The sequence below is a fragment of the Malaya genurostris genome, chromosome 2 (assembly GCF_030247185.1).
Source record: "Malaya genurostris strain Urasoe2022 chromosome 2, Malgen_1.1, whole genome shotgun sequence".
Lineage (NCBI taxonomy): Eukaryota > Metazoa > Arthropoda > Insecta > Diptera > Culicidae > Malaya > Malaya genurostris.
Window position 1 is genome coordinate 283,250,782 of NC_080571.1, and position 59,298 is coordinate 283,310,079.

General features: G+C 38.2%; 2 protein-coding genes across 3 annotated transcripts; one reads left to right on the top strand and one right to left on the bottom strand.

Annotated features, from left to right (window-relative positions):
• Positions 1 to 19,022: 19,022 nt before the first annotated feature.
• On the bottom strand, positions 19,023 to 20,447 carry LOC131429245 (uncharacterized). The gene has a single exon (XM_058593292.1). The coding sequence runs from the start codon at positions 20,445 to 20,447 to the stop codon at positions 19,023 to 19,025; it is 1,425 nt and encodes a 474-aa protein (XP_058449275.1).
• A 9,619-nt stretch (positions 20,448 to 30,066) lies between these two features.
• Positions 30,067 to 49,786, top strand: LOC131430335 (zinc finger protein 512B-like). Of its 2 annotated transcripts, XM_058595230.1 has the most exons (3): positions 30,067 to 30,107; positions 47,319 to 48,290; positions 48,390 to 49,786. In XM_058595230.1, the coding sequence occupies exons 1-3, from the start codon at positions 30,096 to 30,098 to the stop codon at positions 49,221 to 49,223; spliced, it is 1,818 nt and encodes a 605-aa protein (XP_058451213.1). In that variant the 5' UTR covers positions 30,067 to 30,095; the 3' UTR covers positions 49,224 to 49,786. The 2 variants fall into 2 exon arrangements, with proteins under 2 accessions (XP_058451213.1, XP_058451212.1); XM_058595229.1 differs by having other exon boundaries at positions 47,319 to 49,786.
• The last annotated feature ends 9,512 nt before the right edge of the window (positions 49,787 to 59,298 follow it).

Genomic DNA, 59,298 nt, shown 5'->3' on the forward strand with positions numbered 1-59,298 from the left:
AAGCTCGAAACTCAAAAAAAAAAACTCATCAATCGTGCGGAAAATGCATTAGGCAAACGACGCGGTTTTTCCAAACTATGATGGTCATGCGAAACTCTAATTATCGATAGCAGGGATTCATTTGCACTAACTTGCAACTTGTGATTGCTAGTTTGTCTATGGGTGATATATTTCGATCGCTTCCATCGTTAACGATCAATGTTTGAGTAAAACCAATAAATATTTTTCTCTACCCAGAACAAAGCATGTTCAAATCAATTAATCTAGTTAAATAAACTTTATTACATACATTTGAGATCGGGTCCACTGGAACAATGATAGTTACTATTATTTTTCTCCTGACAGAGACAGTGTAAAATCCAGCGGCAAAAAAAAACCTGCTTTCATCTCGTAAATGGGTCACATTAGCAGGAGTTTGGTCAAATTCATCTTTCTTTTTTCATGTTAATAATTTGTCATCTTTCAAATCCATAATTCAAATGATAAAAATAATCTCACACGAAAGCTCGTTTCTTGTACCATGTCAATGATAAAATTGAATTTGCCAGACTGGTTTTGTGCTGTGTTAAATAAATAACAATACTTGATATATTTGATCATCTCATTACTAATAACCGATAGTAGATTTTCAGATAGGTTTTGTGTCACACTCAAAATTAAGGTACTCAAATCAGGGTAAATCAACACCTTGTTCCCGGTAGCCGATTGCCCAAAACAAAACCAATAGAACGAAAAAATCAAATTTTGAATTAAGCTGAAGAAAAAGCAAAAAAAAATGTTCTCATGTAGTTTTCTTTTCGAAATATTCTTATCGAAAAGGTTACCATATAATAAAGGTATATCGTAACTTTTTCGCATGCAATTTTATGAATTCTACTATTGACAATCTATCCACTAGTGTTTGGAAAACAGCTGATCGTATCAGACGAGTTCTGGTTTTCATCAAGCTTTTGAAAAAGACGCACCAGCGCATTCATGTTTAAAAGCAACGATGAAATTGAATGCAATTTGCGATACGGATTGGTCCATCATTCCAGGTCCCGGATTAGCTATTCAATGCATAGGACGCTGGTCTTACAAGCCAGTTGTCGTATGTTCGAGCCCCGATCTGGAAGGATTCTTAGCGTCAGTAGGATCCATAGTACTAGCCATGCAATGATTCTGTACGCTATATGAATCGGCTGCGAAATCTGTTGAAACAGAAAGGCCAAATTCCACAAAAGGAATGTAATGCCAAGACTTTTTTGCCTTTATTGGTCCATCATCCCCCGTATTCTCCAGACCTGGCCCCCAGCAACTATTATCTATTTCCAAACCTGAAAAATATTTTCGTCGAATGCTGAAGTCATTGCAGATACGAAAGCCTATTTTGAAAGCCTTGATTTTTTTTTTTTTTGATGGGCATCAAAATGTTGGAGGACCGATGAGTCAAGTGTATCGCTCTAGATGGAGATTTGACTGAAGAATAAAAAAGTTTCCACAGTAAAAAATCGACTTTTTCTTTGTTAGGCCCGGGACTTCTATTTCCATGTAGTATGGGCAAAGTACCTATTAATTTTCACAAAAAAAAACTTCGCTCAAAAGGGTTGAAGGTCACTCTTTCCTTACGTTCAGTTGCAAAAATTTTTCATTGTTTGAATACTGTTAGCGGTACTTTCCTAAACTATCTTCAGCAAACAATGTTCGCCTTTCTCTATAAGTAATAGAATTGCTAGAAAAACCGACTTTAGAACGGAGCCTTGGAAAACAATAGTGTTATATACCATTCGTCTCAGCTCGACGGGATAGGAAAAGGTCTGTGTGTGTATGTGTGTATGTATGTGTGTGCATCTTTCGAACATTTATTCTATACGTGCAATTTTTCCGGAGATGGCTTAGTCGATCTCAACAAGCTTAGCTCGTTTGAAAGCTACTATTAAGCTGTGAATCAAGTTGGAAGATCTAATGGCTGTGACTTCTATATCAGAATATATGATGGTATAAGTAACGTAACCGACAAAACGCGCTGTTTTTTTTTACCGCTCAATTTGTCAGAATTGGCTGAAGCTATTTTAATAAATCTAGGCTCGTCTGAAAGTTGCTATTGATCAAATTCGAATGCTCAAATTTTCGAAGATATAATCGTATATGTGACGTAACCGACAAAACTCGTTGTTTTTTACCGCTCAGATTATTCAGAGATGTCGATTTCAACAAAGTTAGGCTCATTTGAAAGTAACTATTGAGCCATTGATCAAGTTCGAAGTCCAAATGGCTGTCATTCACTGTTCTTGAGATATAATAGTATAAGTGACGTAACCGACAAAACTCATTTTATTACTTGCCGCTCAATTTTCTCTGAAATTGCTGAACCGATTTCAACAAACAGGCCCGTTTGAAAACTTTTTATTGCATTTTTGATCAAGTTCGATGACCAAACTGCGGTCACTTCCGGTTCCGTTATGGTATGAGTGGCGTAAACGACAAAACGCTCCATACCACCCTTTTTCCAAGCTTCAAGCAACAAGTGACATAAGCAACAAAACCCACTTTTTTCTCCCCTTAATATTCTCGTAGAAGCCTGAATCGATTTTAACAAGGTTACGCTCGTTTGAAAACTGCTATTGGTTCATTAAGCAGGTTTGAAGTTCAAATGGTACAAGTTCAAATGTTCTTTGCCGATACACTTGGTCTGAGAAATATTTCCGAATATGTAACGTAAGCAATAAAGCATAAAACATATTGATTTGTCATCTTTCAAGACTATAATTTCAACGTCAAAACCATTTTTCGCGAAAGGTCGTTAATTTTATCATATTAATTTTTAAAGATGAATAATATAATATTATTTTAAAACAATGTGTTCATGTATTTTTGTTTAATTTTTTATTGAAACACTGAGACTTTGTTTTACATAAATACATCGTTACATCGCATGCAATTTTATGGTCTATAAAAACGTATAAAACGTTTTACCTTTCTCTACAGAACGGTAATACCACTGCTGGAAAACCGGCTTTCGAACGAAGCTTCGAAGACCCATTGTGTTATATATCATCCGATTCAGCTCGACGAGATCGGAAAATGTCTGTGTGTGTATGTGTGTATGTGCGTGTACATGTGTGTACGAATGTGCGTGTGTATATGTGTATGCGTGTGTATGTGTGCATGTACTACTGTGGGCAAAAAATATTAAGACTTCTTTATTTATTCTTCCAAATCTACTTCATCTCCCTTAAAGTAATCCTCCCTGGCCCCAATACAATTGTGCCAACGTTTTTCCCAATCCTCGAAACAATTGTCAAAGTAAATTTCTGGAATAGCTTTCAATGCGCGTAGCGATTCAATTTTGATGTCAAAACAGTTTCCCCGGAGCGGTCGTTTTAGTTTGTTGAATGCCAGAAATCACACGGAGCAAAATCAGGCGAATACGGTGGTTGCAGAGCGATATTGTTTGAATTTCTGGCGAAAAAATCACGAAAGATCAACGCAGTATGGGGCGGTGCATTATCGTGGTGCCCAAATGATCTTTCAAAATGGTTTTTACTGATCCTTCCGATATTCTAGAAATCTCAGTAAGGTCTCTGACTGTTAATCATCGATTCTCGAGCACCAATTTCTGGATTTTATTGACGTGTTCATCATCAGTTGATGTTGATGGCCTTCCTGAACGTGATTCGTCATCAACGCTTTCTCGATCCTTTTTGAACAACTTCTTCCAATCAAAAACATTTGCTCGGGGCATACAATTATCACCGAAGGCCTTTTACAACATTTTGAACGTTTCGGCATTCGATTCCGCATACAAAATTTAATGGAACTTCTTTGTTAAATAATTTCATTCATTGCAAAAATCGCCGATTGCACTTATGATACTTCAAAAAGACAGACGTATATTGAACTCTAATGAATATTTTGACGTGACACTTGGCACAGATGTCACTTACAGTCCGCGTGAAATATAATTCAAAAGTCTTACTACTTTTTGCCCACAATAGTATGAGCGTGCACCTTTCACCTGTTGGGCCATTGATCAAGTTCGAAGCTGTGAATTCTGGTTCCGGAGATATGATGGTATAAGTTCGAAGGCCGACACTTCAAAAGTGGCGAAACCAACTAAACGTGCTTTTTCTCTCCGCTCAATTTTCTCGTGATGACTGAACCAATTTCATCCAAGTTAGGCTCGTTTGAAAAATATTATTGGTTCATTAAACAGGTTCAAAGTTCAATTAGCTGTCACTAACGGTTGTATTATGGCATTTAAGTGACATAACCGACAAAACGCGTTGTTTTTTACCTCTAAAATTTCTCAGAGATGGCTAAACAAAATTAGGCTCGTTTTAATACTACTTAATTGATTTGAAGTTCAGTTAACTATCACTTACGTTCAAAATCGTTACCGCTCATCTTTCTTGTATATGGTTTAATCGATATCATTAATTCAAGGCTTGCTCGAGACTTTAATTGGGCGATCGATTTCGAAGATATAATGACTGATACTTCAAGTTTCAGAGATATAATCGTCCAAGTGTCATAATCGACAAATCAAAGACATTATCAAACCTATCATACACACCTAAAAAATTGTGTAAATTTACGTCTTCTTAGCCCGAGCGTCGAACAAAACTCATTTTTACAGTTGATCTAGCACATGCAGGGTCCGCCATCTTACCTTTTTTTTAATTAGCGGTTATTTCGACATTGGTAACCTTAAAGTCACTTCCGATTTGACAGAAACTTAGTTTTATCCTTCCGCTGAACGAAAATGGTTGTGTATACGCTTGAGGAATGCGAAAAAATAGTGCAGTTTTACTTTGAAAATCAGCTTGAAGAAGACGCCGATTTTTGCCAAAATTCATCTTCTCGGATGAGGCACATTTTCATCTCGGCGGGTATGTTAACAAGCAAAATTGTCACATCTGGGGGACGGAAAACCCGCTCGTTATCATGGAGAAGCCGATGCATCCTCAGATAGTGACGGTTTGGTGCGGATTTTGGTCTGGCGGCATCATTGGGTCATTTTTTTTCGAAAATGAGGGAGGAGCCGCCGCCACGGTCAATGGCGAGCGCTACCGCGCCATGATTAGCGATTGGTTCTTCCCGTTACTTGAAAAGGAAGACTTGGACACCATTTGGTTCCAACAAGACATAACCGACACGATTGATCTTCTGGGCACAGTCTTCGAAGATCGAATTATCAGTCGAAATTCGGATGTCGTTTGGACGCCTCGGAGCTGTGATTTGACGCCGTTAGACTATTATCCTTGGGGGGGCTGTCAAAGATAAGTATTATGTGGACAAGCCAGAGACAATTCAAGCCTTGAAGGACAACATTCGTGCAACCATAGCTGAAATAAAGCTGCATACAATCGAAGATGTACTAAAAAACTGGACCGACCGTATGGCGTACTCAGAAACACACAAACACACCATCACACACTGGTACTATAAATTAAAACTTTGCCAAATGAGCAATCCAAAACAGTTGCACTTGCTTCAGCTAAACAAAATGAATAGTGTTGTCTACATTCAATTAGGAGTGCAAAGCAATTGAAAGTATATTCTTGTTCATAACCTCTGCTCAACCGCTAATTCATCGTTTTCATTCGTTATTTTCGAAAACCCATGTCGCAGAACGAAGACATTCCTTCAATTGAAAAGAAGTGTGAAAGAATTTTATCCCAACATCCTCTATGGCGTGCGTTTGTTACACATGCGCTCTACACCTTCATAAGGCTCTTTCGCATGGAAAATACTTTTCACATACGACTATCAACAATCGCCCTTTTGTCAATGTCGTCAAAAACCTGTTTTTTTACGGTAGGCCTAGCGAGAAACTGGACAAGATGTCGTTTACAATGGCGCTACTTATACGCCGGATCCAAGCTACCCCAATACGTCTGAGAACGAACTTAACTATATGATATGATTAATTTTACATATTGATATTTCTGAAGGAAAAGGATCATCGGCAGAATTACTGAATTCCAGTGGAAAATTTTTCGAATAAGCACATCTGATAACTCTTGAACTGAACTCTTGAATGAACTAACCGAACCGATTTTTTTTTAATTTTCGCGATTTATCGGTGCTTTTCTTTTCTTAAACGGGTGTTGCATTTTTAAAAAGATTGCAATACTTGAAAAGATTGTTTATTTCTGGTCGACAACGGTACGTTATGAAACAGAGTTGCTGATAACTCGCAGTAGAAAATTCGTTCGATATGAAAGTTATAAAAAGTTCATATTTCATATTGAACTTATTCAATTAAATGAATTTCACAACTGCAAGGTGTTTGCATCGATTAGTTTTGATAATATCTTAGTGTTATAAATTCAAAATACATAGCTCATGGTTATATATTTTTTAAAACAGCTTTGGGCACACTGTCGAAAAAAAACTGGGCTGGTATTACTAATCAGTGCGGTAAAATTTCATTTTCAATCAAAAAATATAAGATGAAAAAGAAATTTATGGCCGCTGACCGTCAGCATATTTCTACTAATTCATTTGACTTTTGCTGCCATTTTCAAGTGAAGCTCCCAGAATTCATCGTCAGTTGAATAATCGTACCTAGTCATTTGAAGTTTTGCTGGCTCAGTTTCAAGTGCCAAGTAGTATAGCTGCTTCAGTGTCTTCGTTCTTGGTAGTAAGCAGATTCGAACGAATAGAATTATAAATGGAGTAAAGTATTAAAAATGAAAATTGATGGAGGAAACAATTAATTTATGTGTATTCTGTAATTAATATTTCAGCTATCTGATTAGTCTTTCATCTGTTATCTTGAACCAATTCGAATGTTTACATGAACCTCATTTGAAGGCCGCTCTCACGCTATTGAAAGAGATATTTTATTACTTCAAGAGATCAACTGACGGTAATCAAACTGAGCCTCGATTGAAGAGAAACGAGTGATGAACTGAATGCTGCTCGTTCGGGCCGTCAGCAAACATTATGTGTGTCGAGAGTGAAGTTTACTGCAGTGGAGAGATCGTCAATGTGTTCCACATTCAGTTTCAATTGAATTGAATGAAGTTTTACTGCACTGTTACTAATACTAAAACACAACATTATTGCTCTTAGTTACCGTCGCGTTTGTTTACATACTGAAATAATAAGAAAAATAAAACCACAAATGTGAATTTTCGTGCCTCTTTTATGGAAAATTGGTGTAGTGAATGAGAAATACCATTATGAAGAGCAATCGATTGAAGTTTTGTGTAGTAGTCGCCATTTTATGGATCGCTTGAGGGATGTCCTTAAAAGTCTGCAACAAATATCTGCAGCTATAAATCTGCAAATTTTAACCATTGAAAGAAAAGAGCTCCTCAAACACTCTGCTGTCAAAAAACTGCGCCTGAATCGTACAATAGGAAAGCTTTAAGGAATCATTGCATAAAAATATTCAATTATTAGAACTTTAATAGAAGCTGAGTGTATGAAGAGAGTAAAGACATCACATCGATTAACTTTGATTTGTTTTAGTAGTATCGAAGCGGTATTAGTTATTAGTTGGAAAATATAAGAAATAAAGTACAAATATGAGTTTCCCGATATGATAAAAAAAAATCTACCATAGACAACGATCGATTTAAAGGAAAGTAATTTGGTGTAGAAATTTATTCTGTTTTTGACAGATCACTCGTGAATCGTGCCTTGTGTCATTGTCAAACTTGTTCAGTTTGGTCAATAATTTAGTCATAAATCGTCGTTTGGTCTATAATTTGATCATGAATGGGCGCTGGAAAAGTTGAAAGAAGATCCACTTTGTTATCGAATCTGTAAATTGTGCTCTACGACGAAGCTCATTTCTGGTTGAAACAACTGGTCAACAAGCAAAATTGTCGCATCTGGAGTGAAAATCGGCCCGTACCATTGCAAGAGCTACCAATGCATCCCAAAAAAAAGTTACTGTTTGGTGTGGATTATAGGCCGGTGGCCTTATTCATGAAATACCGGCCGATATGTTGGAGAGGGTGTGTCAAAATTGAACCTTGTGCATGGGCCATCCAAAGCGGAGCCGCGGCCAACATTTGCATCAAATCATCTTCAAACATCAAATCGTTCTATCAATTCTTATACAGATTTTATCAATTTGTTTATATTTTTCGGTTTTTTTTTAATCAGACCCTATACCTTTTAAAAATCACCCTTTGAAAACATGATGAAGTGAATTTAAATTCAAATTCAAATCGGACAGCAGGTTCACCCAAATTTTACTGATCGGTTGATATTTTACCGAAAACCCTGCGGCATAAGACAAATTAGTTTTCCACCAAACTACGTTTTCAGTCAAACAAATGTTTTGACGTGAATACGTTTTCTTCTACTATAGGCACCATGTGAAAGAATGGGTAGAATTTAACAGTGAATATCTCGAGTTGTACTAAACACAACAGCATATTTTTTTCTCCATGTCATCCGAGATATGATCAGCCATTTATGATTGAATTTTCAACAGTGTGAGATTGCACTTGGACAATGGTTATGAGGTAGAGATGAGCAATCCGTTCGCGAACGGTCAAAGAGAACTGATCATTCTCGAAAAATGAGTAAACTGGAGTTCTGTATTATAGCAATAGAATAGTAGCTCTCTATTCGTTTCAATAGAAGTGGATGTAATCGAGTTATTTGAAGATGTATACAAATTAACTGCGTATGTCGGAACGGTTACAGATTTGAGGAATCTGGTAGAAGTTGCGTATGACCTTTGAACCTTTATACGAAAGGGAATGATAGAAATACATCCAAAAAGTACTCATTATTATTGAAGTAGGTTTACTACGAAACATAATTTGTGGTTCTTAGATTATTTTCGAGGAAACATATAGAGTTTCAGAAGAAGGAAAGAACAGTTCAACAGGCCTAGTTCTTTTGGTAGAACTATTAAGTTGAAAGCGGTTCTTTGAAATGAACGATTTTGTCCATCTCTATTATGATCAGCCCCGATCATTTCTTCTAGTGGGTTAGACGGAACTAAGCTTCGTGGTTAGGACTCTCTACCAACAGCAACAACAACAAATCTACTGCTTGGTATCAAACCTCAAACGCTCAGGTCGTGCTCTTGTTAGCCAACAAATTACGTTCGAATCGATGAAAATCTAAAATGATGATATTTCTATTCATAAACACAAAAACTGTAAAAAATTAATGTGGTGTTAACATGGATTGGATTCTCGCCATAAACTCTAAAAGTGGATTTTTGAAATGAATTCAGAACCTTCATCCTGGTCCATCGGAATTCTGAACTTAATGTCAGGCTCAGAATTCAGTTCCAGATCAGAAGTTCTGAATTGAAAAATAAGACTCTGGAACTGAATCCTGATCTGGATTCTTCAACTATATTTTGAACCATTCAAATATTCCCAAAATAACATTTCAATCAGGATATAATTTTTCTTAGAGCATATGTGCGCGTATCTTTGAATAGACGCTAAACAAAGCGATACCACTCAACCGTACAAAATACAGTAAACTTCTTCCCAGTACAATAGCATCAGTCCTAACGGCTAATTAAATGCACTTTCAGTTTCCTGTACCTCAACGGGCGCAGCACTTAGTCGTCCATCGGTGAAAAAAAAAACGAATGCTCTTAATTTAAGACACTGTTAAGCTTGCCATCAGCACCCAAAGCAGCAACTAAACGTACCTACTTTTTTATGACAGTACATTTTCCTTTCTTCGAACGATCTTTCATAGCCGTGAAAGCCCTCCCCCCACCCCCTTCTGACGTTATGTGTCTGGGAAGTACAGCACCGATGCGCGCCACGTCGTGTTTCCATAGATGTTATCTTGTATCAACATATATTTTGAATTGTGTATAACTTAAGCATACATGGCTTACGTCTTCCCACGATAATCACATCGTATCAGTAGTTACGTCATGCCAGTCCACACGCATAAGTAATTGATAGGAAGTTTGCAAGCGAAGAGATGATGAGAAAAGTGATTATCAAGCTGGATTTTTATTTCAGTTTATCATCATAATCAAGACAGATGGATACGCGTTCTACAACGATTCGATAACGTGGTAGAAGAGTTCATTGATTTTAATGTGAAGCATTATGCTAGTGAACCACTATCAGACGTGTAATTCACCTCTGATTCAATGGAATACTCATCACAAACTTTATTGTTAAAATTCTAACTGATTTAAACTGAATATTCATTTATTTGAAATATTATACCATTAATAAATAAGTCAGTAAATTAGCCACACAAGCAAACGGTTACTTTTCACCCATCATTTGTCCCACCACGTTTTCATCAGCCATATGTATTAAAATCCATACTTCCGATCGTGATCGCCGTTGGACTCAACTAGCCGCAGGAAAAGCTTACTACGATCTACGCAAATTCTCGTGTGTGCGTGTTGCACCTCAGCAAATACCACTGCAGCTCCGCCGCTGCTGTGACAAAGGCATGGAAAAACTTCAGCAACAACGAATCAAACAACAGAAAAACATGCATGTCATAATTCAATGAACAAGGAACTATCCAAAACGACGTGGCGGCGGGTCTCAAAACCGTAGTTTTTTTGTTGTTGCTGCAGCTAGCATTCCAACACCCAGGCACACCAGCACTGGGTTATAACGCAATCGTGTTGCTTCAAACATGGCGGAAATTTGCACCGATTGCTTGTTCATATCGACGATGACGGCACCCGCCCCCCTCCGCCTGCTACCCCAACTGATATAGACACAATTCAAGGAAATCGAGGACAATAAGTATGTAGGCAGGTTCGTATTGACGCTGGTAACGCACATAGTACATAGTTGAACGAACCAGGCTCATGTTGACTGATTTTCGAACCAAGTACCCAAACGAATCGAATGTCTTCGCGATCGCTGTGATAGGAATATCACGCGGTCAAGCGGGTTTTCATATTGCAACATTGTAGCTGCCAAAACTGCGACGGACGGTTTACACTGGGGAGTTCCATCAAGCATCAACTGGGCAGTCCAGTGTTACAATGTATGCCAGATGTCCATCAGAGAGCCCAGCAAAAAAAAAGTGATGAATTATGAACTGATGACCTAATTCCAGTCATGACGCAATTCTGGAAAACGTAATAGAAGTGAAATGAATGCAAATTACACGAGTAATCGCTATGTCAAATTAGTGAAAGCACTTCAACACTTGAAAAGACATTAACATGCATGAATAATTCTCAGAACAATCGCAAAAAATACGGCGTAACTATTTGCGCCCTTTATGAGTATGTAAAATTTAATGGAAAAAATAGCGTTTGAAAATCGTTTCATTTTTCAGGGAGAAAGCAATTAATCCAATAAAATGAATCATTCTATCATCGTTTTTATCGTAGATTTAGATTCTACGATGTTTAATTGTATTTTGATATTTTTCCAGATTTTACAAACGCCTAGAACATGACAAAAAATCAATTATTGTAAAAATTGTTTATAAACAATATAAAATAATTATGAAAAACCTGTTTTAATCAACCTAGTGATACATGTTTTCATAAATATTACAGAAAAGACATTGCTTTACAGAGCAAAACAAAAAAAAAAAGTGTTCTGCAAATAGCAGAAACCTTACGTCGGTTTATGTTGAACTGCTAGGTGACATAACAGTTCTACAAAACGTAAACAAAACAGTTATGTGCCCTAGCACAAAATTAGACTAACCCCTGGATTCATGAATTCTTAGAAAAAAAACTTTTCTTTATACATTAAATAAGATCAAAATAATATTTTTTGCATAAACTATCATCATTTTTTAAAAATATAAACGGTTTTGAGTCAAGTTTAGAAGAATTCTTCGGTTGTTGTCTTTCTCATGTAGAAAGGCTATGCAAACAGTGTGAAAACCGACTTTTAAATCGAGGCCCGAAGGGCCGAAAGTCATGTACCTTTCGTCAGTTCGCTTTCTCATCTCATCCAAGTCAGTCTATAAAACAAATCCGCTTGCGTTCGGGACAGAAGAAACCAAGTACAGTATTGTGTAGTGAATAATAGAACGACCTCGAAATGAGTGAACCAAACGAACAAAAGCTACCGCCGACACGAAAGAATACAATTGTTATTGACTTCAGGCAGTGCAAAATTCGACTTTCGATACGAGAACTTGAAGGTTTGCTTAAGGAGAAAATGCATCTTGATATTAAACGTGTGCATTTACTTCAATGCAATAAGACCAATAATGTTGTTTATATCCAGTTCTATAAAGCGTTGGATGCAATTCAATTCGCAAAAGACAATAACAATGTGCACTATGTGGAGCACGAGGACAATAAGTACAACATTCCAGTATATATGAAAGATATTGCTATAGAAGTGCGTGTGCATGATCTTCCCTCAAGCGTCATCGATCCTTATACTCGCAAAACTATGTTCCAATACGGAAAGATTCTCTCTATCGAAAAAGAAAAGTGGGAAAAATTTGTCCCCGGTATTCTAAATGGCGTACGTTTATGACGCATGCGCTTGAGGAGGCCTATACCTTCTTATGTGACATTCGGTCAGGGTACAAGAATGCCGTGCAAATCACTTGTTACCTATGACAATCAGATGGCCACATGTCAATATTGCCAAAAAGCTGATCACTACGGTAAGCCATGTGATAAACTGGACAAGGAGACAGCTACACCAAAGGACAACGGTGCTTCCTTCACACAAACCCCAAGCAACCCCAGTACACCTGTGACAGTCACCAACAACAGTGAAGTATCCCCTTCAACGAAACCATCTAACGTATCCCCTATAGAACAAAGTACACCAGCTGCAGTTAACAACTTACCATCCAACCAACCAACCAACCAACAATGTACAACAAGACGCATCTACACCAACTAGCAACGAAATCTACAACAATACCACCGATGCGGCGATGAATGACGAGACGAAGCGCGAACAAACTGCCCCTCAATCCTCGCAGGAAGAAAATGGAAGCTCCTCTCCCCCTAGAAAAAGGGTGACAACGAGATCCAATACAAAAAAAAAACTTATGTAAAAACTCAGCTAAATCGGCCACGTAAAGCTTGTACGCAAATAGGCCTGAATAAAATATCTTTTAAATAAAAATATACCATTCGACTCAGCTCGACGAACTTAGCAAAAATCTCTCTCTGTGTGTGTGTGTGTATGTGTGTGTGTGTATGTAACAAAAATATGCACTCACTTTTCTCGGAGATGGCTGAACCGATTTTCACAAACAAAGATTCAAATTAAAGGTCTCATAGTTCCATAGCCTGCTATTGAATTTCATTCCGATCCGACTTCCGGTTGCGGAGATATAGGATGATATGCACCAAAAAATGGAAAAAATATTCACTCACTTTTTCCAGAGATGGCTGAACCGATTTTCACAAACTAAGATGCAAATAAAAGGTCTTATAGTCCCATAGCCTGTTATTGAATTTCATTTGGATCTGACTTCCGGTTCCAGAGTTATAGCGTAATATGTGATAATTAGAGAAAAAAGTGTGCACTCAATTTTCTCTGAAACCGATTTTCACAAACTAAGATTCAAATAAAAGGTCTTATAGTTTCCTAAAAATGTCTAGAACATTTTATACAAATCCGACTTCCGGTTCCGGAACTAGAGCGTGATAAGTAGAAAATTACCAATTTCATTGGTATTTTTTCACGAACGATGGTCAAAAACAGGTACAAATCCCACAAAACTGTCTGGCAAATTCTTCTAGTTTGCAGAGCTAGTTAGTTTGTAGGCACAAAAGAATAATTCGGCACTACTGGTGCCTCCTTTTCCTGTTCCGGAAGCACCGAAAGTGGTGCAGAAAAACTAAAAAAATAGAGCTTACTCCGATTTCTCTGCGATGGTTGAACCGATTTTCACATATCTTGATATTTAAAGCTACTGTGAATTTTCATCCGGATCCGACTTCCGGTTCCGCAGTTACAGGGTGATGAGTGTCAAAGTTTTCAAATCGCCATATAAAACAAAAATACGTACCACATCGAAAGAAGAAGAAACCACAAAACAAATTATGCGTGCTTTGTTCTATTTCGTACACGCTATGAAGAAATCGAAACGGCTATGGATGTCTGCTACTAGTGTGTAATATTGGTAAAAGACTGTGCTGCGATTGATGAAAATTATAGCTATTTTATGAAATTTTCATATTCATTTTTTTTAAATACCATGCCGAAGGTGTAATGATGTCAATAATAATAATAATAATAATAATAAAAGTAATAATCCTACTCCATGCTGCTGATTCATGCTGTATAGCTTGACTTACATATGCAGAAGTAACAGAAACGCAAGTTCGCTTCGTTTGTTAGATTTTGTCTAATTGGTTTAATCGAAATAAAGCATGAGATAGTAAGTCCAGGTTTAACTATGTTCAAAACTGTTCCAATTTTTAGATCATATTTGTTTGTGGCAAACAAACCAACTTCGGCTATACCGGATATCTGAATACGGTTTCGAAAGAATTGGAAATGATGACTAAAAACTACAAAAAGGGTCTCACTCACTTTCCTTCGAGATGGCCAAATCGATTTTCACAAACTTATAGGTTCAAAGGAAAAGTCTTACGGTTCCATACGGAAATCCTAAATTTGTTGTGGAAACTATTTCCGGTTCCGGAGCTACAGGGTAAACAGGATTTGTAGAGACCAGCCTAACTGAAGAACTATACAGCTAAAGGAAAGTAGTTTGCTCGATTTTATCAGGGTCATGTATAGGAATAATTAAAATTGATTTTTTTATACCTAGATATCAGTTCCGGAACCAGAAGTCGTATCCGGATTAAATTCGATAATATTCTATAAGATTGTAAGACCATTCATTTGAACCTAAGTTTAGGAAAATAGTTCGGACGGTCTCTGGGAAAGTCGAGTGCACTTTTTTTTCACTCCGAAACCGGAGGACGAATCCGGATGAAACTCAATACCAGGCTATGGGACTATACTGGCTTTCATTCGAACCTAAGTTTTGCGATAGCATCGTTTTCAGTCAAATAATCTGGCATCCCTGTTTAGTTGTACACCCAAACTTCCTCTTACCACACCCTATCAGCTTGGAACGAAATCAATCTTCAGTTCAGCATCGCCATCGCACGGCATCACATTCAACATACCATGTCAATTATATGGGTGCGCAGTGCTGCTATTTTGGCGCGTGCGAATTTGACATTTCTCTCCCTTACTTCAATGTACAAGCTTTGATGTGAACTCGCATGAGGGCGCCATGCTCGCGAAAAAGGATGTTGCCGATGATTTGTTCAGGAAATGTTAGAGCTGGATATCTTGTTAATATGATGTCTTTGCTTTTACGTGATAATCGTAAATCGAATCATGACTGACGTGAAAATGTGTAATGAAATGGATATGTTTGAAAGGAAAATTATTAGTATACTAGCTGACCCGTCGAACTTCGTCTCGAAATTATTTTTTAAATTTATTTTTCCTGATAGCAGAATTGTCAAACGGTAATGCTTCTTTCCATTATTTCACTGATTATTTAGCCTATGTTAAAATAAACGAATTACGACGAATTCGTATCCAACACATTAACTTCGGCCCGAAAAAGAAATATCATACAAAATTATTGTGAACTTGTTAAAAGATTTTGTTACGGAGAAATTAAGTGAATGCACCGATCGCCATCTTATATTTTGAGTCAGTGCATTGAACAGAGATTGTAGTCTCTCTTATGGGGAAATTTACCATTTCAGGAAAACAGCCATTGTTGCAAAACGCCAAAGTAGTTTTCTTAGCTGTCGTCGAGCAGAAATATCAACTTGTTTGGCACATTTTTTCTGAATAAACTGATGTTTTCTTCGATTCATCAAGCAATAGTGGATAAAACTGCCATTGCGTTTTTCAACAATGGCTGTTTCCCTGAGTTTGTTTGTAGAACCTTAAACTAATTGATTCGACATATGAGATGAACGGTGAAGCAGAGATGACTTGAATACTTGATACTTGAAATTGATTCCGCAAATTTCCAAAAGCGACTTGTTGTTTGTCATTGTAAGGCTTAATTGTAGCCCTGTTTTGAGCAGTTGTCCATAAGCTGCTACACCGCTAGTCTGATGATATTCCTCAATCTTGTTTGATGAATGTTCGTAGCATGACAATCACAGGATCAATTTCCGATTAACAATTTAGCGATGAAATAAGAAATTATTGAACATTCGAAAGCTCAAATTATCATTTTATTAAATATTGCACCCATTAACTTCGTATATTAATTGTATCAATAGTCGTCTCATTAGTTGAGTCACCTCATCATTTTACTTAGTACTCGATCTACAATTAACGAATGGCGTTGAGTTCGCTCTTGAGAGTCAATATCAGAAAAAATTATATGAAAAAATGTGCAATTTTTCTGTTCTAGCGGAGTGAATATGAAGAGTGATTATAGCAGCATTCTTCTTATCGTTCAAGCCAATGCATAAAACAGTAGTAGTAATGGTTTTTGAATGCCACGATTTCTCCTCCAGATATAGTATTCACGATTTGCATTTGGTAATTGTAATACAAAGTTCGAAAAATTAAATGATTTGGCTTAAGCAGATTACAAATGTCATGATGTCATAAGCAGCCTAAGCATCCTGTATGGATTACCTGTAAAAATTTACTCGAAGCGGCTGAAGGAACTTCAGCATGCAAAATGCTAGAAAAATCTCTTTATTTGATCTCATTATTTCAGCAACAGAATCCTGTCATTAATTCGTTAAAAAATCGTTCTGTATTATGATATGTTCAACTCACAATAGTCAACATTATTTATCCAACTGATCACATTGTACACAATGCATCCACTGGTAAACGATGTCAGGACTTTTGCTCCTGCTTAACAGCTGAAAAGTTCGTATCGTTTCTATGAGAGGGCGCCACTAGAATTAAATCCATACCATTTTCAGTTAGTATAAACCTTCAAAAGATACGTGTATAAATTTGACAGCTGTCTGATTATTAGTTTGTGAGATATTGCATTTTGAGTGAAGCTACTTTTGTTATTGTGAAAAAAATGAAAAAAAAGGAATTTCGTGTGTTGATGAAACACTACTTTTGATGAAAAAAAGTGCCGCCGATACCAAAAAATGGCTTGATGAGTGTTATCCAGACTCTGCACCGGGCGAAGCAACAATTCGTAAGTGGTTTGCAAAATTTCGTACTGGTCATATGAGCACCGAAGACGATGAACGCAGTGGACGTCCAAAAGAGGCTGTTACCGATGAAAACGTGAAAAGAATCCACAAAATGATTTTCAATGACCGTAAAGTGAAGTTGATCGAGATAGCTGACACCCTAAAGATATCAAAGGAACGTATTGGACATATTATTCACGAATATTTAGATATGAGAAAGCTTTGTGCAAAATGGGTGCCGCGTGAGCTCATAATCGATCAAAAACAACAACGAATTGATGATTCTGAGCAGTGTTTGGAGCTGTTATATCGAAATAAAACCGATTTTTTTCGTCGATATATAACAATGGACGAAACATGGCTCCATCACTTCACTCCGGAGTCCAATCGACAGTCAGCTGAGTGGACTGCACGCGATGAACCGAACCCAAAGCGTGGAAAGACTCAACAATCGGCCGGTAAGGTTATGGCGTCTGTATTTTGGGATTCGCATGGTGTAATTTTCATCGACTACCTTAAAAAGGGAAAAACCATCAACAGTGACTATTATATAGCGTTATTAGAGCGTTTGAAGGGCGAAATTTCAAAAAAACGGCCTCATTTGAAGAAGAAAAAAGTTTTGTTTCATCAAGACAATGCACCGTGTCACAAGTCGATGAAAACCATGCTGAAATTGAACGAATTGGGCTTCGAATTGCTTCCTTATCCACCGTATTCTCCAGATTTGGCCCCCAGTGACTTTTTCCTGTTCTCGGACCTCAAGAGAATGCTCGCTGGTAAAAAATTTAGAAGCAATGAAGAGGTAATCGCTGAAACTGAGGCCTATTTTGAGGCAAAGGACAAAACGTACTAAAAAAATGGTATCGAAAAGTTGGAAGATCGCTATAATCGCTGTATCGCCTCTGATGGCAATTATGTTGAATAATAAAAACGAATTTTGGCAAAAAAATGTGTGTTTCTATTAAACGATACGAACTTTTCAGCCGAACTGTTACGATATAGCAAGAACAGTCAAATGCGTTCCACCAGTCATTTTGGCAAGCAATGATTGTGATGCCCTATTCAGTACGTGTTTCAAAATAACGAATCACGTGCATGTAAAATCTCCACACTTCCACACTTTGGGTTCGGTTCATCGCGTGCAGTCCACTCAGCTGACTGTCGATTGGACTCCGGAGTGAAGTGATGGAGCCATGTTTTGTCCATTGTTATATATCGATGAAAAAAATCGGTTTTATTTCGATATAACAGCTCCAAACACTGCTCAGAATCATCAATTCGTTGTTGTTTTTGATCGATTGTGAGCTCACGCGGCACCCATTTTGCACAAAGCTTTCTCATATCCAAATATTCGTGAATAATATGTCCACCACGTTCCTTTGATATCTTTAGGGTGTCAGCTATCTCGATCAACTTCACTTTACGGTCATTGAAAATCATTTTGTGGATTTTTTTCACGTTTTCATCGGTAACAGCCTCTTTTGGACGTCCACTGCGTTCATCGTCTGTTACTGCGTATCAGGAGTCATCATTCACACCAATCTAGTAGCAGACGAAATCTTATTGTTCATCAGCTCAAGCTGTAAAGCGTAATTATTTATTTCAGTTGGAACAAACGTTTTATAAAGAAGCTTACATATTGGTGTGGTTCTTAAGTGTTAGGTTAAGTTCACTCCTAACAATGAATCCGAAACATTAAATCCTACAAATTAATTATTTGATATTTTATTATAATTCTTCACTTTCTGTTATATACCTACGAAAAATCGCTTATTAAATATACATTATAATCTCCGACCGAAAAATGACTCGATATGAGCGATGATGCGGTCATCGCGCTTGGATATAACACAAGAAACTGTCGCCGTTTTCTCTCTCAGTGAATCTCGTTTAGTTGCAGTGTTGCCAGAGTTGCCTGCTTGGTGACATTCCGCCCCCCGTAACACCGCGTTTGCTACGCTGTTTTACCTGAATCGCCGACATCTAAGACGGCCAGCTTCGATACTGGTCGCTTCATTACTCCCGTCGATGTTTGCACGCTTGCTCGACGTATCCTTCCGTCAGTCCCAGGTTGGATTCCGATTACTCGTCCTCGCACCCAGTTGTTCCGCTTGTTGCTATCAGCAATCACGACTAGATCTCCCACCTCTAACGCCTTCGTGTCGTTGAACCACTTAGTACGCCTACAAATGATTGGTAAGTACTCTTTGAGCCAACGATGCCAGAACAGGTCTAACTGATGACGTATCTGGTTCCAGCTCCCTTTGATAGCTTCTCGATAGTCCACAGGAATCACAGCAGGTTGTTTTACGCCCGTTGAACTGCCAAGCACGAAATGATTTGGCGTAAGCGCCTCTTGCTCTGCTGAATCCAAAGGGATGTAAGTCAATGGTCTGGAGTTGACAATACTTTCCGCTTCCGCCAAAAGTGTCAGTAACCCTTCATCATTCAGCTTTCTGCCAGTGTGAATACCTTCGATCGCAACTTTTACTGAACGCACCATCCTTTCCCAAGCACCCCCCATGTGTGGGGCAGATGGTGGGTTGAAGTGCCACTTTGTGTTCGCGTTAGTAAATGTGTCGGCCATACCAGCATCGATTTGCTTCCTCAATATTTTCTCGGCACCGTGGAAGTTACTCCCGTTGTCCGAGTACACTTCTATTGGTGCTCCCCTGCGCCCTACGAATCGACGGAAACACAGGATGCAACTCTCCGTACTCAGACTATGTGCCACCTCCAGATGGACGGCTCTGATAGTGAGACATGTGAATAAAGCGACCCATCGTTTTTGGCTACTCCGCCCCACCGTCACTAGCAGCGGTCCGAAGTAATCGATACCAACGTATGAGAAAGGTCTTTCAAAGGATGACAATCTCGCTGACGGTAAAGGTGCCATTCTTGGCACAGCTGGAAGCGATTTGTAGACTTTGCAGTACTGACATTGCCGAACTACCTTTTTTACAATTGCACGCAGTTTTGGAATTTTGAATTTCTGTCTCACTTCGTTCACGACAAGCTCTGAATTCGCGTGATGGTATCTACTATGATAGTCGTTAATTACTAACAGTGTTACGCGGTGTTCTTGTGGCAGAATGATGGGAAATTTAACATCGAATTTGGCGTGAGCGGCTGCTCCAATCCGACCGTCTTGTCTCAGCACATCATTCTCATCCATGTATGGTGCATAATTGTAGATTCGACTTCCTTTAGTCAATGTAACTTCTGATTTATTTTTACTCAACAACGCGCGCTCGTCTGGATAAGCCTCTTGCTGGCAAATCCTCCAAATAACGTTTTCGGCGGCTAACAGTTCCTCCTGACTAAGTCGTCCTAGTTTTTTGCCATCGGGGGCAGCGCGTAGATTACCAATAAATCTCATCGCATAAGCCACTGTTCTATTTAAACTGCTCCATCGAGAAAAACGGTTGAATTCGATGGTTGACGTTAAATTCGCTACATTGTGTACACAACAGGGTCGAAGCTCTTCTTCGGTTGAGAAATATTTAACCTTGCTGGGTTCGGGCCATTTTTCCTCAGGATAATACAGAAATTTCGGTCCGGTGAACCACGCATTATCAGACGATAGACATCCCGCATTACGCCATTTAGTTGCCTCGTCGGCAACGTTCAATTTCGTTGGCACCCAAAACCATTCGCTACTATTACTCAGCGTGACTATTTCTCCTATACGACAGGCCACATATTGTCTGTACTTTCTGCTTTCTGATCGAATCCATGCCAGCACCGTGCTAGAGTCTGACCAGTAAAATTTTTTTTTCGATATTATACGTGTGATTTTGGCTGATAAACTTTGCTACCCGAGCACCTAGGACCGCCGCTTGTAGTTCAAGGCGCGGTATTGAAAGTGGTTTTAGAGGTGCCACCTTTGTTTTCGCCATTACCAAAATGCACGTAACAGAACCATCCATCATGGTGAATCGGAAATATGATGCACAACTGTAGGCTTCTTCACTTGCATCCACTAATGTATGTAGTTGCACAGAACAAATTAATCCGGAGTCGAAGCCGGAAATATAGCATCTTGGAACTCTAATGTTATCCACAAGGGGAAGAAAACTTATCCATTTTTTCCAACGCTCAAACGATAGGTTGTCGATTGGGTCATCCCAGTCCACTCCTGATCGCCAGATCTGCTGAATAAGTATTTTTCCATGTACCGAATATGCCGCTAAAAGCCCAAGAGGGTCGAACAGACACATGACACACCTTAATACTTGTCGCTTGGTAGGCTTTTGGCCTCGATTTATAATAGCTGCTATCTCAGCCCGCATTACCGTTGAAAAGCCAATCACGTCATCGACTGTCATCCAGCGCATACCGAGTACTCGATCAGTAGTGTCACCCTTGTCCAAAGCAAGATCTTTTACGGGTGTAACCGTCCTATCGCCTAAATGACAGACGACTTCTTGTTTATTGGAAAGCCAGCCATGAATTTTGAACCCGGCGGCTGCATGAATCATTTTGACCTCCTCTGAGACTCTCTTGGCTTCCTCGATCGTTTCAAAGCTATCTAAAAGATCGTCTACATAATGCGACCGGATTATGGTTTCAACTGCTCTTGGGTACTGAGCGACGAAGTCTTCAGCGTTTCTGTTTTTTATATATTGCGCTGAGCACGGCGAACAGGTAGAGCCGAAGGTCGCTACATCCATTAGGAAAATTTCTGGTTCAGTGTCAGGCTCCTCTCGCCATAGGAAGCGTTGAGAATGGCGGTCTTCAGTACGAATGCGAATCTGGTGGAACATTTCGGAAATATCTCCACTCACCGCAACTGACCGCTCACGAAAACGAAACAGAACCTCCAAAAGCGGTATCATCAAATCAGGCCCTTTCAACAGAACCGAATTAAGCGAAACTCCGTGCACTTTTGCAGCCGCATCCCAGATCAATCTGACTTTAGCTGGTTTCTTCGGATTTGTCACAACTCCAAGCGGAAGATACCAGACTCTTCTCATATCTGCGTTTTCAAGCTCCTCCTTTGACGCACGGTGAGCATATCCTTTACGTTGATATTCCTGGATCTGTTTGTTTACATTTTCTCGTAGTGCTGTATCTCGTGACATTCTACGCTCAAGACCTTCTAATCGACGAAGAGCCATCTGATAACTCTCGGGGAATTTGAACTGGTCATATCGCCATAACAGACCGGTCTCAAACCGACCCGACACTCGTACCGTAGTTCTAGCGAGAATATTCCTCGCACGTATTTCATCGGACGACTCCAGTATCGGCCCAGCTCCGGCATCCTCTTGCCCAAAGTATTCTTTAACGATTTCGTGTAGACCTTTTTCTGACGTTTCGTGTATATGACAGGAAAGGCCAAATGCAGTTGTTGCACGTAGGCCACCGAATATACACCAACCGAGGCGAGTTTTTGTAGCGACTGGCTCACCCATTTTACCTTCTCTGCTTTTCAATGGTAAGGAAAGATGGAGCTGATCTAAACCGATAAGTATTCCAGGAGACGCATTGGAATATTCCTCAACAGGTAATCCTTTTAGATAGGGGTACTGATACGATAGAGATGCCATGTTCAGTGTCTGTATTGGAAGTTTAAGCTTGGAAACCGTTCTAGCCCGTGAAACTTTAAACATTTTGTCTGATGACGTTCCTGAGATATGAAACGTTACGGTTTGTGAGTTGACTTCACTTCGAGATACATCTCCAGTCCACGAAAGAAGAAGTTCACCTTTGGGTCCACTTTCACCTAGTTGATCAGCAATCGACTGTTCTACGAGCGTTAGTGACGATCCGTCATCTAAAAATGCAAACGTTTTCACCGAACTATTCTTTCCGTGGAGCGTAACCGGCACAACTCGGAAAAGTGTTTTAAAACCTCGCTCCCTGTGGGAATGATTTTCCGCAGAAGAAGTACAGACAGCACTGTTTTCGTTTTTAGAGTGCAATAACGGATGGTGTCTAAATTCACAACCATCGACACCACATTTGTTTGTTAAACGACATCGGCCTTTGGCATGTTGATTGAGACACGTCCGACAAAGTTTCAATTGATGCACTCGTTGCCAGCGACCGTCCACTGGTAATTCCAGAAACTGTTTACATTCCTTCATGAGATGATTGGATTTATGACAAACAAAACAGACTCGTTCATTATTTTGCTTCCCGAATTGAGACTTTATTTCGGCACTCGCATTATGAGCATGCAACATACCCTTCTCCTTTTGTTTCCATTTATTTTTTCTATTTCCTTCGCGATGATCATGGTCATCCTTGACAAAGGTAGTGACCTGACTTGCCGCTGATACCATGTGAGACATGTATTCGGAGAAAGTCTTCAGTGTAACCCTGGACACGGTTTGCTTGTACATAGCCCACTGAAGCTTCAACTGAGCAGGCAGTTTGTCTTCCAATTCTTGTAACAGGGCTGGATTATTCAAGTGTGTTTCCTCTCCTGCTGCTATCAGGTGATCGCATAATCCCTGTAATTCCACTCCGAATTCGATCAGTGTCTCAAGTCGTTCCATCCTAGGTGCGGGTGCCTGCCGTACTCGATTCAAGAGCGTTTTTATCAAGATACCAGGACGTCCATATAACATCCGTAGGGTTTCTATTACGTTGGGTACAGACTCGGGCAGCAACAATCGACTGCGCACCGACTCGCGCGCATGCCCCTTAAGGCATCTTTGAAGCCTTATCAAATTTTCTGCATTACTGAATCCACAGCTCTGAGTGGTGACATTATATTGACTGAAGAATATAGGCCAATCTTCGGGCTTTCCATCAAACTCCGGAAGATCGCGTGACATGACTCGTCGAGATGCAAATTGCATCTGGGAAGGCTCAAAATTCTCTTCTGGACATGGATTAACTAATGCCGGATTCGGAATCGGCCTTTGCTGCCTAAATGTAACAGATTGAGGTGTCGTCAATGGCGTTTTGGTGATAAAGCTCGGTGCTTTTTCTGGTGGTTTTGCCAGTTTAATGTTTGCTCCGCTATGCTTTTGCCACGGATACGGAAATGGTTCAGGTGGCTGGGTTAGTGTTGAAGCCGATCTTGTGCTTTCGAGAAAATTGCTTCGCGTTGTGGGTACTTGAGACGTAACAGTCTTTACTGAACCCGAATCAATCGGTGTCTCAAGTAACGGATTAGAATTTTCAGCTGTGAGAGGAGTAGAGTCAACATTATTCTCGTTTAGTACAGGAAATTTTGGATTTGGTGCTGTCTCGATCGCTCCGGTCACAGAGCTGTTATCGGGCTTCTTGTGTCCATCATTCCTTAACCAATGGTTTACTTTCTCTACACTCGTTGAAGTTTTGCTCATTTTAGTAATGACGCTTTTTCCATCCGCTTCTTCCTCTCTTTCTAGTACTTCATACTTTTCCTTTAAAAAGGTCTGTTCAAGTTCTTCTTCTTCTAGAATTTTTTTTCGTTCTGCAGCAATTTCCATCTCGATCATCCTTTTCTCTAACTGTTTTTCCCGAAGAAAGCGATTACGACGAATATTCTGCTCTTCTTCGAGACGTTGCTTTTCCAATTTTGTACGGCTTGTCCGGCTGCAAATACTTTTACTAATCAAACTGATTGGAAGGCAAACCTTGCATGACCAATTTCGCGATGAGACGGATCCGGTTACACCGGCACACGTAAAATGGTACCAATCGTGGCATTCGTCGCATTGGACCATATCATCCGCCCAGTCAGGACGGTCGCAATCCGCACAATTGCTCTCGTTATTAGCCATTATTGACCACAATATCTTGAGTTTGTTACTGCGTATCAGGAGTCATCATTCACACCAATCTAGTAGCAGACGAAATCTTATTGTTCATCAGCTCAAGCTGTAAAGCGTAATTATTTATTTCAGTTGGAACAAACGTTTTATAAAGAAGCTTACATATTGGTGTGGTTCTTAAGTGTTAGGTTAAGTTCACTCCTAACAATGAATCCGAAACATTAAATCCTACAAATTAATTATTTGATATTTTATTATAATTCTTCACTTTCTGTTATATACCTACGAAAAATCGCTTATTAAATATACATTATAATCTCCGACCGAAAAATGACTCGATATGAGCGATGATGCGGTCATCGCGCTTGGATATAACACAAGAAACTGTCGCCGTTTTCTCTCTCAGTGAATCTCGTTTAGTTGCAGTGTTGCCAGAGTTGCCTGCTTGGTGACATCGTCTTCGGTGCTCATATGACCAGTACGAAATTTTGCAAACCACTTACGAATTGTTGCTTCGCCCGGTGCAGAGTCTGGATAACACTCATCAAGCCATTTTTTGGTATCGGCGGCACTTTTTTTCATCAAAAAGTAGTGTTTCATCAACACACGAAATTCCTTTTTTTCATTTTTTTCACAATAACAAAAGTAGCTTCACTCAAAATGCAATATCTCACAAACTAATAATCAGACAGCTGTCAAATTTATACACGTATCTTTTGAAGGTTGGTACTAACTGAAATAGGTATGGATTTAATTCTAGTGGCGCCCTCTCATAGAAACGATACGAACTTTTCAGCCGATCTGTTATATAGATAGATAGATAGATAGATAGATAGATAGATAGATAGAAGATAGATAGATAGATAGATACCGGAAAGGATGCTCTAAGTCGTTTCAATATCCAAAAAATAATAAAAATTCCCGGTTTTTAGAACAAGCTCCTATCTCCTTAGAACTACGTTTAAAAGTCTCATCATTTGTCCGAATGTTCATCTTCTGAACTGGCAATATCACGCGTATACGTTTATCCAACTGAGGGCTAGCAGGACCTTTTTTTCGACCCGTTTTCCGTTTTAATCTCAAAGGTGTTATCCTCACCGAACTTCCTGATTGCATTTCGCACGGCTTTTTCACTTACTCCTTCCATTTTTGCTATCTTTCTCAGTGACAGTCCGCGTTCTGTGCACCATTTGTACACAATTTTTCGACGTTGTTCTGCTGAAAGTCCACGCATTACGAAACAAACTAATGAAAACGAATAAACAACTGCACAAGTGGTCAGAGAAGAGTGTAAACAACAGGACGCAGCCATAAAAATTGACAAATTCTGAACCATTGCGAAATGGCAGCGGTTTTTGATTGCGTCCATACTTTCTGGGACAGTCTTTATTCTTAATAAATTTATTAAACATGTTACCTGATATTACTTTTACCATTATGCATACTTATTCTGAAATTTAATAGAATTCCAGTAGCAGCATCCAAATTATCCTTATGTTTCATTATGAACATTCATTGTGCTCTTATTTATTTAAAATTGCTGTCAAACTAATAAAAATGAGAAATTGGGTGTTGGCCCCATTTCCATTGGATTGTGCACTATTGAATCTGTGTGGGACAATGAGATGTTTCATTGTGTTTTTTTTTTCATTTATTGTATCAGGAAAGTCATGATGCTGAAAATCGTTACTAAGATTAGAACTAGTCAATTTTTTCCCGGATTTGCATTAAGATTCCCGAACTTTTCCCGTTTTTCCGATTTTTCCTGTCACTTGCCATCCTAATTATTTGGTAGCAGGGAAAAGCCCGATGGAGATGAAATTTTGCCGTCCCTCTCTCCAGTAGGCATAAAACCTCATCATTATTTGTATCAACAGATTACAATGATCCAACAGATACATTTGGACTTACCACTAACAATTAAAACTAAATATATAACCCTATAACTAGTTGATGACACCAAACAGTACAGGGCGGTGACAGTGCTCTTGCTTAAAAGGTGAGAGAGAAGCTGGTAAGGTTGTTGGGAAGACTGCAAACGGTAAATCGAATAAATCTATACCGAATAGCTTCGATGCGTTGGATGTCGAGTTGATAATAGGGAGCCCAGACGACTGCAGCATATTATGTTATTAAAGTTCTTTGTAATGCGAAATATAAATCCTAGCATCTTGGAAGCCTTAGAGATTGTATATTCTACATGATCCTTGAAATTAAGTTTTGAATCCAACAGAACTCCTAAGCCCTTGACTTTCGATCATTGTTTGATAATAGTTTGGGAAATGGTATAATTGAATACAACTACTGTGCATCAGTTCGCCTTCACATCTCATCCAAGTCAGTCGATAAAACAAAACCGCTTACATTCGGGCCAGAAGAAACCAAGTACAGTATTGTGTAGTGAACAATAGAACGACCTCGAAATGAGTGAACCAAACGAACAAAAGCTACCGCCGACACAAAAGAATACAATTGTTGTTGACTTCAGACAGTGCAAAATTCGACCTTCGATACGAGAACTTGAAGGTTTGCTTAAGGAGCAAATGCATCTTGACATTAAACGGGTGCATTTACTTCAATGCAATAAGACAAATAATGTTCATTTAGGGGTTAGCCAAATTTTGTGCTAGGGCAAATAACCGTTTTTATTATTTTTACGTTTCGTCTTTGACTCATCAGTGCAGAGCAGTTCAAATTGCCAAGTTTAGCACTAAGCAGTTCAATTTGAACTGCTCTGCACTGATGAGTCAAAGACAAAACGTAAAAATAATAAAAACGGTTTTGTGCCCTAGCACAAAATTTGGCTAACCCCTAAATGACCATACCTGCATCGGCCAGAAATAGTCGAAAACACGTTTTCGCTCGGCACGTCAGAAAAGACATTGCACTCCGTTGCAAAACAAAAAGTGTTCTGTAAGTAGCAGAAACTTTACGTCTGCTTAGCGGTTCAAATTGAACTGCCGAGTTTAGCACTAAGCAGTTCAATTTGAACTGCTCTGCACTGATGAGTCAAAGACGAAACGTAAAAATAATAACAATTAATGTTGTTTACATCCAGTTTTATAAAGAGTTGGATGCAATTCAATTCACAAAAGACAATAACAATGTGCACTACGTGGAACACGAGAACATTAAGTACAACATTCCAGTACATATGGAAGATAGTGCTATATGTAGAAGGGCGTGTGCATGATCTTCCCTCAAGCGTCATCGATCTCTATATTCGCGCAACTATGTCCCAATACGGATAGATTCTCTCTATCGAAAAAGAAAAGTGAAAGAATTTTTTCCCCGGCATTCTAAATGGCGTACGTTTATTACGCATACACTTGAGGACGCCTATACCTTCTTATGTGATTTTAGGTCAGGATACAAGAATCCCGTGCAAATCACTTGTTACCTATGACAATCAGATGGCCACATGTCAATATTGCCAAAAAACTGTTCACTACGGTAACCCATGTGATAAACTGGACAAAGAGACAACTACACCAAAGGACAACGGTGCTTCTTTCACACCAACCCCAAGCAACCCCAGTACACCTGTGACAGCCGCCAACAACAATGAATTATCCCCTTCAACGAAACCAGCTACAGTTAACAACTTATCCTCCAACCAACCAGCAATTGCAACCAATATACAACAAGGTGCATCTACAGCAACTAGCAACGAAAAAAAGACGGAAATCGACAACAATACCATCGATGCGGCAATGGATGACGAGACGAACCACGAACGAAGTGCCCCTCAACCCTCGCAGGAGGGAAATGGAAGCTCCTCTCCCCCTAGAAAAAGGGTGACAACGAGATCCAACTCAAAAAAAAATTATTTAAAAAATCGGCTCAATCGGCCACGTAAAGCTTGTACGCAAATAGGCCTGAATAAAAAGTATCTTTTAAATAAAAAAAAACTACTGTGCGTTTACGTGAGAAAGAAATTACGGAACATTTTGAAGCATTCTAGACCATTCTATTGAGGTCGCACCAATTGGAGAAGATATCTAACTGCTTCGGCAGAAATCTGGCATCTTCCAGGTGTTTAATAGGATGGTACAATTTAAAATCGTCGGCAAATAATGGGTTTGCAAGGCTCAAATCACAGCAAAAATAAAAAGGGTCCGAGGTGACTACCTTGAGGTACCCCCGAGTAAGGCAGAAAGCATGCGGCTGTGCATTCATCGATTTTAACCATCATAGTACGGCCAATCAAATAAGACTGTAGCCAATCCAAAAAAAGGTTCACTAAATCCAAGTCTTCCTAGTTTAGCAATAGCTATTTGGTGATTTATTTAGAAAAAGCAGGGGAAAAGTCGTGATTGATGAGTGGATTATGGATAACGATGGTTAAAGTAGTTTTGTTGTTCTTGTTGCTATTTTTGTCTTTTAACAAATAGTACCTAGTTGTTTTTTTTAACAGATAGTACATAATTTTTCATCAGATAGTACACCGTCTTCGGAATTATTTCGATGCAATTATAATTTACGCCAAACGACATTTGTTCAACAACCGAGTGATTATGGGCCTATTTCAATCAAAACTGTGACACCAAATCAACATCCCCAACCCACTCCGATTACAGTAGCAGTCGGAAGAGCGACGCCTCCGTTGTACCCACACTATGCCGTGTTGGTTTTCCTCGATATAATGAAGCATACTCAGCTCATAAGCGAACCGCGCACCTCACCCCAAGTGGGTGGTATTCCAAACGCATCCAACTCGAGTAGCACGAGGTGGAAAGAAAACTAAAACAACATAATTCAAAATGCACCGCTTATTAGCAGCTACTTGGAACCGATTGTTTATACCGCAGCGAAACCAAACTGATCACGAAAGGCTCCACCAAAGTTGCCATGGATCGTCTGTTCACTGTTATCCGCATGTTTCCATTTCATTTCCTCGCGTGGTTTAGCCGGAAAACCTCAGTCAGCTGGTCGGGTGGCTTAGCAGGAGGAAAAAAAATCGAAAGTACCCCATAAGGCATTAGTGGGCATCATTAGTGTGAAAGAGGATTACTTTTACTTGCCCAGTTTAGTTTGGATTTTCTTTGCACCAATACCATCCAAAATCATCCGGGCGATTTCACAAATACACCGGATCGCCCTACAACGGTGTGAATTGCCCGTTGGAAAATTACCCCACCCGCACCCATCGTCGAGTGCCACCGCTGAAAGGTGTCTTGACAGGTGGCGGTAACAGGCAGGCTTCCGCCCTCCTCGCAGCGATTGTTTAATTAATATATAAATAGACGAGGGTCTCGGAAAATCATAACCAGTAAACTTTCTTCTCTCAAACCATCTATAGGAGTATCGCTATGAAGTTTACGGTAAGCCGAGTTCTTTGGTGTTTGGTGTGTACTGTGGAAAACTGAAAAAGAAGAGTGTTGAAAATTTGAAAAATATTTAAGGACGGTTTGTGACAACAACAAAAAAAAATGTGTGAAAATTCAAAAACGGACCAGAATCGGAATGAAGTGTGACTTCAGGACATTGATAGTGCAAGAACATTGGAGCAAATATTTACCGAAGTGTGAATGATACTTGGTGACTGTAAAACACTGGAAAAAATCAAGAACCCAAATGTGCCAAGTGAAATTCTATCACTTTCGACAGTTTACAAATGGATCCAACGATGAAAATTGGAACTTTTGTTTGTTTGATAGAAACCGACTGTGTTAGAACCGATAATCGTGAACAAATCCTGGACATTAGGAAGCTTCCTTCACTTCGAGTTCTGTGTAGTATTGATGTCTCGATTGTGACATCAGATTTCAATGTGATACAGCTGAAAAAAGAACTACTGAATGGAACCGGGATCAGCGTCGAGTTTTTTCATGCTAGTCGACTAAACACAATTTCCGCGTCGAAAAATGCATGGTATTCTTGTTGGATGCGTTGGAACATGAGTAACATGCGTGGCCCACGTGAAATGTTTCATGCATGCTTTCTTCTAAAAAAAGTGATTTGGTAGTTCTCTCATTAACACGATTCTATTTACAATACTAGAGATTTATCAATTAGTGTGCGTAGATCGAAATTGAAAGACGAATCACACCTTTTGTCTGTAAAAATCGAAACAAGAATCTACGTTCAGATCCACTCAAAAATCAGCTTGTTCTCAAAATTACCCAAGTCGGTGATTCAGAGTATAAGGCGTTGGTTTCGCAAACCAGTTGTCATATGTTCGATCTGCAAATATTCTTAGTATCTGTAAGATCGTACTACTAACCATTCGATTGCCCTTCACACTTACAAATCGGAGGAGGAGTTTATTGAAACAGAATGGTCAAGTACCGCATCAGAGTATACTATTCTGACTTTGCTTTCTTCTAGAAATCGAGGTATTTCGACGTTCGGATAAATTTGCGAACTTTCTTTGTAATTCTTAGGCAATGTAGACTGGAATAACTCAGCTTCAAGGAAACAGAACAGAGTTCTGAATCGATAGCGCAGTTCACTCAGTTTTCACTTGCTAATTGTTCCATGCTTCTCGATTCAATGGAATCAACGACAGTTGAGAGGATTGATATTTTTGTTGACGACCTACCAGATTGAAGTTGCAGCTCCGTGAATATGGCCAGAATCGCATTGGACATTTGTCAGTTATAATGAAATGTTACCCACTTGTTTCCACAGCTTTGGGCCCATTCATTATTTAGTAATGGAAAGCTAGGAACGTAGCTGCCAATTTCTTGCCAAATCATTAATTTTTAAGTGGATTTATCAAGCAGAACAGACTTAAGTTTGCCGAACTGGAGCTAAGTAAAATTTCATCTTGGAAATATGCCTGAAATCAATTTTTATACAAGGGAGAGTCGGCAGCCTTGGACCATGCTTCACTTGATATTTTGTGTACCTGTAAATGAAAGATATTTAAAAATTCCGTACTCCAGCATTTTAGTATACTTCCTTACTTCCATTGTAACTTTTTTTAAATAGATTCCTTTATAGTTTCTACATAAAAATTGAACTTGAAAATTTGTTGACATCTATCAACAACTATCATAATTGAATTTATGATTGTTTCAATTGATAAAACTATGAAACTATGTTACTTGTAAAGAAAAATGTATTAAGGTGGTATTCGCTAACAAATTCATATTTTGACTGGAAGTAATATCCTAGATCATGAAGCATAATATCAAGTGAAAACGCAAAAAAAATATTCATTTGAAGCGAAATTGCTTTCTACATTTAAAGCAATAAGGAGTGTATCGAAAATAAGCTATCCACAAATTTTTCTTTCAAATTATGATGAAAAACGATATTTTATTCAAACTGAAAATTGATCCTTTATTGTACGAGGTTGAACTTCAGCATAATGAAAACCGGAAGAAATTTAAGTAATTCCTTCACGAATTTTCGAACTTTTGATCGAACGCTCTTTATCATGTTCCGGACAAGTGTTGCATCGCATTTTTTTGACGCTTGAACCCAAATTTTTTTGAATTCCAGCATATTCCTAGCTGCCTTACCAGTCTTCTTGAAGACCCTCTTCACGATTGCCCAGTAACGTTCGATGGGTCGAAGCTGAGGCCAATTTGGTGTATTGATATTTTTCTCAACGAAATGTATACCCTTTTCCGCAAGCCAATTGAGAGTGGTTTTGGTATAGTGAGTGAAGGTGTACTATGCTTCTTATATAAAGGCAACAATCTCTTCTGGAGACACTCAGATCGATAGATTTCTGCATTTATAGTTCCGGTAGTGTAAAAAAATGGTTGACTTCAAACCACAGGCACATATTGCTTGCCATACCAGTACCTTTCGAACGAATTTCTCCACTTGAATCGACCTGTCCGCATCGCTCACATCCTCCCCTACGACGACAGTAAGGTATTGTGGACCTGGAAGGGTTTTTGAGTCCTCATTTACATAAGTCTCATCGTCCATCAAAACGCATGCATCCGGACACTGCAAAAGACCCGAATACAATTTCCGGGCCCTTCTGCTTCTTGTAGGTCTTCAGGTGATTTCGCCTCTTGATACGCTGGATCATTCCGAAACTCGTTCCTGCTTTTTTGGCCAAATCACGTATTGATATTGATTTGTTCTTCATGGTTAGAGAGATACCACTTTAAGGTCCAGTTTCGGGTTGGAAGAACCGGGTTTTCTACCACTTCCTGGTAGCTCATCCAAAGAAGTGTTCCCCAAACTTTTTTTTTTTTTTGTTTTTTTTTTTTTTTTTTTTTAAATAACTATTTATTGGAATATGAGTTAAAATTAAATTATTAAGATTTAAATTGGGTATTCAGCCACAAGTGGTGACTTTTCAGCCCTGTTATATATATATATATATATATATATATATATATATATATATATATATATATATATATATATATATATATATATATATATATATATATATATATATATATATATATATATATATATATATATATATATATATATATATATATATATATATATATATATATATATGATTTGGTTATTACCATGAAGACATCATTTGCTTCCGCAATTCTGAGATTTTTGTGTAGGGAAAATTCTAAACCTACTTGTATTGTGTAATGGGGAAAAGGAACTTATATACTAACTTACTAACTAATACAGAGAGCGAATCGATTCAATTGAAGATTGCATCGATTTTTGTCGGAATTTGCTTATAATATTATGTGACATTACATCTAATGGTTCTATATTTGTGAGTCTGTGTAACTCATTTGTACTAAACCAGGGAGGACGCTTCAGAATCATTTTCAGAATTTTATTCTGAATCCTTTGAAGCGTTTTCTTCCTGGTGGAACAACAGCTTGACCAAATTGGTACCGCATAAAGCATGGCTGGTCTGAAAATTTGTTTATAAATTAACAATTTGTTTTTTAGACAGAGCTTAGAATTTCTGTTTATAAGAGGATATAAACATTTAATATATTTATTACACTTTGCCTGGATTCCTTCAATGTGATCCTTGAAAGTAAGTTTTTTGTCATACGTTAAACCTAAGTATTTAGCTTGATCAGACCATGTCAATTCCAAGCCATTCAATTTGAGAATGTGATTATTGTTTGGTTTTAGAAAAGAAGCTCTTGGCTTGTGAGGAAAGATAATTAATTGCGTTTTTGCTGCATTTGGTTTAATTTTCCATTTTGACAGATAATCACTGAAAATATTTAAACTTCTTTGTAGGCGACTGCAGATCACTCTTAGATTTCTACCTGTGGCTAACAGACTTGTGTCGTCACAGAATAGCGATTTCTGACAACCAACGGGTAGAGTTGGAAGATCAGAAGTGAAAATATTATACAAGATTGGAGCTACGCTCGAACCCTGCGGAACACCGGCTCGTACGGATGGCAATTCAGATTTACAATTCTGATAGCTAACCTGAAGAGTACGATCAGTTAAATAATTTTGAATCATTTTGATCAAATAAATAGGAAACTGGAAATCAGACATTTTTGCTATTAAACCTTTGTGCCAAACACTGTCGAATGCTTTTTCTATGTCTAGAAGAGCAACTCCAGTGGATAACCCAGAAGATTTATTTGATTTTATCATGTTCGTTACTCTGACAAGTTGATGAGTAGTTGAATGTTCATGACGAAATCCAAACTGCTCTGGTAAAAAAATTGAATTCTCATTTATATGAGTCATCATTCCTCACAAGAGCTTAAGCAGTGTGCCTTGATATTATATTATATTATTGAATAAAAAAAAAAATCATTCCTCACAAGATAATTTTTTCAAAAAGTTTACTGATAGAAGAAAGTAAGCTAATTGGGCGATAACTTGATGTTTCTGCTGGGTTTTTATCAGGTTTTAGGATAGGAATTACTTTAGCGTTTTTCCATCTTTTTGGGAAGTAAGCTAATGAAAAACACTTGTTGAAAATTTTAACCAGGAGTCTCAAGGCAACATCGGGAAGATTTTTAATAAGAATATTAAAAATTCCATCATTACCAGGAGCCTTCATGTTTTTGAGTTTCCTAATAATTGATTTAATTTCATCAAAATTCGTCTCAAAAATGTCATCGTGTGATAACACTTGGGTTGAAATATGATCATACTTCAGTGAGACTTCATTTTCAATAGGACTCACAACGTTTAAATTAAAATTGTGGACACTCTCGAACTGCTGAGCTAGCTTTTGAGCTTTTTCACCATTTGTAAGAAGTATTTGATTTCCTTCCTTGAGAGCAGGAATTGGTTTCTGAGGTTTCTTAAGAACCTTAGAAAGTTTCCAGAAAGGTTTAGAATATGGTTTAATTTGTTCAACTTCTTTAGCGAAATTTTCATTTCGCAAAAGAGTAAATCTATGTTTAATTTCTTTTTGTAAATCCTTAACTATGTTTTTCATAGCAGGATCACGAGAACGTTGATATTGTCGTCGACGAACATTCTTCAACCGAATGAGCAGTTGAAGATTATAATCGATGATAGGAGAATTTAATTTAGTTTTAGCTTTGGGAACTGAAAGATTTCTAGCTTCGGTAATACAGGGTGATTTTTTAAGAGCTTGAGAACTTTTTTAAACAATAAAACGCATAAAATTTGCAAAATCTCATCGGTTCTTTATTTTAAACGTTAGATTGGTACATGACATTTACTTTTTGAAGATAATTTCATTTAAATGTTGACCGCGGCTGCGTCTTAGGTGGTCCATTCGGAAAGTCCAATTTTGGGCAACTTTTTCGAGCATTTCGGCCGGAATAGCCCGAATTTCTTCGGAAATGTTGTCTTCCAAAGCTGGAATAGTTACTGGCTTATTTCTGTAGACTTTAGACTTGACGTAGCCCCACAAAAAATAGTCTAAAGGCGTCAAATCGCATGATCTTGGTGGCCAACTTACCGGTCCATTTCTTGAGATGAATTGTTCTCCGAAGTTTTCCCTCAAAATGGCCATAGAATCGCGAGCTGTGTGGCATGTAGCGCCATCTTGTTGAAACCACATGTCAACCAAGTTCAGTTCTTCCATTTTTGGCAACAAAAAGTTTGTTAGCATCGAACGATAGCGATCGCCATTCACTGTAACGTTGCGTCCAACAGCATCTTTGAAAAAATACGGTCCAATGATTCCACCAGCGTACAAAACCACACCAAACAGTGCATTTTTCGGGATGCATGGGCAGTTCTTGAACGGCTTCTGGTTGCTCTTCACTCCAAATGCGGCAATTTTGCTTATTTACGTAGCCATTCAACCAGAATTATGTAGACCATAAATCGGGCGTAAAGCGCGAAACACATTTCGAACTGAACACTGATTTTGGTAATAAAATTCAATGATTTGCAAGCGTTGCTCGTTAGTAAGTCTATTCATGATGAAATGTCAGAGCATACTGAGCAAATAATAATGCATGAAAATCATAACCTCAAAAAATCTGAGCAAATACTAATGCATGAAAATCCTAACCTCAAAAAAATCACCTTTTATAATGATTCAAATTATCAATTGCTGTGTCGATGTCCGCAGAATTTTCTAAAATAGTTTCATGATCCACATGATTTTCAATGTGAGATCTGTAATCCAACCAATTAGCTCTATGATAGTTGAAAATAGAACTAATTGGATTAATTATAGCTTCGTTGGAAAGTCTGAATGTTACAGGAAGATGATCTGAGTCAAAATCAGCATGAGTAATCGGTTCACTACAAATGTGACTTTGATCTGTTAGAACCAGATCAATTGTAGACGGGTTTTTCACGGAAGAGAAACAAGTCGGATTACTGGCATGAAGAACTTTGAAATAACCAGCTGAGAGTTGATTATGAAGTATTTTACCATTACTGTTATTTTGCCTACAATTCCACTGGACATGCTTAGCATTTAAGTCCCCTATTACGAAAAATTTCGATCGATATCTTGTAAGTTTTTGCAAATCGCCTTTAAAGAAATTTAATTGTTCGCCGGTGCATTGGAATGGCAAATATGCTCCAGCGATGAAATAAATTCCATGAATGGTTTCAACTTCGATTCCCAAGCTTTCAATAACTTTAGTATTGAAAGAAGGTAAAATTCGATGTTTAATTTGCCGTTGGACAAAAATGGCAACTCCACCACCAATTCCAGTAAACCTGTCAAATCGATGAACCACATAATGTGGATTACTTTTCAATTTTACATTTGGTTTAAGAAAAGTTTCTGTCACAATGGCAATATGAATTTTGTGAACTTTTAGAAAATTATAAAATTCATCTTCACTCGATTTCAAAGATCGAGCATTCCAATTTAAAATATTACTTGGGAAGGGGCAAAACCAAGCAATTCTTTTAGTTCATTTTTAATTTCATCAATACTTTGATCATTTGATAATCCTTTCAAGACAGCCTTGAAGGGTCTGTCTGATTTTATATCATATGAATAAAATTTATGAAGTTTTTCGGACAAATATCGAATAAGACGTTCGTAATCTTCCAATCCATCCACCAAGACTCGACATTCTCCTCTTCGTCCGATTTGAAATGAGACTTTTACTTCCGGGAGAAAAGTAGGAAGCTCAGTACGGAATGCTTTGAAGTCGGAAATCATCACCGTCACTGGTGGCATAGATTGATGTTTCTTCCCAGAACGACAAGCGTCCATTTTGGGAATTTTTGAAGAATTTTCTTCTATGTCGCTACAATCGGATTCAGGAAGAATCTCGTAAATATTGTTAGACGGCATAGGATCAGCGGAAGGGAAATCCGTCCGTTGTCTTTTATTTTTACATTCAGATTCTATAAGATCGTGAATGTTATTAGAAAAATGTTGAATAACGGATTGTGATTTATTCCGTATTGAATTATTTTTAGCCTTAGGCTTGTTGCCTTTCCGGTTGGACGCAGGCATTTTTGAAATTAATGAAATTTTAAATTAAATTAACTAGGCTAAATTAGTCTTCGATTAGACTCCTAGCTAGCCTTAAAAAAGGCTGATTAATTTCTTAGTCACTCTAATATCACTCTTTGTATCACTTAGTCACTCTAATATCACTCTTTGTATCACTTAGTCACTTAGTTAGTGATTCAGGTAGCCTTGAAAAAGACTGAAGCCTTGAATCAATGAAACTCTAGGTAGCCAGAAAAAAATTCCAGGAGCCAAGAGCTATACGCGTGCGGTGCGAACGACTGTTCAACACCGACTGAAACTTATTAATTATGTTTTTAACACTGGCATGATGAATTCCAAATCGCTTCGCCAATTTTCGCATAGTAATACCCTTCTCACCTAGCCATGTGTCCAGAACCTTAATTTTCATTTCCTTTTCAATACGCGACATTTTGAAAACGCAAAATTCCAACCGCAAAAACAAATAAACAAACGAAAGCTGGCAGCCAAATGCACAGCATGCTGTGATCTGAGCATAACAAACCATCACAAATACATGCGTACAATACAAATGTATGTGGATAGCTTATTTTCGATACACTCCTTACATTCACGTATAGTTTTATTTTACTGATTTTTTGAGAACTTCTTACGTTTTTGTCCGAAACGGCACATTTCAGGGCCGTTGCCATTTTTTTGTCTTTTCACTCTATTAATGAGCAATGGTCCAGAATGTATTGAACATGATTAAAATCAAAAAAGCAAAATCTTGACATTACATTCTTTTTGTGGAATTTGGACTTTCTGTTTCAACAGACTTCGCAACCAATTCATAGCGTAAAGAATCAGCGCATGGCTAGTACTACGATTCTACTGACACTAAGAATCCTTCCAGGTCGAGACGCGAACAAACGACAACTGGCTTGTAAGTCCAGCGCCCTATGCATTGAAAAAATCAGCTAATGTTATTCTTGACGCACTAAAATGTCAGTCTCAGAGGGGACCTTCTGAAGGTATATGATTTAGTGTCCCAATTATACAATTTTCGTTCTCTGGATTTCACTTGGGGAATAACTTCAAAAATCATCAATCCGCAGAGTGGGGCAGAATGTTTAACAAATCAAATTTGTTTCTGTTTGCCACCGGAGCGTTATTGCTACATGAAAGAAGCACACTCGAAAGCTTTACCTGTCGAAACGATACATTATTTCCGTTTAATTCCGTAGCGCAGTAGTTTTCCATTCGCTAAGCAGAATCAATATTCGGTTCTAGCGATATAAATGTTCTTCGCTATTATTTGTACTATTTCGGATGCTCATTTTCAGAGTCGTGTTACCAAAAGCGCTCATTGCTTTTTCTACCATCAAACCACCTACGATGTAAACATTTATCTCTCCGGTCTGAAAAAAGTTTGGATCACTAGTATTAAGGAGTGTAGTAGCAAAAGTAGTTAGCAACATTGATTATTGAATAAAATAGCGAAAAAAAACATATTTTGACATCAGTTTTCGATATATTGTAGAAAAATTACATTTTTATGCATTTCACTGATTATATTGAAGAAAATCCTAGTTGCTGTGAAATGCTCGCACTTTGGACTTGACATTCTTCATTAAATTCTGCACAGTTACTTTTGTGACTTTCCTGGTGGCAGCTATCCAGTTCTTTTTATTAACTCCTGCATGTTTTGGGACACTGTACCTTCCTTCCGAAAGTGCCGCTTGACAATTGCCCAATACCTTTCAATTGGCCGAAGAAAATCGACGACCGCAAACCACAGGTACAAATTGCTTGCCAGACCAACACCTTCTACCCAAACTTTTCCATCGCCACCGTGGTGTCAGCGTCGTCAAGGTCCTGGTACACCGATTTCGTATAATATTGCGGTTCGGGCAGCGCTCGAGAGTTTTCCTTGGCGTAGGTTTCGTCGTCGATCAGGATGCATCCGTCTTTATTCTGTAGAATCCGGTTATACAGTTTTCGCGCTCTTGTTTTGGCCTGAACTTGCTGTACCAGGAACTTTTTTGGTACCTTCTGTATCTTGTACGTTTTCAGGGAGTTCCGAATTTTGATCCGTTGAATCATCCCGATGCTGGTGTTGAACTGCTTGGCCAAATCCTGCGTCGACGCCGATGGGCTTTTCCTGATGTACTTAACCACTTTTAAGTCCCGGCCGGGCTGGCTGGGAACCGTTTTCCTACCGGATCGGAGCAAATCCTTCATGAAAAGGGTCTTACCGAACTTCTCGATAGTATTTTTGACACTGGTGTGGTGCACTTTCGCCTGTTTTGCAATTTCGTTGTACGTGACACCACTTTCTAAGCACTAAGTGTGCATAATTTTCTTTCGCGTTTCCGGATCAATTCGACTCATCATTGAAACGATAAACCGTACCGAAACAAATCGATTGCGCAGCTGTTTTTGACATGTATACAAACATGTTACCGCAAAACACGCTGCAAAAAATTAAGCCATTTCAGAGTAATAACTGTTTGAATGTACTTATCGATACACTCCTTACTAGGGTTTGATATCAACTCCGGATAGGCTACGTAAAAGGCAATCGTCTAACCCAGGGATACCAAAGTGGTTCATATCGATCCCATGGGGTCAAAATTGATTTCTTAGGGGTCGATATCCAAAACTCAGTTTAGGGGTCGACGAGATATAAAGATCAGCCCTTACCAATTGACACAAATCCATATTTGATATTTCTATACTAAAATTTCCCACAATAATTGCTTAACTTTCCTATATGGAAGAGAATCTGCCACTTAATTAAGGCTATAATACCTAGTCAGTACTGCCCATGTCTAATTTGGGAAACATATGCCTGTTTCCCAGTACCTTTCGAAGACAAGAAATTGCAGATTTCGCGGTGAAACTATTTTTAAAAATAGAGGGTTGAGTTATTTAAAAAAATATCAGAATAATGATCAGAGGCTTATCACTCTCTCAGAGACGTATTCACGTCAAAAGTATCTATGATTATCTGCATAACACACCTTTGAAGTGAATCCATTTCGTTCGTAAATAAAGACTTCATTATTCACACGACTCCGCCGACAAATCAATCCATTTTTAAGCGAACCATATTGAAGTAATGCTTTCGAAACAAGTTGAATATGGCAAATCGTTCAACAAATCACCGAGATACAAGCGTTTCAAATACAGTCGCTGATAGATTAGAATCCAAATCAACAGCTAATTGGTAATCAATATACTCAAGTGAACATGGTGTGCAACAGACGGAAAATAGCATCCACATACCACCAAGTGAATGGATGTAACTTGCAGTTTTGTCATCCACTCGTTAGTCAAACAATCTGCTTCGCTCACAGACATCTATATGGCAAGCTGTGATTAGCTCATAAAAACATAGGTCAATTCAAACCAACTATTCGATGGTATACTATTGAAATAAATAAAAGTTATTGGAAAGGCGATAAAAGAATCTAGTTGAATTCGAAAGGTATTTTTAATTTGATGGTAAAACAAACTAAGCGTATACCAAACACGGCTAAGCAGATCAAATAGATACCGAAGCGAACTACTGACGTAGATAAAATTAAATCTCTAGAATTTCGTATACTACGAACAGCTTCCGAATTGCCGAAACACCAGAAGACAATAATGATGAATCCATCCACTTCGTTGGAAGTAGGCATGGCAGAACGAACATTCAGAATATTAGACCTGATACGAGTCCGTAATTTTTCATCATGACAACGATCAGCCACATGTTGCGGCTCCGGTCAAAAATTATGTAAATTGTAGTGGTTGGGAAAATTGGGTTCACCTGCTCTATAATCAAGACTTTGAAGCTTCCCCCTATCATTTGTTTGCTTATTTTTATTTAACAGTATGTTCAATAGGACACACTGCCGTTATTTATTTTTTTTATTTTTCGTATGGGACGCTTATTTCACGTACAAGGCTTAATGAGTCACGCAAATTTTAACTGGTGTTTAAGGAGCATCTAATAAATACATCACAATTGAAGAAGCTCAAACTGAAGAAAATTATCTCAAGATTCCTACCCTTATTGACGGAGATAGGGTGGTTCCATTGATTTTGATTTTTTTTTTAAGAAACCGGTCCACAAAAAAATTGACAAAACTGGAATGTCTTAGGAATAGTCGAGAAGGTTTACATTTTGTTTCAAAATTAGAACGCATTGAAAAATACTTAAAATTTTTTAAATTTGTTTTTTCACACTTCCGGTTTTGGTAGCACTCTGGATTTTTTTAGTTACAAATGAGAGACTTTTGAACGCATCAAAGTGCTTTGTTTCACTTTTTTTTTAATTTGGACGATTCTAAAATAAATCAACCAACCACGCGCTTCCATCGATGCTCTATTAGAAAGAAACGCATGGTACTTAGCTCTAGTCATCATGTACCTTGCGTTTTCTTTCTAATAGGACGAATTTAACTAAGTTATAGAATATAACCTCGGGTGATCCGGCAAAATTGAATAATCTTAGATAAATGTGGTTGTTTCTCGGGAAGCTGGTTGGCACGGCAGTGATGGGATTCTGACGCCAATTTGCATTCAAATGGTTCTCATTTTCAACTATTTTCTGAGATCTCTTGAGGTTTCGAATAACGATAGGTCAATACATTTCGATATAGCGCAGCTCCTAAGAGTTTCGAAGGGGTCTTTTTGTACTTGGACGTTGTACCATTCCTAAGCCAATCTCCAGTAATGACTTAAAGCTAAATCTTACCAATACAGCAAATAATAAGTGTGTTTATTAAAAAGTGGTAACAGGGGTTGTAGCTAACATGTATTTCCATAAACAAATTAATTGACTGTGCCACTTGTCATTAAAATACCATTTTTCTGCCAACATGCGCAAATCGCCTATTAAACCAAGCATTTTTAAGGAAACTTTAACAACAATCGATGATTTGTTTTAGTTTAGTTTTTGTTTTAGTTTAGTTTTTTTGTTATTTTTTTGTTAATACTTAGAGCCATCTTGAGCTAGTTATTTTTACTTGATCAGTATCAAACGGGGAAATCAGATTGAAAAAATGACATGCGAATGCAACTATGTGATGAAAACCACGAAAATGTTACCGAAGAGACGAGGCTCGAACCCGTAACTCTTAACCGGGGAAATTGTTTTACCAATTCAACTACCCAGCATATGAAAACACATGAAGAGATAGCCCAATTGATTAAAAAAATAAGAAACAAGCATGCCTCGCTTTACTTGGCCACCACAGCATTTGTTTATAGTCCTATTCCTATGGAAATGCATCGAATAGTGAATCAAACACACACCACATTTAAGATTTGGTTTTTATCTCCTTTTGCTCCCTTTGAGGTACATCAGTATCAGACATTTATTTGATGATCTCAGCCGATGTGTGGTAGCAGCAGTGACTATTGTGGTCTCGAACACAACAATGTTGTGTTAAAACTTATTACGCTACGGCACCCTGGTTTCAGTTTCCTCCTGATCCTGGCTTCCTTGCAGGTGTCAGATGTTTGTCAAGTGGATTCGACCATTTTCAGTAATGTTAGAAAGACGTGGAAACAACTAGGATTTTGCTTATGTGCGAGAAAAAATTTTGATACTCTGTTCCTTTTGATTCGTCGCAATATTAATTGTTGAATGGCAATAACAAGATAGAGGAAAAATTTTCTATAAAATTAGGGGGGTTAGCGTAAAAAAATTACTGTTTCATTCGTAATCCACAAGTTTAACATTATTAACTGAAAAGTATTTCGATTCCAGAAGAAAAATTTATTCCTTTAAACACAAATACCAAATGGAAAAAGTAATTTTTGAAATCTAATGATTTTGGGAAAAAATAAACATCCCACTCAGGCAAAACCATGCGCATTTCGATCAAAATTTCAAATAAATATTCAAATCATGGAAATTCTTATGAAATGAAGATGAAAATATTCACTTAATCTTCCTTTTTAGCAAATCCGAATTGCCGGGACATTCGTTTGACTCCTTTCATACGGAAAACAGAAAAAAATTTTGACGATTTGTAAGGTACATTGGGGATCAATGGCACTTACTTGCAGAATTCCACAGTTCTGACGTAAACTACTGAAGCTACAGTTAGGCTATCACATTTCGTCGATGGTGGAGTGATAACACACACTACTAACGGTTAGGATAACGCCGGTTCGAATCCTGCTCGAGAGCATCCAGAAAATGGAAAATTTAAAACTTACTATACAGTCGTCGAAAAAGTAATATTCTATCCAGTTTTGCACAGCCTCCTTGGCCCCTTTATCCTTCACAAAACGTCAGTTTGACTTGAACTGCAGCTCGCTGATAACTGTCTTTCACGTCGTTTTGAAGTCCCGCTTGAGTAAGGCCCAAAACCTTTTTATAGGCCGAACCTTTCTCGTGTTGGGGTTGGTGGTTCAATGCATAGGGCGCTGGTCTTACAAGCCAGTTGTCGTATGTTCGAGCCCTGACCTGAAAGCAGAGATATCTATCTCCTTTGTGTGACGAAGAGCAAGCAAAATTTCTCCCCTCGCACTGACAACTTCAACGAGAGCTCTTCTCTTTCACATATATACACCACTGTTGTATGAAGTGTGCAGGCATCATGAGTGCGTTTGTTTATTTCCTTTTACCTCCTCCACTGAATCGCACCTAAGTGCTAGAGCATTAGCTGATAAATTCTCTGAGGTGAATGCAGATACTTTCACAGAGGTGTACACGCCGGTGAGTACTCTGCTGTATGGTTTGCGTAGAAGAAGCGTGGACACGAAAAATCAGCAAAATAAAACAATTTATCGTAAAATTTTCGGGTTTCCTTGCAAATTTTTCATAGCAAGGCCAGATCTACTCTCTATTAATTGAAGTTCACAGAAGTGTTCGCTCACCATCACGCGCCAGTGATCACTTGGGTGTATTTAGGCGAGAGCACGTGAGAGCGATTCATGCGAAGAGAATGTTATTCTCTCGCACCAGCTTCTTTCAACACAAACACGCACTAAAAGTCTGTCTGTCTGGACACTGAGAAGAAGTACGCTTTCCTCTTTGTGCGGTGCTTCGTTTTTTGCATCCTCGGTGTGGACAAGAATCTGGCTGCGAAGTCTGTTGAAACAGAAAGGCCAAATTCCACGGAAGGAATGTTATGCCAGGACTTTGCTTTCTCGTGTTGAAAGACTTCATGTCCTTCATGGACACCGCCTGGATGTTGTTCGTGGCATGCCATTTCGTGACCATTTTTTACCGTTATAGTACGATGTCAAAATCGACCAGAATAGTAGAAAATAATGGTTTAGCTTGAAGAAATCGCAAAGAAAAATCCATGTTGATGGTCTCGGATTAGATGTCAATTCAAGCATCGGAACCGATCGGCTTCTTCACGACATATTTATTTGAGAATTTCGACATTAAAATGTGTTTCAAAATCTCGCGTCCAGTTCCCGTATAATGTTTTAGTTCGGGAATCCGTTCAACGTTAGTATTGCTCTAAGTTTCAGTACCACACAATATAACTTCCTGATCAACAAGGGAGAACAAAATTGTATCTGGGGTTGTTTTGTTTTTTCTATCTAAACTAGTCATAATCTTGGCCTCATTAATAGTTAAAATAACAAAAATTATAACTCAATTTAACCTAGGTGATAACAAAATTCTTACAAACCTTGATAAATAAATATCAATATTATATCTAAATTTGTTACAAATTTAGTACGAAATATCAGCTGTTATTACCCATTTTTTGGAGGAAAGGCTTTACCGTGCAATTCTAAAAATAGATTTCGCGAAGTGAGATGAAATTGCATACCTTTAGGCGATTTGATTTGTCATGCTTTCTTTTGGTACTGAATAAAAGTTGTAAATGAACGAAAATGACTAAATTCTGTGAAACAAAACTACCTTATAGAATCTGAGGAAATTAACTAATGAATGATAGTTTTTCAGCTTTTTCTTCTTTGTACCAAGAAGGCCGGCTTTCCAATAACATTCGAATCAGTTCGCTCGTTCAGCTGAAGTAGTGAATTTTCTGTCGGCGTGTGATTAAAATGTGCACTTTATTTTCTCGGAGATGTCTGAATCGATTTTCGTAAATTTATATTAGAATAAAAATTCGTTTGAAAGACAGTGAAAATCAGAAGAAGTGTATACAACATCGATTTGAATAGCAAGATTTTATGATTGATCATCAACCAATTGTCTAGTCACATTAGTTTGGGATATCCGCAGCCAGAAGCCCAGCAAGTAATGTTCAAAAACCATCAAAACTAAACTTTCATTCCGGTTTGATTGTTAGATTTCTACTTAGATTGACTCACAGAAAAATGATTCCAATGGAAAGTCTCATAATGCGGCTCGGTCGCTTTAAACTCTACATTGCAAATTTCGAATCCCAGCTCGTGGTTCCAAATTGGAAGTAATCAAAGTACTACGAAATGAGGCTATCATAAATTTATCAGAAATGGATAGATTGAACCTTTCAAATCAAAGGTAATATGGCGCGATAAATCGTTTTTGTCTGATTCATGATTCAGGCCCGTACCCAGGATTTCTTTTCGGGAGGGGCCCAAAGATTAAAAATAATTTTACCGAAGATTGCTTATGTACCTAATTCTCGGTATGCCTTATACGGGTGTTTGAACTGATATTGCACTACATTTCATTACGTTTACTGTCTTGTAATTTGTGTAACACATGTCTGAGACCTTCTAAATTATTAAATATCTGTTTTTGATTTAGGGAGAGACCAGGGGCTGAGTTTATATTTTGGTTTTGAGCCCAGTTTAGATTTTGTTTTTCGTTAATTGCAGCGTCACTTTTGAAGACGTTTTGAAATTTTTGACACTTATCACTCTGTGTTTTCGGAAACAAAAATCGGTCACCGATAATCCACTTTTTCCAATATTTTTTAGTCGAGTTTGAAGGCTTTTGCCTTACCTTTCTTTGTTCGTAAGAGAAAAAGCGAAAAATCATCTTGAAGAATATTTATTTGCAATTAAAAAATAATATTTGAATAACAACTTTACACAATTTATGTAGGAATTACCTAGGAACGTTTACAGTTAAAATTTAGGCCGTCATTTTGAAATCAAATATCAAATTATTGTTTTCAAAAGCATCTTCAGGAATGTGAAATTGGAAAATATGTTTGTTACTGCTGTTTATTAAAGTATAGCATTTTTCGGGTTGAAAGTCAAAAACATGATCGACAAAAGTGCTTGACCTCGCTTTTTCTCAATTCTCTAGTATAGTTTTATCTGAAATATAACGGCCCTTAATATAATATCTGGACTTGCTATAATCTTAATAAAATCTGAATGTTTGCTTCTGATTAGGAATCATATTTATAACATAATGAGATATAAATATCAGGATCATATATAATTTTAATAGAATCCGGTACGTTTTTCAGCTCGATGCACGGTTGTAAACGACACTTCCAACTTGCTTCTCAGACTTGCTTTACATCTCGAACGGTGAACGGTTGAAATTTCACTTGACCATTTTGCGGCCTTCGGCTTTTGATTTTTGTTTCCTATTCGGTTTTACAAGCTGATAACTAATCGTTTTCGAGTACTTTTATTCCATTGGTAACAATTGATTTGAACATATTCAACAATATCACCAACTTGGCGCGCAAGTAGCTCGGATTTTCACGATGTACAAGCAAAATTTTGTCATTGTTGCAAATGCGTCAAATTAAAGTTTACCAATCGCAATTCAGTTTAACCTCAGGAAGAAAAAATATTTATAATAAAAGATACCAATACACAAAAGTTCCCTATCTATTGCTTGCAGATACTAGCCGCATTCCTGGCCGCGGCATGCACGGCGGCACTGGCACTGGGATCCGACAAACAAACGGGAACCGATCGTGACTACGCCGGTCACGATCGGCAGCTGGAGCAGACCCCGGCGGAGGACCGAAAATGGCCAACGGCCACCGTGCGCAAGGTGGAGAAACGACACAGCGGCAAGAAGATTCACATCTTCCTTGGAAAAACGGGAAAAAGTAAGAAATCTGGCAAAAAGCAAACGGATAGCGATGGGGCCGAAACGCAAACACACAAGACTCCCGAGCTGACCACCCGCTCGGATAAAGCAGAGGATCAGGCGGCTTCCGCAACTTCCGATGCGCCGGACACCGCCGTTGGGGAAAGTCAGCACTACGACATCCCGGAGCACAACATCGTGAAAGAGAAGATCAAGATCAAGCATCACCATCACCATCATCATCACAACCACGTGAAAACGGTAGTGAAGAAGGAACCGTACCCGGTGGAGAAGGTGGTACAGGTGCCGATTGAGAAAATTGTTCACGTGCCGAAGCCTTATCCGGTAGAAAAGATCGTTGAAAAAGTTGTGCATGTTCCGGTGGAAAAAATTGTCCATGTGCCCAAGCCTTACCCGGTCGAGAAAATTGTCGAGAAGATCGTCCATGTGCCTAAACCCTATCCAGTTGAGAAGATCGTTGAAAAACCAATTCATATCGCCAAACCTTACCCAGTAGAAGTCAAGGTTCCGTATCCTGTTGAGAAAATCGTTCACGTAGATAAACCCTACCCGGTGGAGAAGATCGTAGAGAAGATAGTTCACGTTCCGAAACCATATCCGGTGTATAAGCAAGTACATGTTCCCGTCGAAGTAAAGGTTCCGTACGAGGTGCCCAAACCGGTACCGTATCCCGTCGAGAAGAAGGTTCCTTATCCGGTGGAAGTGAAGGTACCCTATGAAGTTGAACGCAAAATTCCGGTCCCCGTCAAAGTTGAGGTAGAGAAAAAGGTGCATGTACCTGTGAAGGTTTATGTGCCGATAGAGAAAAAAGTTCCTTACCCAGTACCTGTTAAGTCTTCTTCATACCAATTGCAGTTCGATAAGGACGAGGGATACTCCAGCACAAGGCTACATCCGTTCGAATCACAGCATCACGAAGTAAAGCATTACGGCGATGAATACTACAACGGAGAGGAGGGATACAGGAGAACTACCAAAACAACATACAAAAAGAACAAATCGAAGAAAACCAAGAAAACTGAAGCAGATTACAAGCAGTCGGGTCAACAGCAATCGGCCCCGGTGACTGAAGAGAATCACGAGAATCAATCTGGATCCTATGGTTCCAGTTCCAGCTCAGAAAACCAACAGCTACAACAAAATGGGGCCCATTATTCACACACAACGATCTACAATCATGCGCATTCGCCAGCCCACCACACAAGTGCACAACAACAATATCAACAACAGCAACAGCAACAACAACAGCAACAACAACAACAACAGCAACACCAACAGCAGCAACAAAATCAGCAACAATACAACAGTCAGGAAAGTACCAACTACTTCACCCAGCAGCTAATGCAGTACCACCAACAGCAACCCAAATACGGGCCCTCGATTTTCCCTCAGCAAAACGACTATCAGTCCCAGTCCTCGAGCAATGAAAACCAGTACAGTCACAGTGATCACTACGGTTCTGGTACTACCCAGCAAGAAACGATTGTGACGCCAGCATCGGCGGCGGCCGCTCAGTTCAGCTACGATATATCGCAGCAGGCGTTGCCACAAGGTTTTGCCCTGACGGCACCGTCCAATCCGGGAGCCATGCTGCAGCTCGAGTCCCAACCGCATTCGTTCCATCTCGTTCAACTATCGCCATTCCAGTACCAGACTCCGACGGGATTCTCCCTGCCGAGTGCAAGATAACCGTTCTACATCCTTCTTCCTTTCCTCCAGAAGGGGGAGTAGAACAGCGTTTGAATCGAAGACTGTGAATCAACCCAATTCCTTCGCACCGTTAAGTCCAGTGGATTCGCACCGCTATTTATGGGGATCGCCCTCCAGTCCTGAGAAGAAAAGAACAGAAAAAGAATACCAAAAAAAACGCTATTTTTGTAAAATAGTATTTTTATTCAATTGTTTTCTAGTGCCCTAGTGTTTAAGCCTTTGCCTGAGGTCAGCCGTACACCGGAATTGCCTGCCGTCCACGTGTATATCGAGTGATTTTGTCCGCGGTCAGGCCCTGTACAGTTTTGTCCTTTTTTTTAATGTATTGATAGAAAGAAAACCAAAGCTCATTATCAATGTAAGCGTGATATTAAGGTAGTTTTCTTTTCCCGGGAGAGTTTCCTGTGTTTGTGGTCGCGTTACCGAGATAGCAGCAGAAAATAGCCCCAAACTAATACTGACATCTTGCGAAAAGAAAAAAAAAATAGAACAACACAAAAACGTTTTGTAAATAGTATACTTCCTTCTATTGAAGACACTGATTGTGGTAAAGCAGATTGATGCTAGTAGTTGCAAATAAATCGGAAATCGAATGGTTGCCATATTGTTCTAATCCGAAAAATCCTTGACTTTTCCATTACATATTACCGTGAATTTGAGTACATTACCTCCTCAAAATAGCATTCCCTTCCAATCGGCCTAGAGTTTCATTAGACGGTATCTGTGCTGTATCAAAAAATTGTTACAAGGTTCTCGAAGTATCCCACATACTTAGAAAATTTCGCAGAGTTCGGTAATTTATTACCGAATTTTCAACAGCTGAACTTTCGGTAATCAGTTCGGTAATTGAATTGATTACCGATCGTTCGGCAATTGCTGAACTGTCAAACAACTACTGTAAACTGTAAACCAAATGGATTGCTCGGTAATTTTTCGTTGTTTGTTTTCCTTTGATTGAAACTCTGGATTTTCGGATTTCAAAAAACAACAAAAATTCACAAAAACGAATGAAGGAAATTCCAACCTGTTGTTCGTCGAGTCCACCAGAGATTACCCTCGAATGATTTGTGTTGGCAGCAAGTGGACAAGTGATGCGAAATTATTTTCTGCCTATAAGTAAACGGAAAACTTTTAGTGGCTCTATTGTTTTAAAAACTAGTACATGTACCTCAATCCATTCGACGAACCCTTCAAAATTTTTTTCGTTTGAATCATAAAAGGACTCTTACTGAAAATTTTAATAACTGTTTGACAGTTAGTTTCACGACAATCACTTTTCACAAAAGTTCGATTATTGGAAGATAATTTTACCATACGGACATTTTACCATAGAATTCTGTAATGAAAATTACGTAAAACTGATCGTCCGGTAGAAATTTACAAAATTCTTGTAGAATAAAACTCATGTACCGAAATATCGGTTATTTCTATAGATTACCGGAAGTTCTCGTCAAAAATATTACCGAGCAAAGGAATCAAATCGTAGTGTGTACAGTGAGTTTTGTAGCATGGCTTGTCACTTAAAAAAAATCTTCATACTAAGCTGAGTAACTATTGTGAAGATACTAGAGATCAGTTCGCTTTCACATCTCATCCAAGTCAGTTGATAAAACAAAACCGCTTACGTTCGGGACGAAAGAAACCAAGTACAGTATTGCGTAGTGAACAATAGAACGACCTCGAAATGAGTGAACCAAACGAACAAAAGCTACCGCCGGTATGAAAGAATACAATTATTGTTGACTTCAGACAGTGCAAAATTCGACCTTCGATACGAAAACGAGGTTTGCTTAAGGAGCAAATGCATCTTGACATTAATCGTGTGCATTTACTTCAATGCAATAAAACAAATAATGTTGTTTACATTCAGTTTTATAAAGAGTTGGATGCAATTCAAGTACAACATTCCAGTATATATGGAAGATAGTGCTATAGAAGTGCGTGTGCATGATCTTCCCTCAAGCGTCATCGATCCTTATATTCGTAAAACTATGTCCCAATACGGAGAAATTCTCTATATCGAAAAAGAAAAGTGGAAGAAATTTTTCCCCGGTATTCTAAATGGTGTACGTTTGTTACGCATGCGCTTGAAAAGGCCTATACCTTCTTATGTAACCTTCGGTCAGGATACAAGAATCCCGTGCAAATCACTAGTTACCTATGACAATCAGATGGCCACATGTCAATATTGCCAAAAAGCTGTTCATTACGGTAAGCCATGTGATAAACTGGACAAGGAGGCAACCACACCAAAGGACAACGGTGCTTCCTTCACACCAACCCCAAGCAACCCCAGTACACCTGTGACAGTCCCCAACAACAGTGAAGTATCCTCTTCAACGAAACCATCCAACGTAACCCCTATAGAACAAAGTACACCAGCTGCAGTTAACAGCTTACCATCCAACCAACCAGCAACTACAAACAACGTACAACAAGGTGCATGTACAGCAACTAGCAACGGAATTAACAACAATACCACGGCAATGGATGACGAGACAAACCACGAACAAACTGCCTCTCAATCCTCGCAGGAGGGAAACGGAAGCTCCTCTCCCCCTAGAAAAAGGGTGACAACGAGATCCAATACAAAAAAATTTTTAGCTAAAAACTCAGCTCAATCGGCCACGTAAAGCTTGTACGCAAATAGGCCTGAATAAAAATATCTTTTATAAAAAAAAGATACTAGAGATGGGAAACTTATCGATATCAGCTCAAAATCGACGATATCGATATTTTACAGCGTTGACAAAAATATCGATATTCATTATTGCTTCCATGGTTGCATTTGGAATTACAATTTCACTGAATGACATTGCCGATTTACTCCGATATAAGTACAGCAGGTTTTCTTTAAAATTAACTCCCTACTGACCCTCTATAGGATGGAAAGTACTTCAGGTTTTACTTACAATCATAGGATAGTCATTGTTGAAAAACACAAAAAGAGTATCTTTCGCTATCACTATATAAATTTTAGTTTATTTAGCAAAATGTATTGAAGAAAGAAATAGCAGTTTAATTTCTTTGTCCAATTTTCGATCAACGACAGTGGTCAAAAATGGGTTTGCGTTGTGCAGCATGCAAAGTGCAACAAAAAAGCAACCAGCAATTTTAGTCGGAGTAACTCGAAAACGTCTTCAAGAAAAATCCCGTTTCTAAATATTTTGTTCGGGATTCCTAAATTCCGGGACTTGAAACGGGAGGAAAATGCAACGATTCATCTTCAAGGCGAACTGATTGTCCTCTCGTTTTTAAGAAAAAAATAAAAAAAATTTGGGACCCTATAAAAAATAAGATTGAACACATGTTGGTGTTCCCTGGGCATGTGTCCATAAAAAGTACACGGACAAACGCGATGTGATAATAAACATTATATTTCTGATAGAATTCGAAATAGTATGACAATTGTTTGCCGTTTTTTATTGAAAGGTACAAAAATTGTCGGAAAACCGACTTCTGATCGGAGCTCCGGTGACCACTAGTGTTATATACCATTCGACTCTGCTCGACGAGATCTGAAAATGTATGTTTGTTCATGGATGCGTATGTATGTATGTGTGAGCCGTTCATAGATTTTTCTCCGCCAAGTTGTCTCGGAGTTGGTTTAATCGATTTTTACAATTGTATAACTATTACACATTACTTTTGGATTGTTAATCAAGTTCGAAGATCAATTGGCTGTTCCTTCCGTTTCCTGAGATATAATGATATAAGTGACGTAACCTACGAAACAATTTTTTCGCTCAGTTTTCTCGGAGATAGTTGAACCGATGTCCGCATACTTTAGCTGGTTTACATGCTACTTGTAGGTTGTGACTCAAGTTCAAATATCTATTGGCTATCGCCAGGCCCGTACCCAGGATTTCGTTTCAGAGGGGCCCCGTATCGAACGTAAAAAATCTAACTTTTTTATGTATCTAATACTTAGTAGCTCTTATTTCTTAGAAACGTAAGTGCAGAATCAAAAGTAATTAATGAACTGAAAAGAATTTCCGATATCGCATATAAAGTAATTAACACTTTAAGTAAGACCCGTCGAACTTCGTCTCACCTAGAAATAGTTGTTCGAATTAATGTTTTCGGACAGCAGAATTGTCAAACGACTAAGTGGTTAACGTTTCTCTCCATAATTTTTCTGATTACTTAACCTACAATCAACGGAATTCAATTCACATTCGCTGTAGCCCAAATAGAAATATCATCAAAAATTAATGTGATGATATGAAATACTTCTGTTAAGCACATCCCTCTCTAATGCCTTTAACATAATAGACGTTATCTCTTGCTTCCGGTAATCGATACCTCACTAACCAGAGTTTTGTATTGACAAACTTATGTTGTATTATTGTATGTTGAAGAGTTTCTTTTCTAGAGTCGTTCATTCGGTAGAGTAGGATATATTTACAATTTGTGTTTAGCCCAATTAACCAAAAGTTCGTAAAAAAAAAAGATTTGGCTTGAGAAGCCTACAAAGTATTCTGAACAGTCCGTTTTTAAAGAAATTACTCATACTTGAATGTTCACCCGACGTAACAGAACTAACTTTGAAGCAGTTCCTTGAACAGCTTTTAAGTAACGAGAAAGTTTTCTCAGAAATGCGTTCAAGTTGCCAAAAAGTGCCATGCGTACTCTATAGCTCTAATAAAGTGGATATTATTCAGGTACTGTGTATCTTTTTATTGCTTGAAGAGACGACGCTTAAATTTTAATTTGATATTGAACTTACAAATTTGAACATTCTTCACAGAATATGACATATAAAATGGCAGTCTCAATCCATTATGGTAATCATCTTGATCACTGATCTAATTGCCACTTATTATGTGCGCTTAGTGTAATCTAAATCATTTGTTAGCAAAATTCAAGGAAAATGTCTTAATTTGACCTTAGCGCTTCAACAGCACAATCTTTCCATTGATTCATTCAAAAATTTTCTGATTTGTAAACTCACGCTCACAATGACCAATATTATTCTTCTGACTCCATTACACACAATTCATCAACTGATGAACGATATCAGAACTTTTTCTCCTGCCTACAGTGGTATTTCTAGAACAGTCATATACATTCCGTCAGTCATTTATGTCGTTTTCGTTTGATTCTAAACCTTACCCAGCTTCCACCCTAACTGCTGTCAAACCGTTTGTTTGGACCTAGTTTCGAACCAAGTTTCAAAATTGTTGAACTGAAAATCGAGTCAGTTTCAAACCTGCTTTTTATATCAGGTTTGCTCAGATCCCCGTTGCTAAGTGCGCAACTAACACAGTTTCGTTAAATGTGTTTAATGAAACTACCCTTGGTCAGTTTCAGTTTTCTCAAGCAAAAACAACATTCGTAAGAAAAATTCTGATAGCCAATTAAGCACGTGGTTCGAAATGAAGAATCACGTGGATCAAGTTGCTCTTATGCTGCCATGGTAGCGATATTCGGTATTCAATCGCACAAATAATGCACACTAAGCTTATGGTTAAATTTTCGTTTTTCAAGGTAAAGCTTGCTTTATTTAGAATTGGAACAAAGACAATTGCCTGTATTTCAGTTATTTATTATTGTAATTAAGATCTTTTTTTATACAAATGTAGCGTTTTCTTCATACTTTTAAGAAAAAATACGGATAAAATTATTCGTCACGGTTTTGAAGGAATTCTCGAATTTTTCCTGTAACACGGCTCAGTAGGCGGCGCACACCTTCTTCGTCCATCGTTTTAGCTATCTTATTCCACCAGGTCGTCATCTGATTGATGTCTTTGACAACGTTTCCCTTTTGCCTTGAGTCTCCTCTTCATGATTGCCCAGTATTTCTCAATAGGGCGGAACTGGGGGCAGTTGAGTGGGTTAAGGTTTTTCGGAACAAACTGGACCACTTTCTCTGCATACCATTCTTAAACGGCTTTGCTGTAATGACAGCTTGCCAAATCTGGCCAAAACATTACAGGATGGTCGTGGGATCGAATGAACGGCAAAATTCGTTTTTGGAGACACTCTTTTTGGTATAGTTCCGATGTCATTTGTCTTATTTGTAACGAAAACTTTCGGTTTTTTGCCGCAGCTGCAAATGCCCGGCCAAATCATAAATTTTCTTGCAAATTTGTCGGCAAAAACAAATTTAAATTTGGCTGGAACATCCCCCCGAGCCGTTGCCAAGTAAAATTTTTGACCTGGGATTTGACCGAAGTCAGCCTTGACACAGGTTTCATCGTCCATCAGAAGACACCCGTTGAACTTGGTCAGCACCTGGTCATATAGTTTCCGAGCACGAATTTTGACCACACTATTCTGTTTCATGGTCCGATTTGGCTGTTTGCTAGCTCGATACGACTTGATTCCTTCCCGGAGTCGAGTTCTCCTCACGGTACTATGGGCAGCACCGAATTTTCTGACCAAATCACGGTCCGACAGATTAGGATTCCTCTTAATCGTCTTCAAAATCTTACCACGCAATTTCCGGTCGTCAGTTCGACTCCGACGATCGGCTTGAGGCTTCCGAATCGTCGTCAATGTTTTCTTATACCGTTTGATAACGCGCCATACGGTATTTCTGGGCAATTTCAGCTGTTTAGCTAGCCTAGATGCAGACCACAATGGATTTTCCAAATAACTGTGCACATTTTTTTTTCCTTCTTTCGGCTTTCATGTTGATTGTTTACAAAGTACAGTCGATTTTCGGAATGTCAAAAATCATACGTGAAGCTGACAAAATTCCCGACACGTGGGCGCCAAGAGCTTCCAAATCCGTCCACCAGGAGCGCCACAATATGAGCAAAAGTTTGTTCCAATTCTAAATGAAGCAAGCTTTAGTTCATGAAAAATTTGCCATGACAATCTAAGCATACTGAGATCCAACCTGTCCAACTGAGATCCAGGTTTCGTCAACAATTACCAACCTACACAAAAAGTCTAACCGAATCTGCATCAGCATATCCAAACATGGTTCCGAAGTGCACTCGTGTTCAAACTTTTTAGTCCTGAGTATGCATCCGCGACATTCAGCGGAAATCTTTTTTGTTTTGTTTGGTTTTCTTCGCCTTCTCGCCTCCCGAACAAGGCCAAAATCTATTCTTAAATTGTTTTAAAATGTATGAAAAATAAAGGATTAAATAGTATGTTTTCTTACAATCTATAAAGGTGTCCGATTTCGGGAGGGGCCAGGGCCCCTTGGGCCACTCTCTGGGTACGTGCCTGGCTGTCGCTTCTAGCTCCAGATATAAAGTGATACAAGTGTCATAACCAGTAAAACACATTTTTCCTATACGTTCAGTTTCATCGAAATGATAATCTTTTTTTACAAGCTAATCTTAAGATGTGAACTAATCTCGACTTTTGGATCATTAATCAATTTCGAAGATCAAATCGCTTATATTTCCGATTCCGGAGATGTGATCGTATTATTGACATAATCAAAATATCGTGTTTTATATTCGCTCATGTTTTCATAAAGTGATCACGGGTTAAGTTTAAGTTATTATTGTTGATACTTTTGATTTTGGGAATATTGTTGAGCATACTTTTGTGCACGAGCCCAATCAACCGGAATGAATTTATGCCAAGCATCAGCTCAAATTCGTGTCACAAATTATCGTTATAACAAGCTCAGAAATTATCGTAATAAAAAACTATTTGTACGACTTGAGAAAGTCAATATCACACTAGGAACTAGTTGGATTAGGAATAAAAGTTTTTGCCTTTCTCATACATAAAGGCTATGCAATCACTTTGAAACCCGGCTTTTTATCATACAATTCGACTGAAAAATATCGATATTTATCTAACTGCGAAATATCGATACTAACCGATTATTGTCGATATTTCCTATCGCTAAAAGATGCCAACCAACTAAGATCAACCGTTATAGCATAATAAGATAAATAATATTACGACCACTAGCAGCAGTTTTGCTAGATATATTGCCATTGCTCGGACCTTGTGTCGGTTTTCCTTCAATAATTTTTTGCTCTTTAAATTCCCTACAAATCTAATATCTGCGTTGAGTTTTAGAGTCTGTAGGTTGATCTTCAGACGTTTTTCTACCTATATATATATATATATATATATATATATATATATATATATATATATATATATATATATATATATATATATATATATATATATATATATATATATATATATATATATATATATATATATATATATATATATATATATATATATATATATATATATATATATATATATATATATATATATATATATATATATATATATATATATATATATATATATATATATATATATATATATAAAATATAGGTATAGAATTCGCTCAAACTTTAGAAAAATTTTCCAAGGCACGGAGAGCCGAATGACATATACCAATCGATTCAGCTCGACGAACTGAACAAATGTCCGTGTGTGTGTGTGTGTGTGTGTGTGTATGTGTATGTATGTGTGATGTCAACAAAGAGGTCGAGCTCTCAGAGATGGTTGAACCGATTTTGATCAAACTAACAGATCGGCTGAAAAGTTCGTATCGTTTCTATGAGAGGACGCCACTAGAATTAAATCCATAGCATTTTCAGTTAGTACCAACCTTCAAAAGATACGTGTATAAATTTGACAGCTGTCTGATTATTAGTTTGTGAGATATTGCATTTTGAGTGAAGCTACTTTTGTTATTGTGAAAAAAATGGAAAAAAAGGAATTTCGTGTGTTGATGAAACACTACTTTTTGATGAAAAAAAGTGCCGCCGATACCAAAAAATGGCTTGATGAGTGTTATCCAGACTCTGCACCGGGCGAAGCAACAATTCGTAAGTGGTTTGCAAAATTTCGTACTGGTCATATGAGCACCGAAGACGATGAACGCAGTGGACGTCCAAAAGAGGCTGTTACCGATGAAAACGTGAAAAAAATCCACAAAATGATTTTCAATGACCGTAAAATGAAGTTGATCGAGATAGCTGACACCCTAAAGATATCAAAGGAACGTGTTGGACATATTATTCACGAATATTTGGATATGAGAAAGCTTTGTTCAAAATGGGTGCCGCGTGAGCTCACAATCGATCAAAAACAACAACGAAAAACCATGCTGAAATTAAACGAATTGGGCTTCGAATTGCTCCCTCATCCACCATATTCTCCAGATTTGGCCCCCAGTGACTTTTTCCTGTTCTCAGACCTCAAGAGAATGCTCGCTGGTAAAAAATTTAGAAGCAATGAAGAGGTAATCGCTGAAACTGAGGCATATTTTGAGGCAAAGGACAAATCGTACTAAAAAAATGGTATCGAAAAGTTGGAAGATCGCTATAATCGCTGTATCGCCTCTGATGGCAATTATGTTGAATAATAAAAACGAATTTTGGCAAAAAAATGTGTTTCTATTAAACGATACGAACTTTTCAGCCGAACTGTTAGTCGCAAATGAAAGGTCACCCAGAACGGTATTGAATGGTTTTGAGCTCGGATGTTTACTTTTTGAGTTATACGAAGTTTTATGTTAAAATGTTCAGTTTTTTGACAATATCTGTCACAACTGACCTTGAAAACAGAATATGTTTTTAGACTTAGAATCCGCACGATAATTGCTATCCAACAAGCCATAGATTGGTAAAATCCGTACATTTTTAACGGAGATATCGAATTTTTTGTGTAAGCGGCTTTTCTCCCTATTCCAGCAGTAGAAATTTTGAGCGCTGTACGGCAAAGAAATGCTTGGGAGCAACGTAAAACGCGATTTTTTATACTTTTACATACAATTGTTTCTAAGTACCAAAAAGACTGTGTACAGCATCCTTTTTCATGACACTTTGCCTCGGACCGATTTTAGCACGGCTTGTTTTTGGCAACATAATCGTTCGAGCATGACATGTTATGGCAGAATTTTCGAGTTGAAAGCAATTCCATAATTATATTGTTTTAAACTACTTGCAGCAATAAATGCTGGAAGAACATTACACCCATATACCATTTGAATCAGTTTGTCGAGATCAGCAAATGCGTGTGTGTAAATTAATTTCACTCAATTTTTTACCTTTTTTTCGAAGATGACTCAACCGTTTTCTACAAACTCAGATTCATATGAAAAGTC

Excerpts from the sequence above, each read along its gene's own strand:
- LOC131429245 (XM_058593292.1), bottom strand. The coding sequence starts at position 20,447 with ATGAGATTTATTGGTAATCTACGCGCTGCCCCCGATGGCAAAAAACTA.